The sequence below is a fragment of the Oncorhynchus kisutch genome, linkage group LG27 (assembly GCF_002021735.2).
Source record: "Oncorhynchus kisutch isolate 150728-3 linkage group LG27, Okis_V2, whole genome shotgun sequence".
NCBI lineage: Eukaryota > Metazoa > Chordata > Actinopteri > Salmoniformes > Salmonidae > Oncorhynchus > Oncorhynchus kisutch.
The window spans coordinates 40,889,613-40,952,541 of record NC_034200.2 but is presented as its reverse complement, the minus strand read 5'-3'; the positions used below and the strand labels follow the sequence as shown (position 1 = coordinate 40,952,541).

Below are 62,929 nucleotides of genomic sequence, written 5' to 3'. Positions count from 1 at the left end.
TTGATGGCCCCTGGCAACCTGGATAAGTATGCTCTTCACGGATGAATCCCGGTATCAGCCGGGCAGATGGCATACAGCGTAAGAATACGCTACGGACAAGTCTGTACACAATTCCTGGAAGCTGAAAATGTCCCAGTTCCTCCATGGCCTGTATACTTAACAGACGTGTCACCCATTGAGCATCGTTGTGTATGACAGCGTGTTCCAGCCATTGAAGAGGAGTGGGACAACATTTCACAGGCCACAACCAACAGCCTGATTAACTCTATGCAAAGGAGATGTGTCACGCTGCATGAGGCAAATTATGGTCACACCAGATACTGACTGGTATCTGTGACCAACAGATGCATATCTGTACTCCCATGTGAAATCCATAAATTAGGGCCTAATGAATTTATTCAAATTGACAAATGGAAACTGTAACTCAGTAAAATATTTGAAAATATTGTTCCATCTATATTTCTGTTCAGTGTAATAAAAACATGTACGCTGAATAGTCAATGAGTATTCAACCCCTTCGTTGTGGAAAACAAGCCTAGTTCAGGAGTAAACAAATGCTTAACAAGTAATAATTTGTATAGAAAGTTTCCAACACGCTTCTTGTGTATAATGACTCCTCATCTCTGTACCCCACACATACAATTATCTGGAAGGTCCCTCAGTCCAGCAGTGAATTTCAAACACAGATTCAACCACAAAGACCAGGGAGGTTTTCCAATGCCTCGTAAAAAGGGCACCTATTTGTGAATGGGTAAAAACATGTATTTTTTTAAAGCAGACATTGAATATCCCTTTGAGGCTAAGTTATTAATTACTTTGGATGGTGTGTCACCCAGTCACTACAAAGATACAGGCGTCCTTCCTAACTCAGTTGCCGGAGCAGAAGGAAACAGCTCAGATATTTCACCATGAGGCCAATGGTGACTTTAAAACAGCTACAAGGTTGAAAGGCTGTGATAGGAGAAGACTGAGGATGGATCAACAATAGTGTAGTTACACCACAATAGTAACCAATAGTAACCTGGTTGACAGAGTGAAAACAAGGCACTAATGTAGTACTGCAAAAAATGTGGCTAAGCAATTCACATTTTGTTCTGTTTGGGGCAAATCCAAGCTTTTTGTTTGGGGCAAATCCAAGCTTTTTCCACATTTTGTTACGTTACAGCCTAATTCTAAAATTGATTAAATCTACATACAATACCCCATAACGGCAAAGTGAAAACAGGTTTAGACATTTTTGCAAATGTATTAAAAACAAAAATACCTTATTTACATATGTATTCAGACCCTTTGCTATGAGATTTGAAATTAAGTTCAGGTGCATCCAGTTTCCATTGATCATCCTTGAGATGTTTCTACAAGTTGATTGGATTTGGAAAGGCACACACCTGTCTATATAAGGTCCCACAGTTGACATTGCATGTCAGAGCAAAAACCAAGCCATGAGGTCGAAGGAATGGTCCGTAGAGCTCCGAGACAGGATTGTGTCGAGGCACAGATCTGGGGAAGGGTACAAAAAAATGGCTACAGCATTGAAGGTCCCCAAGAACAGTGGCCTCCATCATTTGTAAATGGAAGAAGTTTGGAACCACCAAGACTCTTCCTAGAGCTGGTCACCCTGTCAAACTGAGCAGAGAAGGGCCTTGGTCAGGAAGGTGACCAAGAACCCGATGGTCACTCTGACAGAGCTCTAGAGTTCCTCTGTGGAGATGGGAGAACGTTCCAGAAGGACAATCATCTCTGCAGCACTCCACCAATCAGGCCTTTACGGTAGAGAGGCCAGACAGAAGTCACTTCTCAGTAAAAGGCACATGGCAGCCTGCTTGGAGTTTGGGGCGAAGGTTCACCTTCCAACAGGACAGCGATCCTAAGCACACAGCCAAGACAATGCAGAAGTTGCTTCGGGACAAGTCTGAATCCTTGAGTGGCCCAGCCAGAGCTCGGACTTGAACCCCGATCAAACATCTCTGGATAGACCTGAAAATAGCTGTGTAGTGACGCTCCCCATCCAACCTGACAGAGCTTGAGAGGTTCTGTAGAGAAGAATGGGTTAAACTCCACAAATACAGGTGTGCCAAGCTTGTAGCGTCATACCCAAGAAGACTCGAGGCTGTAAATGCTGCCAAAGGTGCTTCAACAAAGTACTGAGTAAAGGGTCTGAATACTTATGTAAATGTGATATGTCAGTATAAAAAAAGAAAACGTTTTCGCTTTGTCATTATAGGGTATTGTGATGTCATTATGGTGTATTGTGATGTCATTATGGTGTATTGTGATGTCATTATGGGGTATTGTGATGTCATTATGGTGTATTGTGTGTAGATTGATGAGGTAAAAAAACTATGTAATCCATTTTAGAATAATGCTGTAAAGTATCAAGATATGGAAAAAGTCAAGGGGCCTGAATACTTTCCGAATGCACTCTAGTGGTAGCTGTGAGATGAATTCACATTTCAGCAGAACATTAACCTAAAACACAAGGCCAAATCTACACTGTAGAGTTGCTTACCAAGAAGACAGTGAAGAAGACAGTGGTAGAGTTACAGTTTTGACTTAAATCTGCTTGAAAATCTATGGCAAGACCTGAAAATGGTTGTCTAGCAATGATCAACAACCAACTTGACAGAGGTTGAAGAATTAAAAAAAAAATTATGGGAAAATATTGCACAATCAACGTGTGGAAAGCTCTTAGAGACTTACCTAGATAAATCTGTAAATTGCTGCCAAAGGTGCTTCTACAAAGTATTGACTGAGGGTTGTGAATAGTTAAGTAAATTAGATATTTCTGTACTTGAAGCACGGGAATGGCAACATCATGTTGTGATGGTGCTTTACTGCAGGAGGGACTGGTGCACTTCACAAAATAGATGGCTTCATGAGAAGGAAAATTATGTGGATATATTGAAGCAACATCTCAAGACATCAGTCAGGAAGTTAAAGCTTTGGCCGCAAATGGGTCTTCCAAATGGACAATGATCCCAAGCATACTTCCAAAGTTGTGGCAAACTGGCTTAAGGACAACAAAGTCAAGGTATTGGAGTGGCCATCCCAAAGCCCTGACCTCAATCCCATAGAAAATGTGTGGGCAGGACTGAAAAAGCGTGTGCGAGCAAGGAGGCCTACAAACCTGACTCAGTTACACCACCTATGTCAGGAGGAATGGGCCAAAATTCACCCAACTTATTGTGGGAAGCTTGTGAAAGGCTACCCAAAACGTTTGACCCAAGTTAAACAATGTAAAGGCAACGCTACCAAATACTAACTGAGTGTATTTAAACTTCTGACCCAGTGGGAATGTGATGAAATAAATAAAATCTGAAATAAATCATTCTCTCTACTATTATTCTGACATTTCACATTCTTAAAATTGAGTGGTGATCCTAACTGACCTAAGACAGGGAATTTAAACTAGGAATAAATGTCAGGAATTGTGAAAAACTGAGTTTAAATGTATTTGGCTGAGGTGTATGTAAACTTCCCACTTCAACTGTATTTATGGTATAGAATGTATCAACGTCAGCAGTTGAAACAGATAAATTGCATAATTTCAAATTTTTCATAAAATTACTGTAAATAACTGTACATTAATATTTACAGCCACACAACTGATGTATAAACTGTGGAAGACGTGTTCTATCTGTAGGTAATGAACTGGAAGACGTGTTCTATCTGGAGTTAATAAACTGGAAGACGTGTTCTATCTGGAGTTAATAAACTGGAAGACGTGTTCTATCTGGAGTTAATAAACTGTGGAAGACGTGTTCTATCTGGAGTTAATAAACTGGAAGACGTGTTCTATCTGGAGTTAATAAACTGGAAGACGTGTTCTATCTGTAGTTAATAAACTGGAAGACGTGTTCTATCTGGAGGTAATAAACTGGAAGACGTGTTCTATCTGTAGGTAATAAACTGTGGAAGACGTGTTCTATCTGGAGTTAATAAACTGGAAGACATGTTCTATCTGGAGTTAATAAACTGGAAGACGTGTTCTATCTGTAGGTAATAAACTGGAAGACGTGTTCTATCTGGAGTTAATAAACTGGAAGACGTGTTCTATCTGTAGGTAATAAACTGGAAGACGTGTTCTATCTGGAGTTAATAAACTGGAAGACGTGTTCTATCTGTAGGTAATGAACTGGAAGACGTGTTCTATCTGGAGTTAATAAACTGGAAGACGTGTTCTATCTGGAGTTAATAAACTGTGGAAGACGTGTTCTATCTGTAGGTAATAAACTGTGGAAGACGTGTTCTATCTGTAGGTAATGAACTGGAAGACGTGTTCTATCTGGAGTTAATAAACTGGAAGACGTGTTCTATCTGGAGTTAATAAACTGGAAGACGTGTTCTATCTGGAGTTAATAAACTGGAAGACGTGTTCTATCTGGAGTTAATAAACTGGAAGACGTGTTCTATCTGGAGTTAATAAACTGGAAGACGTGTTCTATCTGGAGTTAATAAACTGGAAGACGTGTTCTATCTGGAGTTAATAAACTGGAAGACGTGTTCTATCTGTAGGTAATAAACTGGAAGACGTGTTCTATCTGGAGTTAATAAACTGGAAGACGTGTTCTATCTGGAGGTAATAAACTGGAAGACGTGTTCTATCTGGAGGTAATAAACTGGAAGACGTGTTCTATCTGGAGTTAATAAACTGGAAGACGTGTTCTATCTGGAGGTAATAAACTGGAAGACGTGTTCTATCTGGAGGTAATAAACTGGAAGACGTGTTCTATCTGGAGTTAATAAACTGTGGAAGACGTGTTCTATCTGGAGTTAATAAACTGTGGAAACTGTGGAACACTATGCAGTGTTACAGCCAAGCTTTACATTATGCAGTGTTACAGCCTTATATTATGCAGTGTTACAGCTTTACACTATGCAGTGTTACAGCTTTATATTATGCAGTGTTACAGCTTTACACTATGCAGTGTTACAGCTTTACACTATGCAGTGTTACAGCCTTATATTATGCAGTGTTACAGCTTTACACTATGCAGTGTTACAGCTTTACACTATGCAGTGTTACAGCCTTATATTATGCAGTGTTACAGCTTTACACTATGCAGTGTTACAGCCTTATATTATGCAGTGTTACAGCTTTACACTATGCAGTGTTACAGCCTTATATTATGCAGTGTTACAGCTTTACACTATGCAGTGTTACAGCTTTACACTATGCAGTGTTACAGCCTTATATTATGCAGTGTTACAGCTTTACACTATGCAGTGTTACAGCCTTATATTATGCAGTGTTACAGCTTTACACTATGCAGTGTTACAGCCTTATATTATGCAGTGTTACAGCTTTACACTATGCAGTGTTACAGCCTTATATTATGCAGTGTTACAGCTTTACACTATGCAGTGTTACAGCCTTATATTATGCAGTGTTACAGCTTTACACTATGCAGTGTTACAGCCTTATATTATGCAGTGTTACAGCCTTATATTATGCAGTGTTACAGCCTTATATTATGCAGTGTTACAGCTTTACACTATGCAGTGTTACAGCCTTATATTATGCAGTGTTACAGCTTTACACTATGCAGTGTTACAGCCTTATATTATGCAGTGTTACAGCTTTACACTATGCAGTGTTACAGCCTTATATTATGCAGTGTTACAGCTTTATATTATGCAGTGTTACAGCCTTATATTATGCAGTGTTACAGCTTTACACTATGCAGTGTTACAGCCTTATATTATGCAGTGTTACAGCTTTACATTATGCAGTGTTACAGCTTTACACTATGCAGTGTTACAGCTTTACATTATGCAGTGTTACAGCCTTATATTATGCAGTGTTACAGCTTTACACTATGCAGTGTTACAGCCTTATATTATGCAGTGTTACAGCTTTACACTATGCAGTGTTACAGCTTTACATTATGCAGTGTTACAGCCTTATATTATGCAGTGTTACAGCTTTACACTATGCAGTGTTACAGCTTTATATTATGCAGTGTTACAGCCAAGCTTTACATATCCTTACATACTGAGTGTTTCCACTTCATGACCTTTCTCTGGGTACTATTGAACAAAACCAGACCAGTTCAGACCAGTCCTGACCAGTGTTGGTGTTTGGTACAGGTAAACCTATTGATATAGCAGCTAAGAGAAACATTTAAACATTTAACATGCTTTAATTTGATCAATAACATACAAGTGTTTTCATATGACCTTTCTCTGACTACTATTTTCTAAACCAGACCAGACCTCCTGATAACTCTCCAGTCTGTCTGGGTCCATTCAACTCTCCAGTCTGTCCGGGTCCATTCAACTCTCCAGTCTGTCCGGGTCCATTCAACTCTCCAGTCTGTCCGGGTCCATTCAACTCTCCAGTCTGTCCGGGTCCATTCAACTCTCCAGTCTGTCCGGGTCCATTCAACTCTCCAGTCTGTCCGGGTCCATTCAACTCTCCAGTCTGTCCGGGTCCATTCAACTCTCCAGTCTGTCCGGGTCCATTCAACTCTCCAGTCTGTCCGGGTCCATTCAACTCTCCAGTCTGTCCGGGTCCATTCAACTCTCCAGTCTGTCCGGGTCCATTCAACTCTCCAGTCTGTCCGGGTCCATTCAACTCTCCAGTCTGTCCGGGTCCATTCAACTCTCCAGTCTGTCCGGGTCCATTCAACTCTCCAGTCTGTCCGGGTCCATTCAACTCTCCAGTCTGTCCGGGTCCATTCAACTCTCCAGTCTGTCCGGGTCCATTCAACTCTCCAGTCTGTCCGGGTCCATTCAACTCTCCAGTCTGTCCGGGTCCATTCAACTCTCCAGTCTGTCCGGGTCCATTCAACTCTCCAGTCTGTCCGGGTCCATTCAACTCTCCAGTCTGTCCGGGTCCATTCAACTCTCCAGTCTGTCCGGGTCCATTCAACTCTCCAGTCTGTCCGGGTCCATTCAACTCTCCAGTCTGTCCGGGTCCATTCAACTCTCCAGTCTGTCTGGGTCCATTCAACTGAAGGCACAGTTCATTTAACCTACAGATACACAGACCAGTTGTAGAACCATGACTGACACACAGGCACTCTACTTTAACAACACAACCAAACCTCCCTCTTATATAACAACAACACCCTCTCATCTAAAGAGAACAGAGAGACTGCAGATAAAGGACCAGAACGCTCTTCTCCTCTCCAGACAGTCAATGTGTTCCATCGTAGACCACTGGCTGCTCAACACTCAGATGATACAACACCTTCTTAGAGATGAACCTACACCACAGATGACAGGATAGAGAGGAGACAGAAAGGGGTGAGGGGGGAAAGAGAGGAGACAGAACGGGGTGAGGGCAGGATAGAGAGGAGACAGAACGGGGTGAGGGGGGATAGAGAGGAGACAGAACGGGGTGAGGGGGGAAAGAGAGGAGACAGAACGGGGTGAGGGGGGATAGAGAGAAGACAGAACGGGGTGAGGGGGGATAGAGAGGAGACAGAACGGGGTGAGGGGGGATAGAGAGGAGACAGAACGGGGTGGGGGGGGGTAGAGAGGAGACAGAATGGGGTGTGGGGGGATAGAGAGGAGACAGAACGGGGTGAGGGAGGATAGAGAGGAGACAACGCAGGGTGAGGGGGGATAGAGAGGAGACAGAACGGGGTGAGGGGGGATAGAGAGGGGACAACGCAGGGTGAGGGGGGATAGAGAGGAGACAGAACGGGGTGAGGGGGGATAGACAGGAGACAGAACGGGGTGAGGGGGGATAGAGAGGAGACAGAACGGGGTGAGGGGGGATAGAGAGGAGACAGAACGGGGTGAGGGGGGATAGAGAGGAGACAGAACGGTGTGAGGGGGGATAGAGAGGAGACAGAACGGGGTGAGGGGGGATAGAGAGGAGACAGAACGGGGTGAGGGGGGATAGAGAGGAGACAGAACGGGGTGAGGGGGGATAGAGAGGAGACAGAACGGGGTGAAGGGCAGGATAGAGAGGAGACAGAACGGAGTGAGGGGGGATAGAGAGGAGACAGAACGGGGTGGGGGGGATAGAGAGGAGACAGAACGGAGTGAGGGGGGATAGACAGGAGACAGAACGGGGTGTGGGGGGATAGAGAGGAGACAGAACGGAGTGAGGGGGGATAGAGAGGAGACAGAACGGGGTGAGGGGGGATAGAGAGGAGACAGAACGGGGTGAGGGGGGATAGAGAGGAGACAGAACGGAGTGAGGGGGGATAGAGAGGAGACAGAACGGGGTGAGGGGGGATAGACAGGAGACAGAACGGGGTGAGGGGGGATAGAGAGGAGACAGAACAGGGTGAGGGGGGATAGAGAGGAGACAGAATGGGGTGAGGGGGGATAGAGAGGAGACAGAACGGGGTGACGGGGGGTAGAGAGGAGACAGAACGGGGTGAGGGGGGGTAGAGAGGAGACAGAACAGGGTGAGGGCAGGATAGAACATACAGACTGTTACATCCACCATGTTATAGATGTGTGTACCTGGAGAAGGAGTTATAGACCTGTGTGTGTATAGATGTGTGTACCTGGAGAAGGAGTTGTCAAAGATGAGTGTGTATTCTCCAGTGTTCCTGACTATCAGCTCTCCTGTCATGGTCTCTTTGTGGGATTGACAACGAGTCAGAGGGATCAGTACCTGGAATAGAGAGAGACAGGACAGAATACCTTAACCCTAAACTGTAGAACAGATGATTAAACCTATAATAACACATTATTAACCCTATACATTAGAACACATTATTTTAAACACTAATAACTGACCTACTCCAGCAGTGTGTGTTAAATATACCTTAGCCTCCTCCAGAGGTGTGTGTGTGTCCTCTCTGTACAGCACACTAAATGAGATGCTCTTGGGTTGTGAGGTGAACAGCCAGTGTATGGTAGCACCAAGGGTAGACCCAGTAATGGGGATGGAGCTGTAACAACCAGACCTGATGAACAGCTCCCTCAGACCATCACCAAATACACTGATCTCCTCCACACTGAACGGAACACGCAACCTGGAGAGGAGGACACACATTAATAACAAAACACCACCGTCAGAATCCCAGCCAGATTAACAGCCAGTACATGCAGTCAGAATCCCAGCCAGATTAACAGCCAGTACATGCAGCCAGATTAACAGCCAGTACATGCAGTCAGAATCCCAGCCAGATTAACAGCCAGTACATGCAGTCAGAATCCCAGCCAGATTAACAGCCAGTACATGCAGTCAGATTCCTAGCCAGATTAACAGCCAGTACATGCAGTCAGAATCCCAGCCAGATTAACAGCCAGTACATGCAGTCAGAATCCCAGCCAGATTAACAGCCAGTACATGCAGTCAGAATCCCAGCCAGTACATACAGTCAGAATCCCAGCCAGATTAACAGCCAGTACATGCAGTCAGAATCCCAGCCAGATTAACAGCCAGTACATGCAGTCAGAATCCCAGCCAGATTAACAGCCAGTACATGCAGTCAGATTCCTAGCCAGATTAACAGCCAGTACATGCAGTCAGAATCCCAGCCAGATTAACAGCCTGTACATGCAGTCAGAATCCTAGCCAGTACATGCAGGCAGAATCCCAGCCAGTACATGCAGTCAGAATCCCAGCCAGATTAACAGCCAGTACATGCAGTCAGATTCCTAGCCAGATTAACAGCCAGTACATGCAGTCAGATTCCTAGCCAGATTAACAGCCAATACATGCAGCCAGATTCCCAGCCAGTACATGCAGTCAGATTCCCAGCCAGATTAACAGCCAGTACATGCAGTCAGATTCCCAGCCAGATTAACAGCCAGTACATGCAGCCAGAATCCCAGCCAGTACATGCAGTCAGATTCCCAGCCAGTACATGCAGCCAGAAAATCTGTAATCTGGAGGGAGTTGAAAGTCTGTGTTGCCCAGCAACAGCCCCAAAACATCGCTGCTCTAGAGGAGATCTGCATGGAGGAATGGGCCAAAATACCAGCAACCGTGTGTGAAAACCTTGTGAAGACTTACAGAAAACGTTTGACCTCTGTCATTGCCAACAAAGGGTAAATAACAAAGTATTGAGATAAACTTTTGTTATTGACCAAATACTTATTTTCCACCATCATTTGCAAATAAATTCATTAAAAATCCTACAATGTGATTTTCTGGATTTTTTTTCTCATTTTGTCTGTCATAGTTGAAGTGTACCTATGATGAATTATTACAGGCCTCTCTCATCTTTTTTTAAGTGGGAGAACTTGCACAATTGGTGGCTGACTAAATACTTTTTTGCCCCACTGTATAGTATAGCCATAGCCTAGCTATGTACAGTACCAGTCAAAAGTTTGGACACACCTAGTCATTCCAGGGTTTTCTTTATTTTTACTACTTTCTACATTGTAGAATAATAGTGAAGACATCAAAACTATGAAATAACACATATGGAATCATGTAGTAAATGCCCTGATCTGCTTGTGCTTGTCTCCTCCAGGTTTCGTCCATCTTCCCCACTTATCCACTGTGTATTTATACTTGTGTTTTCTGTCTGTCGTTCGTCTTCTTTGTTCAAGTCAACCAGCGTTTTCTCAGCTCCTATTTTTCCCCAGTCTCTCTTTCTTACCCTCCTGGTTTTGACCACTTTCCTGAGCAGTCCTGTACCTTTGCCGCTATTTTGGATTATCGACACCTGCCTGTCTTGACCTGTCGTTTGCTTGCCCCTGTTGTTGCAATGAACATTGTTACTTCAACACAGTCTGCACTTGGGTCTTACCTGAAATGTGAAAGTAACCAAAAAAGTGTAAACAAATCAAAAATATATTTTATATTTCAGATTCTTCAAAGTAGCCAACCTTCGCCTTGATGACAGCTTTGAACACTCTTGGCATTCTCTCAACCAGCTTCATGGGGCAGTCACCTGGAATGCATTTCAATTAACAGGTGTGCCTTGTTAAAGTTAAAATTTGTGGAATTTCTTTCCTTCTTAATGCATTTGAGCCAATCAGTTGTGTTGTGACAAGGTAGGGGTGGTATACAGAAGATAGCCCTATTTGGTAAAATACCAAGTCCATATTATGGCAAGAACAGCTCAAATAAGCAAAGAGAAATGACAGTCCATCATTACCTTAAGACATGAAGGTCAATCTGGAAAATTTCAAGAACTTTTAAAGTTTATTCAAGTGCAGTCGCAAACAACCATCAAGCGCTATGATGAAACTGGCTCTCGTGAGGACCGCCACAGGAAAGGAAGACCCAGAGTTACCTCTGCTGCAGGGGATACATTCCTTAGAAAGGGAAAGGGGGATACCTAGTCACTAGTGTACAACTGAATGCCTTCAACTGAAATGTGTCTTCAGCATTTAACCCAACCCCACTGAATTAGAGAGGTGCGGGGGACTGCCTTAATCAACATCCACATCTACTATAATTTACCTTTATTTAACTAGGCAAGTCAGTTAAGAACAAATTCTTATTTTCAATGACGGCCTAGGAACAATGGGTTAACTGCCTGTTCAGGGGCAGAACGACAGATTTGTACATTGTCAGCTCGGGGATTTGAACATGAAACCTTTCGGTTACTAGTCCAACGCTCTAGACACTAGGCTACCCTGCCGCCCCTATAGGATACCAATAAGAAGAGACCTGCTTGGGCCAAGAAACATGATCAATGGACAACAGACCGGTGGAAATCTGTCCTTTGGTCTGATGAGTCCAAATTGGAGATTTTTGGTTCCAACCGCTATGTCTTTGTGAGAGGCAGAGTAGATGAACGGATGATCTCCGCATGTGTGGTTCCCACCGTGAAGCATGGAGGAGGAGGTGTGATGATGTGGGGGTGCTTTGTTGGTTACACCGTCAGTGATTTATTTAGAATTCAAGGCACACTTAACCAGCATGGCTACCACAGCATTCTGCAGCGATACGCCATCCCATCTGGTTTGGGCTTAGTGGGACTATCCTTTATTTTTCAACAGGACAATGACCCAACACACCTCCAGGTTGTGTAAGGGCTATTTTTACCAAGAAGGAGAATGATGGAGTGCTGCATCAGATGACCTGGCCTCCACAATCACCTGACCTCAACCCAATGGTTTGGGATGAGTTGGACCGCAGAGTGAAGGAAAAACAGCCAACAAGTGCTCAGTATATGTGGGAACTCCTTCAAGACTGTTGGAAAAGCATTCCAGGTGAAGCTGGTTGAGAGTATACCAAATGTGTGCAAAGCAGTTGTCAAGGAAAAAGGTGGCTACTTTGAAGAATTTTGTTTAACACTTTTTTGGTTACTACGTGATTCCATGTGTTATTTCATAGTTTTGAGGTCTTCACTATTATTGCAGAATGTAGAAAATAGTAAAAAATAATAATAATAATTAAAACCTTGAATGAATGCTTGTCCAAACTTTTGACTGGTACTGTAATTCTGGCCATGGTGGTCATTCTGGTCTTGGTGAATATTGGTCTGACTCACGTGAGTTCTCCACTCCTCAGCAGACAGATCTCTGCATCCTGAACAGCTCCAGTCTGGTCAGGTAGGTCCTCTGATGTGGTTTCTGCTGTACTGGCACCACCGTTGCTGGGCAAAACAAACATACAAACAAACGCAGTGTCAAAAATAGCATCAGGCAAGGGTTCTGAATGTGTATGTGTGTGTGTGTACTCACAGCTCTGCTGCCCCCTGGGGGTTGGTGTGAGGAGAGCAGGCAGTGAAGGAGAGAGAGTCACTGTTGGAAACATAATTAACTTCCTCTTCTGTTATGATGCCATATGCACCATCATCTGCCCTTAGCACAGCCAGGTCTGAGAGTGAGAGAGTGATCAAAAGGAACATAACATTAGACCAATTAGGATCTGGCTAAAAAATACTTCAGATATAGAACCCGTTGCCCTTTATGGTTGTGAGGTCTGGGGTCCGCTCACCAACCAAGAATTCACAAAATGGGACAAACACTAAATTGAGACTCTGCATGCAGAATTCTGCAAAAATATCCTCTGTGTACAACGTAAAACACCAAATAATGGATTCAGAGCAGAATTAGGCAGATACCCGCTAATTATTAAAATTCAGAACAAATTCTACAACCATAACAAAGTCATCGTCTACAGAGAGATGAACCTGGAGAAGAGTCCCCTAAGCAAGCTGGTCCTGGGGCTCTGTTCACAAACAGACCCCACAGAGCCCCAGCACAGCAACACAATTAGACCCAACCAAATCATGAGAAAACGAAAAGATAGTTGCTTGACACATTGGAAAGAATTAACAAAAAAAAAGAGCAAACTAGAATGATATTTGTCCCTAAACAGAGAGTACACAGTGGCAGAACACCTGACCACTGTGACTGACCCAAAATTAAGGAAAGCTTTGACTATGTACAGACTCAGTGAGCATAGCCTTGCTATTGAGAAAGGCCGCCGTAGGCAGACAAACACCATTGTAAATACAACCTATATTTATGTTGTTTAACTTTGCACGTTGTTACAACACCGTATAAAGACATAATATGACATTTGAAATGTCTTTATTCTTTTGGAGTGTAATGTTTACTGTTAATTGTTATTGTTTATTTCACTAAGTGTTTATTATCTATTTTCACTAAACATATGTTTCCCATGCCAATAAAGCTCTTAAATTGAAATTGAAACGAGTGAGAGTGAGTATGAAATAATGTTTGTGGAACCATCCGTCTAATTTAAGAGTGTGCATCTGAGTGTGTATGTGAGTGTGTATGTGAGTGTGTATCTGAGTGTGTATGTGAGTGTGTATCTGAGTGTGTATCTGAGTGTGTATCTGAGTGTGTATCTGAGTGTGTATCTGAGTGTGTATGTGAGTGTGTATGTGAGTGTGTGTGTATCTGAGTGTGCATCTGAGTGTGTATGTGAGTGTGTATGTGAGTGTGTATCTGAGTGTGTATGTGAGTGTGTATCTGAGTGTGTATCTGAGTGTGTATCTGAGTGTGTATCTGAGTGTGTATGTGAGTGTGTATGTGAGTGTGTATGTGAGTGTGTATGTGAGTGTGTATCTGAGTGTGTATCTGAGTGTGTATCTGAGTGTGTATCTGAGTGTGTATGTGAGTGTGTATCTGAGTGTGTATGTGAGTGTGTATGTGAGTGTGTATCTGAGTGTGTATCTGAGTGTGTATGTGAGTGTGTATCTGAGTGTGTATCTGAGTATGTATCTGAGTGTGTATCTGAGTGTGTATCTGAGTGTGTATCTGAGTGTGTATGTGAGTGTGTATCTGAGTGTGTATTTGAGTGTGTATGTGAGTGTGTATCTGAGTGTGTATCTGAGTGTGTATCTGAGTGTGTATGTGAGTGTGTATCTGAGTGTGTATCTGAGTGTGTATCTGAGTGTGTATGTGAGTGTGTATCTGAGTGTGTATGTGGTCTCAACTGTGTTGCTGGGTTGCATGGTTTTACCAGGTTGGGGCAGAGGGTTGAAGGGTGCGTGTGGTGCAGTACAGGTGTCTTCCTGAGGATGGCGCTCTACCACAGCACTGTGCTGGCTGTAGCAGACTGAGCAGCAGCGCTCTCTGGCGCCCCCCTCCATCAGGCTGACTGTGTTACTGCAGCAGTAGTAGCAGAACCCATGGCCACACAGTCTAGGGAGAATACAGTCAGAACAGAGAGACAGTGAGAGGTAACTGACACCAGCTGAATGGACTGCTGCAGGAGAGACAGTGAGAGGTACCTGACACCAGCTGAATGGACTGCTGCAGGAGAGACAGTGAGAGGTACCTGCAGGTATGTCTGTGAAGCCACCAGCTGAATGGACTGCTGCAGGAGAGACAGTGAGAGGTATTGCTACAGGTATCTCTCTTTGTCTGCTCCTCCGCTCTCAACTTCTGCTCAAACTCCAGAGCATCAGACTTCTGCCACAAGGCATCCTTCTCCCTGGAAATACACACACAATTCACACGCGGTTCAATCAACACGCGGTTCAATCAACACGCGGTTCAATTCCCACACGGGTTAATTCACACACGGGTTAATACACGCACACCAGGCATGCATCCACGTTTGTCACAATCCTTCCTTCTCCCTGGAAAGACACAGTTCGATACACACACAGCCGGATCTTCACGGGTCCACCGGTACCCGAATACTCCAGACCCGATCCAGGACCCGACTGGGTCCAAAACTCTAAATAATGTCACAGGTCTGAGTCGGATCTGATATGATTGTCTCGGGTATGGGTCTCTACTGCTGCAGTAGAGAGAAATGTTTATGCTGCTGCTCTTGCTTTTCATGAGAGTGGAGAGTGGCACATGTAGCTTGGTGTTGGCCAATCATGAGTCAGAGCTGCAGTAGGCGACAGTTCTAGAGCCTCCGTGTTTTAAAAGTTAGGAGATATCTAATCAATGGAAGATGGAATTAAAAGTTAAAGGAGAAGGATGGGCTACAACCAAGAGCCAACAGGCAGTCTGCTACCTTATATTCTGAATGGAGTTGTTGTTGTCTGGAACTGTAGGATTAGAAAACATGCACTGCAGCCTCTGTTAGCCTAGCTAGGTAACGGTAGCTTCTCCCCGGTTTGATGCAGTCAAGACAAGTACTTCGTAATCATATTTGATGATAAATAACCTCGCTATGGCAGGTACACTACATGGCCAAATTAGTGGATTCAGCTTTTTCAGTCACACCCATTGCTGACAGGTGTATAAAATCGAGCACACCTCCATGCAATCTCCATAAACAAACATTGGCAGTAGAATGGCCCATACTGAAGAGCTCAGTGACTTTCAACGTGGCACCGCTATAGGATGCCACCTTTCCAACAAGTCAGTTCGTCAAATTTCTGCCTTGCTAGAGCTGCCCATGTCAACTGTAAGTGCTGTTATTGTGAAGTGGAAAAATCTAGGAGCAACAACGGCTCAGCTGTGAAGTCGTAAGCCAAACAAGCTCACAGAACGGGGCCGCCGAGTCCTCAGTTGCAACACTCACTACTGACTTCCAAACTGTCTCTGGAAGCAACGTCAGCACAATAACTGTTTCGCGGGAGCTTCATGAAATGGGTTTCCAAGGCCAAGCAGCCGCACACAAGCCTAAGATCATACACAATGCCGAGCATCGGCTGCCATTGGACTCTGGAACAGTGGAAACGCGTTCTCCGGAGTGATGAATCATGCTTCACCATCTGACAGTCTGACGGACTAATCTGGGTTTGGCAGATGGCAGGAGAACGCTACTAGCCCCAATGCATAGTGCCAACTGTAAAGTTTGGTGGAGGATGAATAATGGTCTGGGCCTGTTTTTCATGGTTGAGACCCCTTAGTTCCAGTGAAGGGAAATCTTAATGATACAGCATACAATGATATTCTAGATGATTCTGTGCTTCCAACTTGGGAAGGCCCTTTCCTGTTTCAGAATGACACTGCCCCCTGCACAAAGCGAGGTCCACACAGAAATGGTTTGTCGAGATCGGTGTGGAATAACTTGACTGCCTGCACAGAGCCCTGACCTCAACCCCATCTAACACATTTGGGATGAATTGGAACGCCGACTGCGAGTCAGGCCTAATCGCCCAACATCAATGTCCAACCTCACTAATACTCTTGTGGCTGAATGGAAGCAAGTCCCCACAACAATGTTCCAACATCTAGTGGAAAGCCTTCCCAGAAGAGTGGAGGCTGTTATAGCAGCAATGTTCCAACATCTAGTGGAAAGCCTTCCCAGAAGAGTGGAGGCTGTTATAGCAGCAATGTTCCAACATCTAGTGGAAAGCCTTCCCAGAAGAGTGGAGGCTGTTATAGCAGCAAAAGGGGGACCAACTCTATATTAATACCCATGATTTTGGAATGAGATGTTGGACGAGCAGTTGTCCACATACTTTTGGCCATGTAGTGTATTTGTGTACTATAGTGTAAGTCAACTTGGTTGGTTGTCTCTCGTCTCTGCTCCCCATGGCTCACAGGCAACTTCCCTCCTGCTAGAGCAGTCTCATCTCTGGTTAGTAAAGTAGCTTCACCCAGAAAAGTCTAAGCCAGTGGGGTTCTACTAAGCTATATACAATTGTTTTATACCAAGGATCATTTAGATAGTTGAGTTTGAATTTTAAGACCCCTTTTAGTATAAAATATATATATATATGTATGAGGAAAAAACGCATTGAATAACAGATAGTCCTTACTGCTATTAGCCCATAGAAACACATTGAATAACAGATAGTCCTTACTGCTATTAGAAACACATTGAATAACAGATAGCCCTTACTGCTATTAGAAACACATTGAATAACAGATAGTCCTTGCTGCTATTAGCCCATAGAAACACTGTGAATAACAGACAGTCCTTACTGCTATTAGAAACACATTGAATAACAGATAGTCCATACTGCTATTAGCCCATAGAAACACATTGAATAACAGATAGTCCTTACTGCTATTAGCCAATAGAAACACATTGAATAACAGATAGTCCTTACTGCTATTAGCCAATAGAAACACATTGAATAACAGATAGTCCTTACTGCTATTAGCCCATAGAAACACATTGAATAACAGATAGTCCTTACTGCTATTAGCCCATAGAAACACATTGAATAACAGATAGTCCTTACTGCTATTAGCCAATAGAAACACATTGAATAACAGATAGTCCTTACTGCTATTAGAAACACATTGAATAACAGATAGTCCTTACTGCTATTAGCCAATAGAAACACATTGAATAACAGATAGTCCTTACTGCTATTAGCCAATAGAAACACATTGAATAACAGATAGTCCTTACTGCTATTAGCCCATAGAAACACATTGAATAACAGATAGTCCATACTGCTATTAGCCCATAGAAACACATTGAATAACAGATAGTCCTTACTGCTATTAGCCCATAGAAACACATTGAATAACAGATAGTCCTTACTGCTATTAGCCCATAGAAACACATTGAATAACAGATAGTCCTTACTGCTATTAGCCCATAGAAACACATTGAATAACAGATAGTCCTTACTGCTATTAGCCCATAGAAACACATTGAATAACAGATAGTCCTTACTGCTATTAGCCCATAGAAACACATTGAATAACAGATAGTCCTTACTGCTATTAGCCCATAGAAACACATTGAATAACAGATAGTCCTTACTGCTATTAGCCCATAGAAACACATTGAATAACAGATAGTCCTTACTGCTATTAGCCCATAGAAACACATTGAATAACAGATAGTCCTTACTGCTATTAGCCCATAGAAACACATTGAATAACAGATAGTCCTTACTGCTATTAGCCCATAGAAACACATTGAATAACAGATAGTCCTTACTGCTATTAGCCCATAGAAACACATTGAATAACAGATAGTCCTTACTGCTATTAGCCCATAGAAACACATTGACTAACAGATAGTCCTTACTGCTATTAACCAATAGAAACACATTGAATAACAGATAGTCCTTACTGCTATTAGAAACACATTGAATAACAGATAGTCCTTACTGCTATTAGCCAATAGAAACACATTGAATAACAGATAGTCCTTACTGCTATTAGCCAATAGAAACACATTGAATAACAGATAGTCCTTACTGCTATTAGCCAATAGAAACACATTGAATAACATATAGTCCTTACTGCTATTAGAAACACATTGAATAACAGATAGTCCTTACTGCTATTAGCCCATAGAAACACATTGAATAACAGACAGTCCTTACTGCTATTAGCCCATAGAAACACATTGAATAACATATAGCCTCCCCCAAAAATCTGAAGGAAGTTTGTTCTGAAGTGTCTGAGAGATATAAGAAAGATCAGGAAACATGTATATTTTTACATGATTTAACCCCTTATTCTTGGTACTAAACAGCCTCCATCTATACTTCCATAAATGTTTTCAACAAGTACAGGGGAACTTCAGACGAGTCGTGTGAGGCTGGTGGGGATCATAGAGCAAAACAACCAACATGTACGTATTCGTGAGAGTCTCACCTTTCCACAGAGGGGTCTTAGCCTCTTGCAGCTAGGGGGCACTATTTTTATGTTTGGAAAATGAACGTTCCCAAAGTAAACCGCCTATTTCTCAGGACCAGATGCTGGAATATGCATATAATTGACAGATTAGGATAGAAAACACTCTAAAGTTTCCAAAACTGTCAAAATATTGTCTGTGAGTATAACAGAACTGATATTGCAGGCGAAACCCTGAGAAAAATCAAACCAGGAAGTGGCTTCTATTTTGAAAACTCCATGTTCCATAGCCTCCAATTGCTCCATTTAAAGGGATATCAACCAGATTCCTTTTCCTATCGCTTCCTCAAGGTGTCAACAGTCTTCAGACATAGTTTTGGGCTTTTATTTTGAAAAAATGAGCCAGAACGATAACATCGAGTCAAGTGGTAACATGAGTTTTGCTCGCGCAACAGACTTTGGATAGGTATTGCTTTCCCCTCTCCTACTGTGAAAGACATTTGCAGTTGATATATTATCGATTAAATATTTTAAAAACAACCTGAGGATTATTGTCACGTTCTGACCATAGTTCTGTTATCTTATTCTTTGTTTTAGTATGGTCAGGGCGTGAGTTGGGGTGGGCAGTCTATGTTTGTTTTTCTATGTTGGTTTTTGTGTTCGGCCTAGTATGGTTCTCAATCAGAGGCAGGTGTCATTAGTTGTCTCTGATTAAGAATCATACTTAGGTAGCCTGGGTTTCACTTTTGGTTGGAGGGTGCTTGTTTCCGTGTGAGTGTTTTGGCCACACGGTACTGTTTCGGTTTTGTAAAGTCACGTTGTTATTTTCTGTTTAGTGTTCTGAGTTTGAATTAAAAATCATCATGAACAAAGCTGCTCTTCAGACGAAGAGGAAGAAATCCGTTACAATTCTTAAAGAAGTTATTACGGATATTATTTGGAATTTGTCTGCGTTGTCGTGACCGCTCTTTCCTGTGGATTTCTGAACATAATGCGCCAAAGAAACGGAGGTATTTTGGATATAAAAATAATCTTTATGGAACAAAAGGAACATTTGTTGTGTAACTGGGAGTCTCGTGAGTGAAAAAATCTGAAGATCATCAAAGGTAAACGATTAATTAGATTTTAATTTATGATTTTCATTACCAAGCTACCTGACGCTAAGTGTACTTGTTGTTTTGTCATGCAATCGATAAACTTACACTAACGATTGCTTTCGCTGTAAAGCATCATTTCAAAATCTGAGACGACAGGTGGATTAACAAAAGACTAAGCTGTGTTTTGCACTTGTGAATTCATGAATATTAATATTTTTTTTAATATTATTTGACTGAGGCGCTATGCTATTCAGCGGTTGCTGATGACAATTATCCTGCTTAAGGGATGGGTAGCGTCAATAAGTTTTAAAGTGCCTTCGGAAAGAATTCAGACCCCTTGACTTTCTCCACATTTTGTTACTTTACAGCCTTATTCTAAAATGGATTCAATAAAACCATTTCCAGAAATATCTTATTTATAAGACCTTTTGCTATGAGACTCGACACAGCTCAGGTGCATCCTGTTTCCATTGATCATCCTTGAGATGTTTCTACAACTTGATTGGATGGAGTCCAGCTGTGGTAAATTCAATTGATTGGACATGATTTGGAAAGGCACACACATGTCTATATAAGGTCCCACAGATGACAGTGCATGTCAGAACAAAATCCAAGCCATGATGTCAACGGAATTGTCCGTAGAGCTTTGAGGCACAAAACTGAGACAGGATTGTGTCGAGGCACAGATCTGGAGTTCCCCAAGAACACAGTGCACATTCTCCATCATTCTTAAATGGCAGAAGTTTGGAACCACCAAGACTCTTCCTAGAGATGGCCGCCCGGTTAAACTGAGCAATCGGGGGAGAAGGGCCTTGGTCAGGGAGGTGACCAAGAACCTGATGGTAACTCTGACAAAGCTCCAGATTTCCTCTGTGGAGATGGGAGAACCTTCCAGAAGGACAACCATCTCTGCAGCACTCCACCAATCAGGCCTTTATGTTAGAGTGGCCAGACGGAAGCCACTCCTCAGTAAAAGGCACATGACAGCCCGCTTGGAGTTTTACAAAAGGCACCTAAAGAAACCAGATTCTCTGGTCTGATGAAACCAAGATTAAACTCTTTGGCCTGAATTTCAAGCATCATGTCTTGAGGAAACCTGGCACCATCCATACGGTGAAGCAAGGTGGTGGCAGCATGCTGTGGGGATGTTATTCAGCGGCAGGGACTGGGAGACTAGTCAGGATCGAGGCTAAGATGAACTGAGCAAAGTACAGAGGTCCTTGATGAAAACCTGCTCCAGAGCCTCAGGACCTTAGACTGGGGTGAAGGTTTACCTTCCAACAGGACAACAACCCTAAACACACAGCCAATACAACGCGGGAGTGGCTTCGGGACAAGTATCGGGAATGTCCTTGAGTGGCCCAGCCAGAGCCCGGACTTGAACCTGATCAAACATCTCTGGAGAGACCTGAAAATAGCTGTGCAGCAACGCTCCCCACCCAACCTGACAGAGTGAGAGGATCTGCAGAGAAGAATGGGAGAAACACACACACACAATAGAGGTATCTTCTTGAGGATGGGTCTCTACCACAGCCGGCTGTGTACTGGCTGTAGCAGTCTGGGCAGCAGCGCTCTCTGGCACACAAGCACACAGGGGGCGCCACACACCACAGTTACAAATCATTATTGATCGATAAATCGAGGTCAATTGATCAGCAAATCAACTGACTGATTTGTTGACCGATTGATTACCTGATGAGTTCTATGAGTCTTTCCTCCAGATTGATTTTGGTGCGGTAGAGGTCATCCAGTTCAGCTGAGGTCCGGAGCTCATAGCTCTGTTTGTCCTGACAGGCTTTCCGTAGTCCATCCCTCAGCTCCTCACAGGACCTCTGAGACACAACCAGGCTCTCTTCACTCCTGATATAATACCACAGAGACATAGATATAATACATGAGTATAATACAATGACTGAAAGGTAAAGACTCACGTGTGACCGACCGCCTTGAGTCTTATGTAGCAAAATTTGAAATGGTGTTTTTTTTTAATTATTTTTTTTACATTGGATAAAAGTCTCAGAGCTACAAAATTGGTATAACATACACCGCATTTGAGGAAACAATGGGAAAGTATTTCTGCTTTGAAAGTTGATCAATTTGTAACCGCATTTTCGAGAAAAATGGCCTTTGAATGTTTTGGTACCTTCTTAGTCTACACTCATTCAGCATCGTTCCCACCCTCTTAAGCTTTAGCCCCACCCATCTCTTTAACGGTTGATCCGAGCATTCTGTGCTAACAGCAGTCAAGCACCCAAGCTAACTTGCTAGCTACTTCCAGACACAAATGAGAGAACAGCTAACTGAACATTACTCGCCGAGCTGGTTAGGCTGTTATGTTATCCAGAGTGTTGGTGACTGTAACTGTGCTCTCAGATTGTCCGTTGGGTAAATTTAGAGCGCACTCTGTTCGAGGAATTGGGTTGATCCGAGCATTCTGATCTCACAACGGCAGTCAAGCACCCAAACTATCTGGCTAACATTGGGCTAGCTACTTCCAGAAACAAATGAGAGAACACCCCACTCTGACCATTTTACTCGCCCTATCAGAGCTGGTTAGGCTGTTTTCATGTTATCCAGAGCGTTGGTGACTGTAACTGTGCTGCTGACAACAATTTAATTCCGCTTTTTTTTGCTGATATTTACTGACATTCAACGGGTGCTGAGCGTTCGTAAATTCATCAGTTATTCTGAGCTCTCTGGCACACTCGGACGAGAGTGCTCTGAAATCGGAGTAGATGGCCAGACAGAATTTACAAACGCTCCCATTACTTGCATATTGGAGTCTTTTGTTAAGACATGTAGCTAGCTAGCCCTGCAGGTAGCTAACCAACCAGGTTCAATGTTAGCTAGCTAACAGTACACTTTAACTTGAAATGAAGACGACTGTCAAAATTAGAAACGTATATGTTAGGAATTTTATGAATAATGAACTGAAACAATATCTACATTTAAATAGAACTATAACTAATTAAACTCTACCCTGTTTTACGATATCTGATTAATAATGTTAGTTCATAAGAAAGAGATTATGTACCATGACCAAGGAGTAATTAAACATAATAAACACCATTCCAACTAGGTTGGGGAGGAACGGGTTGTGTGTTTTAAGTAAGCAAAGAGGATCATTAACCTGTTAAGCCTACGGGGGCGCTATTTCATTTTGGGATAAAAAGACGTTCCCGTTTTAAGCGCAATATATCGTCACAAAAAGATGCTCGACTATGCATGGAATTGGTAGCTTTGGAAAGAAGACACTCTGACGTTTCCAGAACTGCAAAGATTTTCACTGTGAGTGCTCCAGAACTCATGCTACAGGCGAAACCAAGATGTTTCTGCAACCAGGAAATGAACAGGATTTCTGAGGCACCGATTTGCATCATCTCCTTATATGGCTGTGAATGGGACAGGAATGAGCCTGCCCTTTCTATCGTTTCCCCAAGGGGTCTGGAGCATTGTGACGTATTTGCAGGCATATCATTGGAAGATTGACCATAAGAGACTACATTTTCCAAGTGTCCCGCATGGTGTCCTGCGTGGAAATTGATGCGCAAAACTCAGGTGCTGGTATTTTTCCATGGAATTCAGAGACAAACCATGCTTCCACGAACGGCATATCAATGAAGAGATATGTGAAAAAACACCTTGGGGATTGATTCAAACAACGTTTGCCATGTTTCGGTCGATATTATGGAGTTAATTCGGAAAAAAGTTCGACGTTTTGGTGACTGAATTTTCGGTTCGTTTCGGTAGCCAAATGTGTAGTAACAAAACGGAGCGATTTGTCCTACACAAAGAATCTTTCAGGAAAAACTGGACATCTGCTATGTAACTGAGAGTCTCCTCATTGAAACATCTGAAGTTCTTCAAAGGTAAATTATTTTATTTGATTACTTTGCTGGTTTTTGTGAAAATGTTATGTGCTAAATGCTACGCTAAATGCTACGGCAGCCATTATCACTCTTACACAAATGATTGATTTTCTATGGTTCAAAAGCATATTTTGAAAATCTGAGATGACAGTGTTGTTAAGAAAAGGCTAAGCTTGAGAGCAGGCATATTTATTTCATTTCATTTGCGATTTTGAGAAATCGTTAACGTTGCGTTATGGTAATGAGCCTGAGGGTGTAGTTACGCTACCGGATCCGGTATCGGTAGTTCAGAGAGGTTAACCTATGTTTGAACCAACTCAACTATAACTCTGTGGAGATTAAATAAGACAGCGAGAGCCTCTTCAGGTTTTCCGTATCTGGAACTGTCTGCTAAAGTGGTAATAAATTATGGTGAGACTTCAGGAGTTAATCCAGGTATAGTGTGTCAGGTATGTGTGCTGGTGAGTTGGAATTAACTTTTGAACCTGCTTTGTCGAGAGGAGGAGATTCATTCTATAACCTATGACATCATATTTTATATATAAACTGTTATACATGATTCTATGGGCAGCTAGCTCCGAGAATAAATACTATTGACACATTTTTAATAGACTGGTCTATTTTATGCAAATAAGGATCTTTCAAATTCTTAGAAACAGACAGAGTGATTTTAATTGAATTGGTTAATGAACACATGTAGGAATTATAAAATTCCCATGACCGTGTAATATCTGAAAATGTAGCTAGCTAGACTATCTTATCCATATACATCATGATTGGACGTTTCTCCCTGTCACAGATGCCAACCTTTCCCTTAGTTTGAAGATGTAATCCGGAACAGGTGTTTCCTCCATCTCCTTAGCTATCATACTCTAATTCCACTGATTTCAAAACTCGGTCTTCCAGAAAGTGGAGAGCAACACTTATGCAGTTCTACTAAAGCAATATATTGTTTTTAAAGCTGCGTTAGACAGGATTACATATTGACCAGCTCAAACAGAAGTGTACTATATGGCAGACCAATCCGAACTCATCTCCCGGCATGTCCAGCCCATTAATTATCTCAGCCAATCATGGCTAGTGGGAAGGTTCCTGACTTTTTCCATGGCTAAACCAACTAGGCTAGTAATTGAACCATTTTACTCATATTTAAGGATATAACACCAGTTTGTTATTAAGCCACATGAAATTTCACATGTTCCAGAAGGCATTTCTGCCAAACAATGCATTTTGATTAAAAATTTAAAAAAGCTTACATTCAAATGGTTGTCGTGTGAAGTAGTGACCCTCAACATTCACCTGAATCAGGTCACATATATAACAAAGTCACCTGGTGAGGTTGTGTTGCATCTCCTCCTCTCTCTGTTGTATTAGCTTCTGTGATGTGGCGATCCAACTGGTGTTGTCCTCTAGAGGTTGATGGTAGTCCTGCTTCTCACTCTGCACAACAAAAACAACAACAACAACAACAACAACGTGTTCAGTTATTAGAAGGTCTTGGAGGGTTGAGGTTAAGAATGAGTGAGAAGATGAAAAAAAAATAGGTGTGTGTGTTTGTGCCTGACCTCCATCTCCTCCAGTTTGGTCTTCAGGTATAAATTATTCTCCTGTTCCACCTCCACTTCAGACCTCACAGTCTTCAGCTCTTCAGACAGAACCTGGGGTAGATAGACAACCTCTAACTAGAACACTGTGCATTAGATCAAACAGTACCTGTACATGTAGTTCAGTACTGACCTGTGACTGTGTCTGTAGCACTGTACTGACCTGTGACTGTATGTAGCACTGTACTGGCCTGTAACTGTCTGTTGCACTGTACTGACCTGTAACTACTGTGGTTCAGTACTGACCTGTAACTACTGTGGTTCAGTACTGACCTGTAGTTGTGTCTGGTGAGTCAGTACTGATCTGTAACTGTGTCGGTGGTTCAGTACTGACCCGTGTCCGTGTCTGTGTTTCAGCACTGGTCTGTGCCACCGTCTGTGGTTCAGTACTGGCCTGTAACTGTGTCTGTAGTTATGTACTGACCTGTAACTGTGTCTGGTGGTTTATGGTCTGGTTGCTGAGCTGATAGCGGAGCGCCTGGATCTCCTCCTGCTGTGCCTCCTGAGCCCTGACCTTTCCTTGCTCTTCTTTCCCCAGCCTCCCCTTCTCCTCCCGCTCCTTCAGCAGCTGCTCCTGCAGGCCGAGGTTTTCCTGCTGCAGGGAGGTCATGCTGGTGTTCAGCTCCTCCTGAAACCTGTTGGACAGTGCCTCCCATCGCTCTCGCGCTTCCTCATTCTGGGCAGTGAGCCTGCATATGTGGACCCCAAGCTCTGCTGTCTCTCTGTTGGCGTGGTCCAGGGCCTCCCGGATGTCTCCATGCTCCAGGGCCAGACCCTCGTACCGTGTCTTCAGGCTGTGGAGTTCCTCCCTGGCGGAGGCCAGCTCCAGGACTAGGCCTTGTGAAGCCTGAGCCTTGCGGCGCTGCTCCTGCCCCAGAGCCTCCTCCCTCTCCTGGGCCAGCAGCAGCTCCTCTACCTGCTGTCTGTTGAGCCCCTCCACCTGACTCCTTATCTGCAGCTCTGCTCCCAGCTGCAGCCGGGCTCTCAGCTCCACAACCTCCGTCTGCAGCCGTAGCACTTCCCCCTGGCTCCGCTGCAGCTGGGCCACCAACACAGCCGGGTGGAGGAGCTGCTGGGTCTGGGGACAGGCCCCAGTCAGTCTGTTAGTGTTCTCCTCCTCCAATTGTCTGCTCTTTTCTCTACTCTCCGTCAGTTCTCTGTCCCTGGACCTCAGCTCCTTCCTCAACTCCTGAAGCTGCTTCTCCATCGCCTTCCACTCATGCACCTCCCTCTCCTCCTGCACCTCCATCTTCTCCTTCCTCTCCTCTCCCTCCTTCTCCTCCTGCATCTCTCTCTTCTCCTGTACCTTCCTATCCTCTCCCTCCTTCATCTCCCTCTTCTCCTGCACCTCCCTCTCCTCCTCCTGCAGAACCTGGGTCTGTTGTAGCGCTGCGTCCCTCTCCTCTCCCTCCTGCAGAACCTGGGTCTGTTGTAGCGCTGCGTCCCTCTCCTCTCCCTCCTGCAGAACCTGGGTCTGTTGTAGCGCTGAGTCCCTCTCCTTCTCCTGCAGAACCTGGGTCTGTTGTAGCGCTGAGTCCCTCTCCTTCTCCTGCAGAACCTGGGTCTGTTGTAGCGCTGAGTCCCTCTCCTTCTCCTGCAGAACCTGGGTCTGTTGTAGCATTGAGTCCCTCTCCTCTCCCTCCTGCAGAACCTGGGTCTGTTGTAGCGCTGAGTCCCTCTCCTTCTCCTGCAGAACCTGGGTCTGTTGTAGCGCTGAGTCCCTCTCCTTCTCCTGCAGAACCTGGGTCTGTTGTAGCATTGAGTCCCTCTCCTCTCCCTCCTGCAGAACCTGGGTCTGTTGTAGCTTTGAGTCCCTCTCCTTCTCCTGCAGAACCTGGGTCTGTTGTAGCTTTGAGTCCCTCTCCTTCTCCTGCACATCAATCAATCAATATCAAAGTACCATTCACCTTTTACACTTTTCTTTAGTGACATGAAATACAATACTAGGTGCCACACAGCAGAAATGTATTAATAATGGCCCATGTCCTAGTAGCAGACAAACGTTTGGTACCTGGCTGTCTAGTTTAGACAACAGATCCATGTTGCTGAGGCTGGCTGTCACAGCTTCCTGGTTGTGAGCAAATAGCTTCCTCTGCAGCTCTCTGACCTCGTTCCTCAGCCCCTCTGCCTCCTGGTCTAGCTCTCTGATTCGCTGTAGCAATTTAGCCTGTCTCGCCTCTGATTGGTGCAGCACCTCCTTCTGTCTGCGCTCTGAATGGTCAACCAGGATGCGTAGGTCGTCTGCGGCAGTGCAGGGTGTGGAGACTCCAAGTAGCTCCTCCCCCAGCTGCCCTAACTCCTCCCCCAGGTCAGCCAGCAAACTGGAACCGTATTCTTGAGCTTTGAACTCCTGCAACTAGAGAGACCGTCAGTCAGTCAGTCAGTAAAACAATCAATTGATTAATCAATCAGCACGTACCCCTGAGTAGTTGACCAGGCTGTTGACACTGGAACAGCGACTGGGAGGTTTCCAGAGGTGGGCGGAGTTAGACCCCAGAGTCCTCCTAGAGTTACAGACACAACAGAGTGAACTATAGTCATTGTCATGTCTTTGGCTATGTCGGATTAAGTGATATGACATGCTATTCTATAAAATCCATTCTCTGTAATTAATATTACCTGATCGAGCTAATCATGTAAATGTAATTAAATAGAAAGTCAGGGAACCACGAAATAATGTTTATAGAGCTGTTATCTTCTGAACAAACTCTTAAAGACCCAGTAATCTTTTACATCAATAGTAGTCAATATTAATCGTCACCTTATTTCAGTCTCATCTGAAGTCCTAGAATTCTTGGTTATCTTCACAAACCCTGGCTAACAAGTTGAATCAGCAATACAAAATTGGGTTTAATTATTTATTTACTAAATACCTAACTAATCACACAGAATTACATATACACAGAATGGATCATACATTGATTACAAATTATGTCATAAAGGAAAACGTCCCTAGCGGACGGAGCAGATATGACAGCTGGTTACACAAAGAAAAGGGGGTTGGGTTTGAGTGAAAGAGTGGGAAGACTGAGGAACAAAGGGAGAAGCCATGCTATCGTAAAAACAGTATCTTATGCATTCTAAATTACTGCCCATTTGGAAAAGGAAAATGCAATAAATATTTACTCTGAGCTGCGCTTCGGGAGGTTGGTCATAGATGCTGGCCGTGTTGGCCAACAGAGATCTTCCTGTCCTCTGGTGGTAAACAGAATACGTTGTAGTATCTTCATTGTGAGTTAGACTGGATACTTTGTCCGTCCTTTCCTAGCCCACGTTTACAGCTGTTTTTGCTAACTCAACGGCTGGGATGTCGCAATTCTTTAGCGAATAAGAGTTCAAAGTTCATACCATTCACTGTCAAAGCTCACGCTGAGGTTGGCTTAGTTCTGGAGTTGACATGTTAGTCCTTTTAATGTGGGACCGTCGTCCTCACAACAGGAGGTTACTTTTTCGTCTAGGGCTTTATATAGTGATAGGAGAGAGGGCATGTTTCATAGTTTGCAACCAATGTCTCTTCACATAGGCGAGCCACTGAGTGAGCAGAGCTTTACCCTTATGAAAACCCAATTCTCTCATTTGGAAGCTAAAATTCCATTTCACAAATAGTTTCATATTTAAACATTTAAATTGCACAACAATTCCATGTGAATCTAATAACTATAATGTGTAGACTTTCCAGGATACAGCTTATGTCATCCTATCATTAATAAGAATGTCAGATGACAACAGAACTGACATCATATTAATTTAGTACCAACGCATATTTTCAACTGGTTGGATTACCGAAATATGGTTCCTTTCCCCCCAACTTTTGATGTTCCCCGACTCTCTATGTTTAACAAAGGCTCTTCAAGAGTCCTTCAGTAGAGTCAAGAGAGAGAGGGGAGAAAGGTATTTATGGGGGGTCATAAACCTTACCCACAGGTCAATGTCATGACATGTACAGTGGGGCAAATAAATTCATTAGAAATCCTACAATGTGATTTTCGGGAATTTCTTTCTCTCATTTGTCTGTCATAGTTGAAGTGTACCTTTGATGAAAATTACAGGCCTCTCTCATCTTTTTAAATGGGAGAACTTGCACAATTGGTGGCTGACTAAATACTTTTTTGCCCCACTGTACCCCAACCAGAAGCCATGGATTACAGGCAACATTCGCACTGAGCTAAAGGGTAGAGCTGCCGCTTTCAAGGTGCGGGACTCTAACCTGGAAGCTTACAAGAAATCCTGCTATGCCCTGCGACGAACCATCAAACAGGCAAAGCGTCAATACAGGGCTAAGATTGAATCATACTACACCGGCTCCAACGCTCGTCGGATGTGGCAGGGCTTGCAAAACTATTACAGACTACAAAGGGAAGCCGCGAGCTGCCCAGTGACAGGAGCCTACCAGACGAGCTAAATCACTTCTATGCTTGCTTCGAAGCAAGTAACACTGAGGCATGCATGAGACCATTAGCTGTTCCGGACGACTGTGGGATGACGCTCTCCGTAGCCGACATGAGTAAGACGTTTAAACAGGTTAACATAAGTGATTTAGCTCACAGGATGCGGGGCCAGACGGACTACCAGGACGTATTTTTTTATTTGACCTTTATTTAACCAGGCAAGTCAGTTAAGAACAAATTCTTATTTTCAATGACGGCCTAGGAACAGTGGGTTAACTGCCTGTTCAGGGGCAGAACGACAGATTTGTACCTTGTCAGCTCGGGGGTTTGAACTTGCAACCTTCCGGTTACTAGTCCAACGCTCTAACCACTAGGCTACCCTGCTCCGGGAACGTGCTGTCCAACTGGCAGGTGTCTTCACTGACATTTTCAACATGTCCCTGATTGAGTCTGTAATACCAACATGCTTCAAGCAGACCACTGTAGTCCCTGTGCCCAAGAACACAAAGGCAACCTGCCTAAATGACTACAGACCCTTAGCACTCAAAATCTGTTTCATTTGGTGACATCATGAGGGACAGGAAACAGACATAACTCTATCTCTTAAGGGGTACATTTACCAGCAGTTTACATCTAAATGTGAAACGAATGTGATTAAACATGCAACTATCTGTGAAAAGATGTGATATTAAGTTTCTAAATGATAGTATGAATTTTCATATAAAGATTAACTAGTCAGTGGCCACACCCCCGTTAGCCCAGACATCACATTACGCGTCAAAGAACCACCCGAGTATAAAACCCACTTCTTACAAAACATACATTAAGTCAGAACGCCGGGACAGAGTGCCCACGTTGGAATGACTACAATTCTATTGACCATTAGACCATACAGCTGTAGTTTTGGCAACACAGCTGGAAATGATTAAACTCTGAGACTGTCGATCACTACAGAATAAGAGCAAATATAAGACGCATAATTACTAGTCTGCAGCTAGAAATAAGTCTAGTACGAGAATACCGACAACCACCGACGCATCTATTCTATGAAAACATTTCCGAATGATACTCTGAAGTAACCTTTCTAACCACCTACAACCACGAAAGACATTGTGACTTCTGGGAAAGTTAACCAGAGAGACTCTGATGAACCCTACAGGACGATCAAGTGTTTTCAACAGAGAGACAACAACGACATACAAGCGTAAATATGAACATTGTAATGTCTTTCAGAATGAGCGTCCGTTCATGTGCAAAGTATTAGCATGTCAATGAGTACAATTATCCACTGTGTTGTTAATCCATTTTGTCTTTCCCAGTCCCCACCCGTTTCCTTTGTCTACCAATCCGTCATATCGGCTTTATCCACTCGGGACTTTTTCGTTGTATCATTTAGTAACCCAAATATCTACCATTTGTTATGTAATTCTGTGTGATTTATTTAGTTGGTTAGTAAATAAATAATTAAGCCAATTTGTATCGCTGATTCATGATTTAGGCTAGGGTTCGTGCAGCTATTCAAGGGTTTGCAACGTTCAGTAATGAGAACTGATGAGGTAATAATAACAATGAGACTAAACGATCAGCTATTAAAATATCTGGAGAGTTCTATTCGGAAAATGATAAACTCTGTAAATCTCAACATTCTCCGTGGTGACCCGACTTCCTAGTTAATTAATGATCACATGAATAGTTTAATCACAGAACTGATTTGATCTAAATAAGTCTTCACATTTAATGGTCCAGACACGACACTTGTAAGTAAGCATTTCACGGTAAGGTCTCCCTACACCTGTTTTATTCGGCACATGTGACAAATACAATGTGATTGGATTAGATGTTTTGAGGTACCTTTTAGATGGTACCATTCTATGGAAACCAGGAAGTGATCACCAGGAGATACCGTGGGGGTGATTACTGACCACTCCTATTAATGGTAAACAAAAGCGTATTACCTGGCGAATGTGGGCCAATCAGCATCGAGGTCGTGACCTCTGGATGCCACGTCAAACTGGACCTCGTTGAGAACATACAGGTGACTGATGATGTCACTGCTGAGGTGAGACTTCAGGAAGGGACTGCGAGCAAAGTACCACTCACTGGAACGCACACACACACACATACACGCGCTATTAGAGAAGAAAGAGACTGACAAAAGGGATGACATTTGGCTTTGGTGGGATATGTGACAGGAAGACAGACTACAGTGACATTAAGGAAGTAAAACTAAACTGAAGAAGGAAGGGAAACATCACAGTTATAAAATACTTTATATACAATAATAAACTGGGTGGTTCGAGCCCTGAATGCTGATTGGCTGACAGCCATGGTATATCAGACCGTATACCACGGGTATTACTGCTCTAATTACGTTGGTAACCAGTTTATAATAGCCACGGCTAAGGGCTTTATGCAGGTACTCCGCGTAGTGTCGAGCAGAGAACAGCCCTTAGCTGTGGTATATTGGACATATACTGCTTCAATACACTGTACTGGGTCTCCTTTTTATCCAGCTGGGCAAGGAAGCCAGATGTGTGTGTCCGTGCGGTGTGTGTGTATGTCCGTGCGGTGTGTGTGTACCTGGTAACCTTGTGGTTGAGTAGACACTGTTGTAGGGTATCAGCCAGATGTGTGTGTCCGTGCGGTGTGTGTCCGTGCGGTGTGTGTCCGTGCGGTGTGTGTGTACCTGGTAACCTTGTGGTTGAGTAGACACTGTTGTAGCGTATCAGCCAGACGCTGATGGACCAGAGAATAACGGAGAAACGCTCTACCTTTACCCAGGGACGTCTTTAACTGTAACACAACAGAAGACAGGATGGATTCATGACAGAGTTCAAGTTCAAAGCTTATAGGAATTGACATCAAACTGTCTCAGAAGTGGAAGGCTGTATATACGCATCCTGCAGCCAGAATAGTCCAGTCATTTTTTAAATGTTTTTTTTCACCTTTATTTAACCATGTAGGCCAGTTGAGAACAAGTTCTCATTTACAACTGCGACCTGGACAAGATAAAGCATAGCAGTGCGACACAAACAACAACAGAGTTACACATGGAATAAACAAACATACAGTCAATAATACAGTAGAAAAAGTCTATATACAGTGTGTGCAAATGAGGTAGGATAAGGGAGGTAAGGCAATAAATAGGCCATAGTGGCGAAGTAATTACAATATAGCAATTAAACACTGGAGTGATAGATGTGCAGAAGATTAATGTGCAGGTAGAGATACTGGGGAGCAAAGGAGCAAAATAAATACAGTATGGGGACGAGGTAGGTAAATAGATGGGCTGTTTACAGATGGGCTGTGTACAGGTGCAGTGATCTGTGAGCTGCTCTGACATGCCTCTAACCTGGTCACAACATTACCACAACCTTAACGTACCCTGGTCACAACGTGAACATTTCCAAGTCCAAATGTTAACATGTTCACAAGTTGAATAACCTATTCCCTTCACAACATTAACCAAACTATGCACTACCTTAGAGAAACATGACTGGTAAATAGAAACTATGCACTACCTTAGAGAAACATGACTGGTAAATAGAATGAATAGAACCTGTAACCCTGGTAAGTAGAATGAAAAGAACCTGTAACCCTGATAATATGACTGGTAAATAGAATGAATAGAACCTGTAACCCTGGTAAGTAGAATGAAAAGAACCTGTAACCCTGGTAAGTAGAATGAAAAGAACCTGTAACCCTGGTAAGTAGAATGAAAAGAACCTGTAACCCTGGTAAGTAGAATGAAAATAACCTCTAACCCTGGTAAATAGAATGAAAAGAACCTGTAACCCTGGTAATATGACTGGTAAATAGAATGAATAGAACCTGTAACCCTGGTAAATAGAATGAATAGAACCTGTAACCCTGGTAAGTAGAATAAAAAGAACCTGTAACCCTGGTAAGTAGAATGAATAGAACCTATAACCCTGGTAAGTAGAATGAATAGAACCTGTAACCCTGGTAAGTAGAATGAATAGAACCTGTAACCCTGGTAAGTAGAATGAAAAGAACCTGTAACCCTGATAATATGACTGGTAAGTAGAATGAAAAGAACCTCCAACCCTGGTAAGTAGAACGAAAAGAACCTGTAACCCTGATAAATAGAATGAAAAGAACCTCTATCCCTGGTAAGTAGAATGAAAAGAACCTCTAACCCTGGTAATATGACTGGTAAGTAGAATGAAAAGAACCTCCAACCCTGGTAAGTAGAACGAAAAGAACCTGTAACCCTGGTAAATAGAATGAATAGAACCTCTAACCCTGGTAATATGACTGGTAAATAGAATGAATAGAACCTGTAACCCTGGTAAATAGAATGAATAGAACCTCTAACCCTGGTAATATGACTGGTAAATAGAATGAATAGAACCTCTAACCCTGGTAAATAGAATGAATAGAACCTCTAACCCTGGTAATATGACTGGTGAATAGAACCTGTAACCCTGGTAATATGACTGGTAAATAGAATGAATAGAACCTGTAACCCTGGTAATATGACTGGTAAATAGAGTGAATAGAACCTCTAACCCTGGTAAATAGAATGAATAGAACCTCTAACCCTGGTAATATGACTGGTGAATAGAATGAATAGAACCTGTAACCCTGGTAATATGACTGGTAAATAGAATGAATAGAACCTGTAACCCTGGTAAATAGAATGAACCTCTAACCCTGGTAAATAAAATGAATAGAACCTCTAACCCTGGTAAATAGAATGAATAGAACCTCTAATCCTGGTAAATAGAATGAATAGAACCTCTAACCCTGGTAATATGACTGGTAAATAGAATGAATAGAACCTGTAACCCTGGTAATATGACTGGTAAATAGAATGAATAGAACCTGTAACCCTGGTAATATGACTGGTAAATAGAGTGAATAGAACCTCTAACCCTGGTAAATAGAATGAATAGAACCTCTAACCCTGGTAATATGACTGGTGAATAGAATGAATAGAACCTGTAACCCTGGTAAATAGAATGAATAGAACCTGTAACCCTGGTAAATAGAATGAATAGAACCTCTAACCCTGGTAAATAGAATGAATATAACCTCTAACCCTGGTAAATAGAATGAATAGAACCTCTAACCCTGGTAAATAGAATGAATAGAACCTCTAACCCTGGTCATATGACTGGTAAATAGAATGAATAGAACCTCTAACCCTGGTCATATGACTGGTAAATAGAATGAATAGAACCTGTAACCCTGGTAAATAGAATGAATAGAACCTGTAACCCTGGTCATATGACTGGTAAATAGAATGAATAGAACCTCTAACCCTGGTCATATGACTGGTAAAAAGAATGAATAGAACCTCTAACCCTGGTCATATGACTGGTAAATAGAATGAATAGAACCTCTAACCCTGGTCATATGACTGGTAAATAGAATGAATAGAACCTCTAACCCTGGTCATATGACTGGTAAATAGAATGAATAGAACCTCTAACCCTGGTCATATGACTGGTAAATAGAATGAATAGAACCTCTAAACCTGGTCATATGACTGGTAAATAGAATGAATAGAACCTCTAACCCTGGTCATATGACTGGTAAATAGAATGAATAGAACCTCTAACCCTGGTAATATGACTGGTAAATAGAATGAATAGAACCTCTAACCCTGGTAATATGACTGGTAAATAGAATGAATAGAACCTCTAACCCTGGTCATATGACTGGTAAATAGAATGAATAGAACCTCTAACCCTGGTAAATAGAATGAATAGAACCTCTAACCCTGGTAATATGACTGGTAAATAGAATGAATAGAACCTCTAACCCTGGTAATATGACTGGTAAATAGAATGAATAGAACCTCTAACCCTGGTCATATGACTGGTAAATAGAATGAATAGAACCTCTAACCCTGGTAAATAGAATGAATAGAACCTCTAACCCTGGTAATATGACTGGTAAATAGAATGAATAGAACCTCTAACCCTGGTAATATGACTGGTAAATAGAATGAATAGAACCTCTAACCCTGGTCATATGACTGGTAAATAGAATGAATAGAACCTCTAACCCTGGTCATATGACTGGTAAATAGAATGAATAGAACCTCTAACCCTGGTCATATGACTGGTAAATAGAATGAATAGAACCTCTAACCCTGGTAAATAGAATGAATAGAACCTCTAACCCTGGTAATATGACTGGTAAATAGAATGAATAGAACCTCTAACCCTGGTAATATGACTGGTAAATAGAATTAATAGAACCTCTAACCCTGGTCATATGACTGGTAAATAGAATGAATAGAACCTCTAACCCTGGTAAATAGAATGAATAGAACCTCTAACCCTGGTAATATGACTGGTAAATAGAATGAATAGAACCTCTAACCCTGGTAATATGACTGGTAAATAGAATGAATAGAACCTCTAACCCTGGTCATATGACTGGTAAATAGAATGAATAGAACCTCTAACCCTGGTCATATGACTGGTAAATAGAATGAATAGAACCTCTAACCCTGGTCATATGACTGGTAAATAGAATGAATAGAACCTCTAACCCTGGTCATATGACTGGTAAATAGAATGAATAGAACCTCTAACCGTGGTCATATGACTGGTAAATAGAATGAGTAGAACCTCTAACCCTGGTCATATGACTGGTAAATAGAATGAATAGAACCTCTAACCCTGGTCATATGACTGGTAAATAGAATGAATAGAACCTCTAACCCTGGTCATATGACTGGTAAATAGAATGAATAGAACCTCTAACCCTGGTCATATGACTGGTAAATAGAATGAATAGAACCTCTAACCCTGGTCATATGACTGGTAAATAGAATGAATAGAACCTCTAACCCTGGTCATATGACTGGTAAATAGAATGAATAGAACCTCTAACCCTGGTCATATGACTGGTAAATAGAATGAATAGAACCTCTAACCCTGGTCATATGACTGGTAAACAATGGCTGTCTGGTATTGTGATGCAACCATTTACATGGTAATGAAGAATGTTCATTCACATGATGTTAACTGATGTGGCTCATGCAATGGGATGTCTATTTAGTCACGTCAGTTACTGCTTTGCTCCTATGTTTACACTTGCAATGGCCGCCAGTCCACACATTATGCCATTATTGACTATTTTTATGGCAGCATATACAGTCAGAAAATGTACAATAAAAAACCTTTGAACAGCAAAAAAATATTATGTATTTAAAAAATACAAATTGCTATTTGAATTGTTATTGCGGTGACCGCGGCCATTTTGTAGGACATATGCCTTCATCTGTTTGTGTATGAGTGAGGATTACCTCTGGTATAGCCTTGACAAACCGCAGGCCGTCATTAACTCCTCTGGTCTTGGCAAGACACTCTCTGAAGTAATCCCAGTACTCCTTCCTGCTGCCTAGGAAATCTGCCTTCTCCTTCTGGTCAAACTGATGTAAACACACAACAACAGCTCAGATTCACAGGCCCTGAAGTTTTCCCAGGAAAACCTTGAGGTCCTATCTAGGATCATTTAGCTTTCCAGTATCCTAGCAGTTTATGAGAGAAAGAGAGACAGAGTGAGTTTCTGTGTATTACCTGTAGCAGGTACTCTAGTTTGTAGCACAGTTTATGCAGATTGGGGCTGTCGTCTGTGATTGGTTCACCCGTCTCTCTGTGTTCCATACTCAGCTCAGTCACTGCTTCTACAGGTTCAGATACACAACACGCATGTACACAAGCTATAGCTTCATCACTTCAACCATGATGCACCACACACCAACACGGATGCACACAAAATCAGGTTAGGGGTCAAAACTATTGACACCCCTAAAAGTTTCTTAGAAATAAAATAGTCAAAAGATTAGTATTTGGTCCCATATTCCTAGCACTGCAATAGCTACATCAAGCGTGTGACTCATAGGGCGGCACACAATTGTCCCAGCGTCGTAGGATGTCATTGTAAATAACAATTTGTTCTTAACTGACTTGCCTAGTTAATTAAAGGTGTCAAAATCCAGAACAGCTTCAATGCACCTTGGAATAGATTCTACAAGTGTCTGGAACTCTATTGGAGGGATGTGACATCATTCTTTGGTGTTTTGTTGGTGGTAGAAAACACTGTCAGGCGCCACTCCAGAATCTCCCATTATTATTACATTGGATGTTTCTGGTGACAGACGGCCATGGCATATGGTTTACGTTTTCTTGTTCATCAAACCATCCAGTGACTACTTGTGCCCTGTGTCCTGGTATCCATAACAATGGCCTGCCCAGGATTTTTATACATGAGCTTGTTAATTGCTTAATTAACTCAGGAACCACAACATGCTTTCAATTTACTTTGTGTCCCTCATTTTTACTCAAGTGTTTTCATTATTTTGGCAGCTACTTAGGTATCAGTGGAGGTTGGAATGGAGTCAATGGAATGAACCATGTGTTTAAATTTTTTATTTAACTAGGCAAGTCAGTTAAGAACACATTCTTATTTTCAATGACGGCCTAGTGGGTTAACTGCCTGTTCAGGGGCAGAACGACAGATTTGTACCTTGTCAGCTCGGGGGTTTGAACTTGCAACCTTCCGTTTACTAGTCCAACGCTCTAACCACTAGGCTACCCTGCCGCCCCGTTTAATACCATTCCATTGACTCCATTCCATTGGAGCGAGCCGTTCTCAGCAGCCTCCACTGATATGGATGGATCCACACAGACACATGTGGCGAACTGTAAAATAGATACCGTGTAGATCTCTGATAATCCTCTGGAGTTGGTTCTCTCCTACTGATGTCTTGTTACACATGATGGTGGTGCTGAGATCAGTAGCAAGGATGGGGGGGGGATCAAGGAGTCTGCAACCGGCTGCAAAGTATCACACAAAGAGCATTGGCACAGTTTATAATGTAGACTACAATAACAACCTCTGTAAATAATCCTAAACATTATCCAGATCCCAGCATCCCCATCCTGTCACTACTACTGTTGTTTTCTCTATTCATGGGCCCTGCAATTAAACAAATACTTCCAAATCGATTGTACTCATCATCATCATATCGATCGGCAGACAGACAGACAGAACAAAACGGCGACAACAAAAGTATTCAGGGATCCTCGTCTCCCAATAATGACATCACACAGCAGTGGGCTTCCCACTGACGTAATGGCTTGGTACATTTGACTAATATTTTGCCACAACAAAATCATTAAAGCTCTATCGTTGTTTGGTATTTTTGGACAACATTTAAGTCAGTGTCGTCGGGCTACGTTCCTAAATAAACAGAGATATTGAGAGTGCAGTCGCAGACAGGAACATGTACCTGCTGTTCCGAGGCTACAAGCTCTGGCAGCCAACAGCTGATACAGATATAGGTTGTCATTAATACAGACAACCTAGTTTATTAGATATAATCAGAAGTAAACGTACTTGTAGAGATTCTCAGGCAGTTCCCAAGTTTACAGCAGGAGTGAACATGCTACCACCGTTAAGGCTGGGCATTCATAACGATTGACACCTTCATTAGCCAATAGCTGCGCGCAATATCGTCCCAACCAGCATAGTTCGTTTGCAGAATATTAGGTCAATAAACCAGCAGACTGAAGTCATGTGACATGTCCCAGTGTCACACTGAAAGTTTCACAACTCAAACACAATGCAAACCAATAAAATGTAATTGAAAATTAGACACACCAAAAATATAAAATAGAGGATTCAAATGTATTGATAAAAATAAAAATAAACATTTGTAAGAGAGGTACAAACAAAAACAAAACATTCAAAAGAGCTTGTAAACAATAGATTATGTCATCATTTTTGCATATAAAATTTTTGTTTTGTTTTTATTGTTATTATCAAAAAGCTGTTACTCGGTTGTCTGCTGTCTCTGGTGACATTAAAACACGCAGAAACCATAACAACATGCAAAAATAAACTTGCAAAATGATTATAGCGGTTTTATAAACGGTTCTTTATTTCCAGAGTAGATGCTGCTATTCAGAGTGTCCCACTCAGCCTGGAATAAAACAGGTTAATTAAACTATCTAAGCCTACAACCTTCCTTACTCCTAATTTCTTCCTAAATCCACTCCATATTGTAAGGACCAATACTCCTATCAGAAAAGCCAAGTGACATTTACTCATGAGGTGCTGACCTGTTGCATCCTCTACATGGAAAATGCTTGGGAGTAAAAAGTAAATTTATTTTATTTTTGAAATGTAGTGAAGTAAAAGTCAAAGTTGTCAAAATAGAAATAGTAAAGTACAGATACCTAAAAAAAAATGGCTTAAGTAGTACTTTAAAGTACTTGCACTTATTTACTTTTCACCACTGATTATAAGGCATCAAAAATGACATATAAAGCATTATAGGTCTGAATATGAGAAAGAGTTAATAAACGTTTATGTTAACTTATGTATATTTGCTCCTCTGTTCATGCATCTTGGTTGTAGAGCAAAGTACCCTAGTTACAGTTGGAGGCTGAGGGGAAATCTGCCACAGGTGAACTCCAATCGATGATGTTCTCCTAATGAACCTCAGAAAATAATGCCTGAAAAAATGATAGTCGGTGTAGTTTTCCATAAAGTCGTATTAACCTACAACTGTCAGGGTAGGCATCTAGCCCACATCAGGGTTTTGAAGTCAACTTCCATTGTCCTCTAAAGACTTGTTCACATTGGCAGTTTGAAGTGACTCATCCTTTTTTTCTTTTTTTTTTGCATATCCGATTTGAGTGTTCTTTTTCCTGCAATCTGAAAAGCACATGGAGGCTGATATTTCAAGCCACATTCCAAACCCCCTTTCGTAGGTGGTTTGAAGTCAGATACAAATCTGATTTCAGGCAGTGTGACTTGTGTCTGAATGGTTGAATCTGATTTCTTTGCCCCAAAAGCATTTTTTTAGACTGTTATTTGGCATATCTTGTTGCTTGCTACAGTAACTACTCTGTTGACAGTTTGACAAGAACATGTGGTAGCTAACTAGCACGCTAATTACAAACAAACAGCTACCAAGTTAACTAGTTGACTCCGGTGGCTTTCCTAAAATGACTTGTTTTGAAGCTGTAAAAATATTCTTACACTATCATTTTGAACATTAAGAGCGACTGGGAAACTTCCATGGCAACCATTGTTTTTATTTTTTTTAAATCATGGCAACCATTGTTGTCACCTTAGCTTCTGATTGATAGGAAGCATGAGCACCACCACCGATCAGCCTACACCACTGAACACACACCTGTCATTACCATGACAACTAGCATATAGACATGTCAGCAAATGACTGCTGTCTGAACACACACAAAGTCGATTTGTCAGTATTCAAAAGCAGATTTGAAAGCAAGATGTCTTGACCACCCTCTGGCTGTTCTCTAGACAGATATCTTGACCACCCTCTGGCTGTTTTCTAGACAGATATCTTGACCTCTGGCTGTTTTCTAGACAGATATCTTGACCACCCTCTGGCTGTTCTCTAGACAGATGTCTTGACCTCTGGCTGTTATCCAGACAGATATCTTGACCTCTGGCTGTTATCTAGACAGATGTCTTGACCTCTGGCTGTTTTCTAGACAGATATCTTGACCACCCTCTGGCTGTTCTCTAGACAGATGTCTTGACCACCCTCTGGCTGTTATCCAGACAGAAATTTTGACCTCTGGCTGTTATCCAGACAGATATCTTGACCTCTGGCTGTTATCCAGACAGATATCTTGACCTCTGGCTGTTATCCAGACAGATATCTTGACCTCTGGCTGTTATCCAGACAGATATCTTGACCTCTGGCTGTTATCCAGACAGATGTCTTGACCTCTGGCTGTTATCTAGACAGATGTCTTGACCGCTGGCTGTTATCCAGACAGATGTCTTGACCTCTGGCTGTTATCCAGACACATGTCTTGACCTCTGGCTGTTATCCTGACAGATGTCTCTATTTCATTATGACAGACCAGCTAGATCTACTGTCTCTATTATAATATGACAGACCAGCTAGATCTACTGTCTCTGTAATATGACAGACCAGCTAGATCTACTGTTTCTATTATATTATGGCAGACCAGCTAGATCTACTGTCTCTATTATATTATGACAGACCAGCTAGATCTACTGTCTCTATTATATTATGACAGACCAGCTAGATCTACGGTCTCTGTAATATGACAGACCAGCTAGATCTACTGTCTCTATTATAATGTGACAGACCAGCTAGATCTACTCTCTCTCTTATAATATGACAGACCAGCTAGATCTACTGTCTCTGTATTATGACAGACCAACTAGATCTACTGTCTCTATTATATTATGACAGACCAGCTAGATCTACTGTCACTATTATATTATGACAGACCAGCTAGATCTACTGTCTCTATTTCATTATGACAGACCAGCTAGATCTACTGTCTCTATTATAATATGACAGACCAGCTAGATCTACTGTCTCTATTATATTTTGACAGACCAGCTAGATCTACTGTCTCTATTATATTATGACAGACCAGCTAGATCTACCGTCTCTATTATATTATGACAGACCAGCTAGATCTACTGTCTCTATTATAATGTGACAGACCAGCTAGATCTACTGTCTCTATTATATTATGACAGACCAGCTAGATCTACCGTCTCTATTATATTATGACAGACCAGCTAGATCTACTGTCTCTATTATATTATGACAGACCAGCTAGATCTACTGTCTCTATTATAATATGACAGACCAGCTAGATCTACTGTCTCTATTATATTATGACAGACCAGCTAGATCTACTGTCTCTATTATATTATGACAGACCAGCTAGAACTACTGTCTCTATTATAATATGACAGACCAGCTAGACCTACTGTCTCTATTATATTATGACAGACCAGCTAGAACTACTGTCTCTATTATAATATGACAGACCAGCTAGATCTACTGTCTCTATTATAATATGACAGACCAGCTAGACCTACTGTCACAATTATATTACGACAGACCAGCTAGACATACTGTCACAATTATATTACGACAGACCAGCTAGATCTACTGTCTCTATTTCGTTATGACAGACCAGCTAGATCTACTCTATATTATATGACAGACCAGCTAGATCTACTGTCACTATTATATTTTGACAGACCAGCTAGATCTACTGTCTCTGTAATATGACAGACCAGCTAGATCTACAGTCTCTATTATATTATGACAGACCAGCTAGATCTACTGTCTCTATTATATTACGACAGACCAGCTAGATCTACTGTCTCTATTTCATTATGACAGACCAGCTAGATCTACTCTCTCTATTATAATATGACAGACCAGCTAGATCTACTGTCTCTATTTCATTATGACAGACCAGCTATATCTACTCTCTCTATTATAAATGACAGACCAGCTAGATCTGCTGTCTCTATTATATTTTGACAGACCAGCTAGATCTACTGTCTCTATTTCATTATGACAGACCAGCTAGATCTACTGTCTCTATTTCATTATGACAGACCAGCTATATCTACTCTCTCTATTATAATATGACAGACCAGCTAGATCTACTGTCTCTATTTCATTATGACAGACCAGCTATATCTACTCTCTCTATTATAATATGACAGACCAGCTAGATCTACTGTCTCTATTATATTTTGACAGACCAGCTAGATCTACTGTCTCTATTTCATTATGACAGACCAGCTAGATCTACTCTCTCTATTATAATATGACAGACCAGCTAGATCTACTGTCTCTATTATATTTTGACAGACCAGCTAGATCTACTGTCTCTATTTCATTATGACAGACCAGCTAGATCTACTGTCTCTATTATAATGTGACAGACCAGCTAGATCTACTGTCTCTATTATATTTTGACAAACCAGCTAGATCTACTGTCTCTGTAATATGACAGACCAGCTAGATCTACTCTCTCTATTATAATATGACAGACCAGCTAGATCTACTGTCTCTATTATAATATGACAGACCAGCTAGATCTACTGTCTCTATTATATTATGACAGACCAGCTAGATCTACTGTCTCTATTATATTATGACAGACCAGCTAGATCTACTGTCTCTATTATATTATGACAGACCAGCTAGATCTACTGTCTCTATTATATTATGACAGACCAGCTAGATCTACTGTCTCTATTATAATATGACAGACCAGCTAGAACTACTGTCTCTGTAATATGACAGACCAGCTAGATCTACTGTTTCTATTATATTATGGCAGACCAGCTAGATCTACTGTCTCTATTATATTATGACAGACCAGCTAGATCTACTGTCTCTATTATATTATGACAGACCAGCTAGATCTACGGTCTCTGTAATATGACAGACCAGCTAGATCTACTGTCTCTGTTATAATGTGACAGACCAGCTAGATCTACTCTACTCTCTCTCTTATAATATGACAGACCAGCTAGAACTACTGTCTCTATTATAATATGACAGACCAGCTAGACCTACTGTCTCTATTATATAATGACAGACCAGCTAGAACTACTGTCTCTATTATATTATGACAGACCAGCTAGATCTACTGTCTCTATTATATTATGACAGACCAGCTAGAACTACTGTCTCTATTATAATATGACAGACCAGCTAGACCTACTGTCTCTATTATATAATGACAGACCAGCTAGAACTACTGTCTCTATTATAATATGACAGACCAGCTAGATCTACTGTCTCTATTATAATATGACAGACCAGCTAGACCTACTGTCACAATTATATTACGACAGACCAGCTAGACCTACTGTCACATTATATTACGACAGACCAGCTAGATCTACTGTCTCTATTTCGTTATGACAGACCAGCTAGATCTACTCTATATTATATGACAGACCAGCTAGATCTACTGTCACTATTATATTTTGACAGACCAGCTAGATCTACTGTCTCTGTTATATTATGACAGCACCAGCTTAGAACTACTAGTCTCTCTCTATTCATTATGACAGACCAGCTAGATCTACTGTCTCTATTATATTATGACAGACCACTAGATCTACTACTGTCTCTATTTATTATGACAGACCAGCTAGATCTACTGTCTCTATTATAATATACGACAGACCCTTAGACCTACTGTCATCTAATTTCTATTATGACAGACCAGCTAGATCTTACTGTCTCTATTATATTATGACAGACCAGCTAGATCTACTGTCTCTATTTCATTATGACAGACCAGCTAGATCTACTCTCTCTATATTATATGACAGACCAGCTAGATCTACTGTCTCTCTATTATATTTATGACAGACCAGCTAGATCTACTGCTCGTAATTGACGCCAGCTAACTACTGCTCTATTATCATATGACAGACCAGCTAGACTACTGTCTCTATTATATTACGACAGACCAGCTAGATCTACTGTCTCTATTATAATATGACAGACCAGCTAGATCTACTGTCTCTATTATAATATGACAGACCAGCTAGACCTACTGTCACAATTATATTACGACAGACCAGCTAGATCTACCGTCTCTATTATATTATGACAGACCAGCTAGACTACTGTCTCTATTATAATATGACAGACCAGCTAGATCTACAGTCTCTATTATATTATGACAGACCAGCTAGTTCTACTGTCTCTATTTATTATGACAGACCAGCTAGATCTACTGTCTCTATTATATTACGACAGACCAGCTAGATCTACTGTCTCTATTTCATTATGACAGACCAGCTAGATCTACTCTCTCTATTATAATATGACAGACCAGCTAGATCTACTGTCTCTATTATATTATGACAGACCAGCTAGATCTACTGTCTCTATTATATTATGACAGACCAGATAGAACTACTGTCTCTATTATATTATGACAGACCAGCTAGATATACTGTCTCTATTATATTATGACAGACCAGCTAGAACTACTGTCTCTATTAATATGACAGACCAGCTAGATATACTGTCTCATTATATTATGACAGACCAGCTAGATCTACTGTCTCTGTAATATGACAGACCAGCTAGATCTACTGTCTCTATTATATTATGACAGACCAGCTAGATCTACTGTCTCTATTATATTATGACAGACCAGCTAGATCTACTGTCTCTATTATATTATGACAGACCAGCTAGATCTACTGTCTCTATTATATTATGACAGACCAGCTAGATCTACTGTCTCTATTATAATATGACAGACCAGCTAGATCTACTGTCTCTATTATTTATTATGACAGACCAGCTAGATCTACTGTCTCTATTAATAATGACAGACCAGCTAGATCTACTGTCTCTATTATATTATGACAGACCAGCTAGATCTACTGTCTCTATTATATTATGACAGACCAGCTAGATCTACTGTCTCTATTTCATTATGACAGACCAGCTAGATCTACTGTCTCTATTATATTATGACAGACCAGCTAGATCTACTGTCTCTATTATATTATGACAGACCAGCTAGATCTACTCTCTCTATTGTAATATGACAGACCAGCTAGATCTACTGTCTATGTAATATGACAGACCAGCTAGATCTACAGTCTCTATTATATTATGACAGACCAGCTAGTTCTACTGTCTCTATTTCATTATGACAGACCAGCTAGATCTACTGTCTCTATTTCATTATGACAGACCAGCTAGATCTACTCTCTCTATTATAATATGACAGACCAGCTAGATCTACTGTCTCTATTATATTTTGACAGACCAGCTAGATCTACTATCTCTATTTCATTATGACAGACCAGCTAGATCTACTGTCTCTATTATAATATGACAGACCAGCTAGACCTACTGTCACAATTATATTACGACAGACCAGCTAGATCTACCGTCTCTATTATATTATGACAGACCAGCTAGACTACTGTCTCTATTATAATATGACAGACCAGCTAGATCTACAGTCTCTATTATATTATGACAGACCAGCTAGTTCTACTGTCTCTATTTCATTATGACAGACCAGCTAGATCTACTGTCTCTATTATATTACGACAGACCAGCTAGATCTACTGTCTCTATTTCATTATGACAGACCAGCTAGATCTACTCTCTCTATTATAATATGACAGACCAGCTAGATCTACTGTCTCTATTATATTTTGACAGACCAGCTAGATCTACTGTCTCTATTATATTATGACAGACCAGCTAGATCTACTGTCTCTATTATATTATGACAGACCAGCTAGATCTACTGTCTCTATTATAATATGACAGACCAGCTAGATCTACTGTCTCTATTATATTATGACAGACCAGCTAGATCTACTGTCTCTATTATATTATGACAGACCAGCTAGATCTACTGTCTCTATTATATTATGACAGACCAGCTAGATCTACTGTCTCTATATATTATGACAGACCAGCTAGATCTACTGTCTCTATTATATTATGACAGACCAGCTAGATCTACTGTCTCTATTATATGACAGACCAGCTAGATCTACTGTCTCTATTATATTATGACAGACCAGCTAGATCTACTGTCTCTGTAATATGACAGACCAGCTAGATCTACTGTCTCTATTATATATGACAGACCAGCTAGATCTACTGTCTCTATTATATTATGACAGACCAGCTAGATCTACTGTCTCTATTATATTATGACAGACCAGCTAGATCTACTGTCTCTATTATATTATGACAGACCAGCTAGATCTACTGTCTCTATTATATTATGACAGACCAGCTAGATCTACTGTCTCTATTTATTATGACAGACCAGCTAGATCTACTGTGTCTGTAAAATGACAGACCAGCTAGATCTACTGTCTCTATTATATTATGACAGACCAGCTAGATCTACTGTCTCTATTATATTATGACAGACCAGCTAGATCTACTGTCTCTATTATATTATGACAGACCAGCTAGATCTACTGTCTCTATTATATTATGACAGACCAGCTAGATCTACTGTCTCTATTATTATGACAGACCAGCTAGATCTACTGTCTCTATTATATTATGACAGACCAGCTAGATCTACTGTCTCTATTATATTATGACAGACCAGCTAGATCTACTGTCTCTATTATTATGACAGACCAGCTAGATCTACTGTCTCTATTATATATGACAGACCAGCTAGATCTACTGTCTCTATTATATTATGACAGACCAGCTAGATCTACTGTCTCTATTATAATATGACAGACCAGCTAGATCTACTGTCTCTATTATATTATGACAGACCAGCTAGATCTACTGTCTCTATATATATGACAGACCAGCTAGATCTATGTCTCTATTATATTATGACAGACCAGCTAGATCTACTGTCTCTATTATATTATGACAGACCAGCTAGATCTACTGTCTCTATTATATTATGACAGACCAGCTAGATCTACTGTCTCTATTATATTATGACAGACCAGCTAGATCTACTGTCTCTATTATATTATGACAGACCAGCTAGATCTACTGTCTCTATTATATTATGACAGACCAGCTAGATCTACTGTCTCTATATATTATGACAGACCAGCTAGATCTACTGTCTCTATTATAATATGACAGACCAGCTAGATCTACTGTCTCTATTATAATATGACAGACCAGCTAGATCTACTGTCTCTATTATATTATGACAGACCAGCTAGATCTACTGTCTCTATTATATTATGACAGACCAGCTAGATCTACTGTCTCTATTATATTATGACAGACCAGCTAGATCTACTGTCTCTATTATATTATGACAGACCAGCTAGATCTACTGTCTCTATTATATTATGACAGACCAGCTAGATCTACTGTCTCTATTATATTATGACAGACCAGCTAGATCTACTGTCTCTATTATATTATGACAGACCAGCTAGATCTACTGTCTCTATTATATTATGACAGACCAGCTAGATCTACTGTCTCTATTATATTATGACAGACCAGCTAGATCTACTGTCTCTATTATATTATGACAGACCAGCTAGATCTACTGTCTCTATTATATTATGACAGACCAGCTAGATCTACTGTCTCTATTATATTATGACAGACCAGCTAGATCTACTGTCTCTATTATATTATGACAGACCAGCTAGATCTACTGTCTCTATTATATTATGACAGACCAGCTAGATCTACTGTCTCTATATATGACAGACCAGCTAGATCTACTGTCTCTATTATATTATGACAGACCAGCTAGATCTACTGTCTCTATATATATGACAGACCAGCTAGATCTACTGTCTCTATTATATTATGACAGACCAGCTAGATCTACTGTCTCTATTATATTATGACAGACCAGCTAGATCTACTGTCTCTATTATATTATGACAGACCAGCTAGATCTACTGTCTCTATTATATTATGACAGACCAGCTGGATCTACTGTCTCTATTATAATTATGACAGACCGGTTAGATCTACTGTCTCTATTATATTATGACAGACCAGCTAGATCTACTGTCTCTATTATATTATGACAGACCAGCTAGATCTACTGTCTCTATTATATTATGACAGACCAGCTAGATCTACTGTCTCTATTATATTATGACAGACCAGCTAGATCTACTGTCTCTATTATAATATGACAGACCAGCTAGATCTACTGTCTCTATTATTATTGACAGACCAGCTAGATCTACTGTCTCTATTATATATGACAGACCAGCTAGATCTACTGTCTCTATTATATTATGACAGACCAGCTAGATCTACTGTCTCTATTATATTATGACAGACCAGCTAGATCTACTGTCTCTATTATATTATGACAGACCAGCTAGATCTACTGTCTCTATTATATATGACAGACCAGCTAGATCTACTGTCTCTATTATATTATGACAGACCAGCTAGATCTACTGTCTCTATTATATTATGACAGACCAGCTAGATCTACTGTCTCTATTATATTATGACAGACCAGCTAGATCTACTGTCTCTATTTCATTATGACAGACCAGCTAGATCTGTCTCTATTATATATGACAGACCAGCTAGATCTACTGTCTCTATTATAATTATGACAGACCAGCTAGATTNAATTTGACAGACCAGCTAGATCTACTGTCTCTATTATATTAGACAGACCAGTAGATCTACTGTCTCTATTATATTTGACAGACCAGCTAGATCTACTGTCTCTATTAATATGACAGACCAGCTAGATCTACTGTCTCTATTATATTATGACAGACCAGCTAGATCTACTGTCTCTATTATATTATGACAGACCAGCTAGATCTACTGTCTCCTATTATATTATGACAGACCAGCTAGATCTACTGTCTCTATTATAGTTTGACAGACCAGCTAGATCTACTGTCTCTATTATATTATGACAGACCAGCTAGATCTACTGTCTCTATTATATTATGACAGACCAGCTAGATCTACTGTCTCTATTATATTATGACAGACCAGCTAGATCTACTGTCTCTATATTATGACAGACCAGCTAGATCTACTGTCTCTATTATATTATGACAGACCAGCTAGATCTACTGTCTCTATTATATATGACAGACCAGCTAGATCTACTGTCTCTATTATATATGACAGACCAGCTAGATCTACTGTCTATTATATTATGACAGACCAGCTAGATCTACTGTCTCTATTATATTATGACAACCAGCTAGATCTACTGTCTCTATAATATGACAGACCAGCTAGATCTACTGTCTCTATTATATTATGACAGACCAGCTAGATCTACTGTCTCTATAATATTATGACAGACCAGCTAGATCTACTGTCTCTATTATATATGACAGACCAGCTAGATCTACTGTCTCTATTATTATGACAGACCAGCTAGATCTACTGTCTCTATTATAATATGACAGACCAGCTAGATCTACTGTCTCTATTATATTATGACAGACCAGCTAGATCTACTGTCTCTATTATATTATGACAGACCAGCTAGATCTACTGTCTCTATTAATATGACAGACCAGCTAGATCTACTGTCTCTATTATATTATGACAGACCAGCTAGATCTACTGTCTCTATTTCATTATGACAGACCAGCTAGATCTACTGTCTCTATTATATTATGACAGACCAGCTAGATCTACTGTCTCTATTATATTATGACAGACCAGCTAGATCTACTGTCTCTGTAATATGACAGACCAGCTAGATCTACTGTCTCTATTATATTATGACAGACCAGCTAGATCTACTGTCTCTATTATAATATGACAGACCAGCTAGATCTACTGTCTCTATTATATATGACAGACCAGCTAGATCTACTGTCTCTATTTATTATGACAGACCAGCTAGATCTACTCTCTCTATTATATTATGACAGACCAGCTAGATCTACTGTCTCTAATATTATGACAGACCAGCTAGATCTACTGTCTCTATTATATATGACAGACCAGCTAGATCTACTGTCTCTATAAATATGACAGACCAGCTAGATCTACTGTCTCTATTATATTATGACAGACCAGCTAGATCTACTGTCTCTATTATATTATGACAGACCAGCTAGATCTACTGTCTATTATATATGACAGACCAGCTAGATCTACTGTCTCTTTTATATTATGACAGACCAGCTAGATCTACTGTCTCTATTATATTATGACAGACCAGCTAGATCTACTGTCTCTATTAATTTTGACAGACCTGCTAGATCTACTGTCTCTATTATATTATGACAACCAGCGATACGATCGTGACTGCTGCGTTATGATAATTATGACAAGACCAGCTAGATCTACTGTCTCTATTATATTTGACAGACCAGCTAGATCTACTGTCTCTATAATATGACAGACCAGCTAGATCTACTGTCTCTATTATATTATGACAGACCAGCTAGATCTACTGTCTCTATTATATTATGACAGACCAGCTAGATCTACTGTCTCTATTATATTATGACAGACCAGCTAGATCTACTGTCTCTATTAATATGACAGACCAGCTAGATCTACTGTCTCTATTATATTATGACAGACCAGCTAGATCTACTGTCTCTATTAATATTTGACAGACCAGCTAGATCTACTGTCTCTATTATATTATGACAGACCAGCTAGATCTACTGTCTCTATTATATTATGACAGACCAGCTAGATCTACTCTCTCTATATAATATGACAGACCAGCTAGATCTACTGTCTCTGTAATATGACAGACCAGCTAGATCTACTGTCTCTATATATATTATGACAGACCAGCTAGATCTACTGTCTCTATTATATATGACAGACCAGCTAGATCTACTGTCTCTATTTATGATACAGACAGCTAGATCTACTGTCTCTATTAATATGACAGACCAGCTAGATCTACTGTCTCTATATTATTATGACAGACCAGCTAGATCTACTGTCTCTATTTATTATGACAGACCAGCTAGATCTACTGTCTCTATTTATTATGACAGACCAGCTATATCCTGTCTCTATTATATTATGACAGACCAGCTAGATCTACTGTTCTATTTATTATGACAGACCAGCTAGATCTACTGTCTCTATATAATATGACAGACCAGCTAGATCTACTGTCTCTGTAATATGACAAACCAGCTAGATCTACTGTCTCTATTATATTTTGACAGACCAGCTAGATCTACTGTCTCTATTATAATATGACAGACCAGCTAGATCTACTGTCTCTATTATATTATGACAGACCAGCTAGATCTACTGTCTCTATTATAATATGACAGACCAGCTAGATCTACTGTCTCTGTAATATGACAGACCAGCTAGATCTACTGTCTCTATTATTATGACAGACCAGCTAGATCTACTGTCTCTATTATATATTATGACAGACCAGCTAGATCTACTGTCTCTATTATATGACAGACCAGCTAGATCTACTGTCTCTATTATATTATGACAGACCAGCTAGATCTACTGTCTCTATTATAATATGACAGACCAGCTAGATCTACTGTCTCTTTATATTATGACAGACCAGCTAGATCTACTGTCTCTATTAATTATGACAGACCAGCTAGATCTACTGTCTCTATTATATTTGACAGACCAGCTAGATCTACTGTCTCTATTATAATATGACAGACCAGCTAGATCTACTGTCTATTATTATTATGACAGACCAGCTAGATCTACTGTCTCTATTATAATATGACAGACCAGCTAGATCTACTGTCTCTTATATTATGACAGACCAGCTAGATCTACTGTCTCTATTTATTATGACAGACCAGCTAGATCTACTGTCTCTCTATTATATTGACAGACCAGCTAGATCTACTGTCTCTTATATTATGACAGACCAGCTAGATCTACTGTCTCTATTATATTTGACAGACCAGCTAGATCTACTGTCTCTATAATATGACAGACCAGCTAGATCTACTGTCTCTATTATATTATGACAGACCAGCTAGATCTACTGTCTCTATTATATTATGACAGACCAGCTAGATCTACTGTCTCTATTATATTATGACAGACCAGCTAGATCTACTGTCTCTATTATAATATGACAGACCAGCTAGATCTACTGTCTCTGTAATATGACAGACCAGCTAGATCTACTGTCTCTATTATATTATGACAGACCAGCTAGATCTACTGTCTCTATTATATTATGACAGACCAGCTAGATCTACTGTCTCTATATATTATGACAGACCAGCTAGATCTACTGTCTCTATTATATTATGACAGACCAGCTAGATCTACTGTCTCTATTATAATATGACAGACCAGCTAGATCTACTGTCTCTATAATATGACAGACCAGCTAGATCTACTGTCTCTATTATATTATGACAGACCAGCTAGATCTACTGTCTCTATTATATTATGACAGACCAGCTAGATCTACTGTCTCTATTATATATGACAGACCAGCTAGATCTACTGTCTCTATTATATTATGACAGACCAGCTAGATCTACTGTCTCTATTATATATGACAGACCAGCTAGATCTACTGTCTCTATTTATTATGACAGACCAGCTAGATCTACTGTCTCTATTATATTATGACAGACCAGCTAGATCTACTGTCTATTATAATATGACAGACCAGCTAGATCTGATCTACGTCCCTATTATATTTTGACAGACCAGACTAGATCTAATGTCTCTGTAATATGACACACCAGATAGATTTATTTTTCTATATATTTTGGACAGACCAGCTGATTACTGTCTCTATTATAATATTCCGACCAGCCTAGATCTACTCTCTCTATTATAATATGACCAGGACAGTAGAATCTTACTGCTTATTATAATATGAAAGACCAGCTAGATCTACTGTCTCTGTAATATGACAGACCAAGCTGATCATTACTGTCTCAATTTTAGTATGACAGACCAGATAGATATACTGTCTCTATTATATTTTGGACATACCAGCTAGGTCTACTGTCTATGTAATATGACAGACCCCCCCCCCAGCTAATACTGTCTCTCTTATATATACAGACCAGCTAGAGTACTCTCTCTATTATCATATGAAAGACCAGCTAGATCTACTTCTCTTATAATATGACAGACCAGCTAGATACTGTCTCTGTAATATGACAGACCAGCTAGATCTACTCTATTATATTATGGCAGACCAGCTAGATCTACTGTCTCTATTATAGTTTGACAGACCAGCTAGATCTACTGTCTTTATTATAATCTGACAGACCAGCTAGACCTACTGTCCCAATTATATTATGACAGACCAGCTAGAACTACTGTCTCTATTATAATATGACAGACCAGCTAGATCTACTGTCTCTATTATATTATGACAGACCAGTTAGATCTACTGTCTCTGTAATATGACAAACCAGCTAGATTTACTGTCTCTATTATAGTTTGACAGACCAGCTAGATCTACTGTCTCTATTATAATCTGACTGACCAGCTAGATCTACTGTCAATTATATTATGACAGACCAGCTAGAACTACTGTCTCTATTATAATATGACAGACCAGCTAGATCTACTGTCTCATTTTATTATGACAGACCAGCTAGATCTACTGTCTCATGTAATTATGACAGACCAGCTAGATCTACTCTCTCTATTATAATATGAAAGACCAGCTAGATCTACTGTCTCTGTAATATGACAGACCAGCTAGATCTACTGTCTCTATTATATTATGACAGACCAGCTAGATCTACTGTCTCTATTATAGTTTGACAGACCAGCTAGATCTACTGTCTTTATTATAATCTGACTGACCAGCTAGACCTACTGTCCCAATTATATTATGACAGACCAGCTAGAACTACTGTCTCTATTATAATATGACAGACCAGCTAAATCTACTGTCTCTATTATATTATGACAGACCAGCTAGATCTACTGTCTCTGTAATATGACAAACCAGCTAGATTTACTGTCTCTATTATATTTTGACAGACCAGCTAGATCTACTGTCTCTATTATAATATGACAGACCAGCTAGATCTACTGTGTCTATTATAATATGACAGACCAGCTAGATCTACTGTCTCTATTATAATATGAAAGACCAGCTAGATCTACTGTCTCTGTAATATGACAGACCAGCTAGATCTACTGTCTCAATTTTATTATGACAGACCAGCTAGATCTACTGTCTCTGTAATATGACAGACCAGCTATATCTACTGTCTCTATTATATTATGACAGACCAGCTAGATCTACTGTCTCTATTATAGTTTGACAGACCAGCTAGATCTACTGTCTCTATTATAATCTGACTGACCAGCTAGACCTACTGTCACAATTATATTATGACAGACCAGCTAGAACTACTGTCTCTATTATAATATGACAGACCAGCTAGATCTACTGTCTCAATTTTATTATGACAGACCAGCTAGATCTACTGTCTCTATTATATTTTGACAGACCAGCTAGATCTACTGTCTCTGTAATATGACAGACCAGCTATATCTACTGTCTCTATTATATTATGACAGACCAGCTAGATCTACTGTCTCTATTATATTTTGACAGACAAGCTAGACCTACTGTCACAATTATATTATGACAGACCAGCTAGATCTACTGTCTCTATTATAATATGAAAGTCCAGCTAGATCTACTGTCTCTATTTATTATGACAGACCAGCTAGATCTACTGTCTCTATTATATTATGACAGACCAGCTAGATCTACTGTCTCTATTATAGTTATGACAGACCAGCTAGATCTACTGTCTCTATTATATCTGACAGACCAGCTAGATCTACTGTCTCTGTAATATGACAGACCAGCTAGATCTACTGTCTCTATTATATTATGACAGACCAGCCAAATCTACTGTCTCTATTATATTTTGACAGACCAGCTAGACCTACTGTCACAATTATATTATGACAGACCAGCTAGATCTACTGTCTCTATTTTATTATGACAGACCAGCTAGATCTACTCTCTCTATTATAATATGAAAGATCAGCTAGATCTGCTGTCTCTGTAATATGACAGACCAGCTAGATCTACCGTCTCTATTATATTATGACAGACCAGCTAGATCTACTGTCTCTATTATAGTTTGACAGACCAGCTAGATCTACTGTCTCTTATATTATGATAGACCAGCTAGATCTACTGTCTCTGTAATATGACAAACCAGCTAGATCTACTGTCTCTATTATATTATGACAGACAAGCTAGATCTACTGTCTCTATTATATTATGACGGACCAGCTAGATCTACTGTCTCTATTTCATTATGACAGACCAGCTCTATCTACTGTCTCTATTATATTATGACAGACCAGCTAGACCTACAGTCTCTATTTCATTATGACAGACCAGCTAGATTTACTGTCTCTATTATAATATGACAGACCAGCTAGATCTACTGTCTCTATTATATTATGACAGACCAGCTAGATCTACTGTCTCTGTAATATGACAAACCAGCTAGATTTACTGTCTCTATTATATTTTGACAGACCAGCTAGATCTACTGTCTCTATTATAATATGTAAGGGAAGACCCCCCTGAAGTGGACAAAAATGAATGGCAACACATTGGCACCGGACGAACCATACACACATTGGACAATACCACCCAATTGGACGCCAATTCGTGCAAAGTTGATGGCAAATGTCATATGGCTATTGCCAGTTGTAACACTTCAAAAATCCAACAGGGGGTGAGTGCGCTCCACTGTGGTTTTTCATATTGGAAATGGACATCAAGTCAACATCCAAAAGCAAAATTTGGAAAAAATGATTTTTTTTGTCAAAAATTATCACCCCTTAAAAAAGTGCTTTCTGGACCGTTTTTCGAAATTCTTTCGATTTTTTTGTCAATTACACATGTGTAAGAACTGTATGAATATACTTTTGTCCAATTTTATTAGCATATTTTTTATTTTTTTTTACATGCGCATAAGAAATATGTTTTGTCCATTTACAATGTGATTTCATAGGAAGTCAAAAGTCAAAAGTCAAAAATGTCAAAATTTAGTAAAAAACTTCACACACCCTTAAAAAAGTGCTTTCTGGACCGTTTTTCAAAATTCTTTCCATTTTTGTGTCAATTACACATGTATAAGAACTGTATCAACATACTTTTGTCCAATTTTATTAGCATATTTTTTTATTTTTTACATGCGCATAAGAAATATGTTTTGTCCATTTACAATGTGATTTCATAGGAAGTCAAAAGTCAAAAGTCAAAAATGTCAAAATGTTGTAAAAAACTTCACACACCCTTAAAAAAGTGCTTTCTGGACCGTTTTTCAAAATTCTTTCCATTTTTGTGTCAATTACACATGTATAAGAACTGTATCAACATACTTTTGTCCAATTTTATTAGCCAAATTTTTATTTTATTTTTACATGCGCATAATGAGCGATGGAAACGAGCAACTATCACTGCCAGGCCATCCCGAGTTCATCTGGCCAGTCAATTTTGCATTTCTGCAGGATTTTTGAACATGTTTTGTCCATTTACAATGTGATTTCATATGAAGTCAAAAGTCGAAAATTTGAACTTTTTAAAAAACTTATACCCTCGTAAAAAAAGTTCTTTCTGGACCGTTTTTCGAAATTGTTTCGATTTTATGTCAATTCATCATGTGTTTTTTTGGGGCCAAATACCATAAGAAATTTGACATGTTCAAAAATCCTGCAGAAATGCAAAATTGACTGGCCAGATGAACTCGGGATGGCCTGGCAGTGATAGTTGCTCCTTTCCATCGCTCATTGTGTTGACTTCATCATGTCCATTTTGTGATGTTTTTTCACTGTTTAATCATATTGCAAGTGTACGGGCATTTGCAATATGGTTCAATGGGCATTTACCATATGAAATTTGACATGCTCAAAAATCCTGCAGAAATGCAAAATTGACTGGCCAGATGAACTCGGGATGGCCTGGCAGTGATAGTTGCTCCTTTCCATCGCTCATTGTGTTGACTTCATCATGTCCATTTTGTGATGTTTTTTCACTGTTTAATCATATTGCAAGTGTACGGGCATTTGCAATATGGTTCAATGGGCATTTACCATATGAAATTTGACATGCTCAAAAATCCTGCAGAAATGCAAAATTGACTGGCCAGATGAACTCGGGATGGCCTGACAGTGATAGTTGCTCCTTTCCATCGCTCATTGTGTTGACTTCATCATGTCCATTTTGTGATGTTTTTTCACTGTTTAATCATATTGCAAGTGTACGGGCATTTGCAATATGGTTCAATGGGCATTTACCATATGAAATTTGACATGCTCAAAAATCCTGCAGAAATGCAAAATTGACTGGCCAGATGAACTCGGGATGGCCTGACAGTGATAGTTGCTCCTTTCCATCGCTCATTGTGTTGACTTCATCATGTCCATTTTATGATGTTTTTTCACTGTTGAATCATATTGCAAATTTACATGCATTGTTGTGCAACTGGTAACCCAAAAATAAAAATATGGTGATTTCATTATGTCCATTTGTTTATGTTTTCTTACTTTTGCAAAGTCACTGGCATTTGCAATATGGTTCAATGGGCAGGTACCATCACGAATTTGTCATGCTATAAAAATCCTCAGGGAATGTGAAATTGACTGGCCTGATGAACACAGGATGGCCTGGCAGTGATAGTTGCTCCTTTCCATCGCTCGTTGTGTTGACTTCATCATGTCCATTTTGTGATGTTCTTTCACTGTTGAATCATATTGCAAGTGTACGTGCATTGTTGTGCAACTTGTCTTCTCCAAGGTGGCATAGCAGTTCAGACGTCTTTTGTCCTCGTCTTGTCGTGTCCTGTATATATATATATATTTACAACTTTTTCACATACATTTTATTTTTATTTTCCATCAACTCATCTTCAAAACACTCTCCTGCAACCCGCCTCACCAATGTATATTTATAAAAAAGTATTATTTACCTCAGATCTGTAATCCTCCAAGAAGCTAGCCAGAAACTCCAAGAAGCTAGCCTGAAACTAGCCAGAAGCTAATCCAGAAGCTAGTTCAGAAGCTAGTTAGCTCCTTTACTGGCAAATCGTTAATATTCAGCTAACCACGGTTTGTGGTCATCAGCTATCCTTTAGCTCGAAAATCTATCGCCAGTTCTGTACGGCGCAGCGCGGCTCGGAACGGAACATACCGGACCAATTTTTCTCTCCATGTCCCTGGACATTCATACCCGGATCTCACAGCTAGCTAGCTGCTATCCGTGTGACCATCGGCCTTCGTCGATTCCGGAGCAAACATCAATTATTCCGGAGCTAGCAAGCTCCGTCAATCACTCCTGAGTTCCATCAATCACACCTGGGCTGCAGTCACCTATCCGGACCCGTTTTACTGCCTTCGCGGAGCCCCACCGGGCCTTCACAACTGGACTGCCGACGTTATCTACCCGAAGGAGTTATTCGGCCGGCTCCTCCGTCGCGACGTTACCTGAACGCCCATCTGCGGCCTGCTAACCGTTAGCTGTCTTACCGGCTGCTATCTGAATAGACAATCGGACAATTTTTTTATTATTATTTTTTTTAATTATTTTTTAAATTATTATTATTATCTTTTCTTCTTGGGCCTCTATAACTATATCTATTGTTTTTATTTTTGTTGTTGTTGTGTGATTTGGATTAATCCCCTCTACCACACGGAACCCCACTAATCTACTGACGGAACGTAAGGGGTGGCTAACAGACCTCCATCCTATGCTAGCTTGCTACCGATGCCCTGGCTAGCTGTCTAAATCACCAACCAACCTCTCCACTCACCGGACCCTTTTGATCACTCGACTAAGCATGCCTATCCTTAATGTCAATATGTCTTGTCCATTTCTGTTCTGGTTAGTGTTTATTGGCTTATTTCACTGTAGAGCCTCTAGTCCTGCTCACTATACCTTATCCAACCTATTAGTTCCACCACCCACACATGCAATGACATCTCCTGGTTTCAACGATGTTTCTAGAGACAATATCTCTCTCTTCATCACTCAATACCTAGGTTTACCTCCACTGTATTCACATCCTACCATACATTTGTCTGTACATTATACCTTGATGCTATTTTATCGCCCCCAGAAACCTCCTTTTACTCTATGTTCCAGACGTTCTAGACGACCAATTCTCATAGCTTTTAGCCGTACCCTTATTCTACTCCTCCTATGTTCCTCTGGCGATGTAGAGGTGAATCCAGGCCCTGCAGTGCCTAGCTCCACTCCTATTCCCCAGGCGCTCTCTTTTGACGACTTCTGTAACCGTAATAGCCTTGGTTTCATGCATGTTAACATTAGAAGCCTCCTCCCTAAGTTTGTTCTATTCACTGCTTTAGCACACTCTGCCAACCCGGATGTTCTAGCTGTGTCTGAATCCTGGCTTAGGAAGACCACCAAAAATTCTGAAGTTTTAATTCCAAACTACAACATTTTCAGACAAGATAGAACTGCCAAAGGGGGCGGTGTTGCAATCTACTGCAAAGATAGCCTGCAGAGTTCTGTCCTACTATCCAGGTCTGTACCCAAACAATTTGAACTTCTACTTTTAAAAATCCACCTCTCTAAAAACAAGTCTCTCACCGTTGCCGCCTGCTATAGACCACCCTCTGCCCCCAGCTGTGCTCTGGACACCATATGTGAACTGATTGCCCCCCATCTATCTTCAGAGTTCGTGCTGCTAGGCGACCTAAACTGGAACATGCTTAACACCCCAGCCATCCTACAATCTAAACTTGATGCCCTCAATCTCACACAAATAATCAATGAACCTACCAGGTACCTCCCCAAAACCTTAAACACGGGCACCCTCATAGATATCATCCTAACCAACTTCCCCTCTAAATACACCTCTGCTGTCTTCAACCAAGATCTCAGCGATCACTGCCTCATTGCCTGCATCCGTAATGGGTCAGCGGTCAAACGACCTCCACTCATCACTGTAAAACGCTCCCTGAAACACTTCTGCGAGCAGGCCTTTCTAATCGACCTGGCCGGGGTATCCTGGAAGGATATTGATCTCATCCCGTCAGTAGAGGATGCCTGGATATTTTTTAAAAATGCCTTCCTAACCATCTTAAATAAACATGCCCCATTCAAGAAATTTAGAACCAGGAACAGATATAGCCCTTGGTTCTCCCCAGACCTGACTGCCCTTAACCAACACAAAAACATCCTATGGCGTTCTGCATTAGCATCGAACAGCCCCCGTGATATGCAGCTGTTCAGGGAAGCTAGAAATCATTATACACAGGCAGTTAGAAAAGCCAAGGCTAGCTTTTTCAAGCAGAAATTTGCTTCCTGCAACACTAACTCAAAAAAGTTCTGGGACACTGTAAAGTCCATGGAGAATAAGAACACCTCCTCCCAGCTGCCCACTGCACTGAAGATAGGAAACACTGTCACCACTGATAAATCCACCATAATTGAGAATTTCAATAAGCATTTTTCTACGGCTGGCAGAGAGAATAAAGTAGATGTCACGGGTCAAAATTTTTATTGATGACCCTATGTGAACCTATGTGAACTCTATGTGAACCCTATGTAGTGATGACGTGTGCATGTCTTCTGGTCAGGCAAGCCTGGTTAGGTGGGGGCTATGGGGTGAGTAAGGGTCCATTTGACAGGCCGTTAATGATTGATGACCCAAGCCTGATAGGCAAGCCTGGTTAGGTGGGGGCTATGGGGTGAGTAAGGGTCCCTTTGACAGGCCGTTAATGATTGATGACCCAAGCCTGATTTATGACCCTATGTAATGATTTATGACCCTATGTCATGTAGAAAGGTGCATGCCCGGGGTTGAGTAAGGGACCATGTGTCAGGTCAACCGGTTACTGTTTCTCACGGTTTGGGTTGGTTAAGGCCCCTTATAAAGCCGCTGAACAATACCTGTTTAAGACTGTACATGATAACCCCCCTGAATATTAAACAAAAATGACACCTATGCCAATTTTAGGGATGTTATGCTCGGCTTGTCATGAACCCAGTGACCAAAGCCTTGAAGAAGTTCTGTGTGAAGCTCCAGAATGTTTTAAAGGATTTTTGGGTACGAGTGAGGGCCACATGTCTTACATATTCCACCCGGAGGATTCTACGGTAAAGATATTCACAGACCGTGGACCCAAACCCCTTTATCCTGCAAAACCTGGGAGTTTTCCCCCGGCTCTGGGGATGAGAGAATGGCTAAACATCAGGCTGGCTCTTTGTAAAATTGAACAGGTCCTAAGTGTTACAAATGTGCCAGGATATGCGTTGGAAGAACAGGTCTGCGGCCGCAGTGATCTCAAGGCTCTAAGAATTGCTTCAATGGACTATAGCCCTGACAACAAAGTGACAATTTTAGCCTGTGACCTTTATGATAAGGCTAATGCTACAAAGTCTGTCAATTCTCCGGTAGCTTCCAGAGCACGCAAACATGTAAACTTTTTTATTCCTGTGTTTAGTTTTAAATGGGTGGATTATCCAATTTTCATAACACTTATGAATAAGCTGGACATTCTCTTCCAAAATGGGGAACAGTTAAAGCGCTGGGCGAGGCTTTCCTTGAGACAGAGTCAAGACCAAAAGGCCCGACGGAGGATCTACCCCTGGAGTGAAAACTTACCATGTGTTGATGGACATAGCAAGAGAGCCTTGCCTTTTGAGGGTGAACTCGACACGGACAATGGCGGTTGGTTGCATAAGCTCCCAGGATCTGTAAGAAAGGCATCGTAAAATACCTTAAGAATGTAACGATATAAAATGTATGTACTAAATATTTTGAATGAAATAAATGGTTTTAAAATCAGAATCTCACCACGTTATGAACTCTCGCGTTTGTTCACTCTTAGCGCAGTCTGTCCCTGAGAAAAA

General features: G+C 40.9%; 1 protein-coding gene across 3 annotated transcripts; it reads right to left on the bottom strand.

The window, feature by feature from the left end:
• Window positions 1-5,454: 5,454 nt before the first annotated feature.
• Window positions 5,455-39,284, bottom strand: LOC109885482 (FYVE and coiled-coil domain-containing protein 1). Of its 3 annotated transcripts, none has more exons than XM_031806852.1 (19): window positions 39,153-39,284; window positions 38,471-38,590; window positions 37,331-37,437; window positions 37,057-37,182; window positions 32,455-32,561; window positions 31,724-31,867; window positions 27,800-27,884; window positions 27,392-27,736; window positions 25,805-27,250; window positions 25,342-25,434; window positions 25,107-25,216; window positions 21,600-21,767; window positions 14,633-14,788; window positions 14,315-14,496; window positions 12,562-12,697; window positions 12,369-12,473; window positions 8,735-8,945; window positions 8,472-8,581; window positions 5,455-7,211 (listed from the first exon to the last, which is right to left on the bottom strand). In XM_031806852.1, exons 2-19 carry the CDS (start codon window positions 38,529-38,531, stop codon window positions 7,142-7,144), a joined length of 3,762 nt encoding a protein of 1,253 aa, XP_031662712.1. In that variant the 5' UTR covers window positions 38,532-38,590; window positions 39,153-39,284; the 3' UTR covers window positions 5,455-7,141. The 3 variants fall into 3 exon arrangements, with proteins under 3 accessions (XP_031662712.1, XP_031662714.1, XP_031662713.1); XM_031806854.1 differs by having other exon boundaries at window positions 27,392-27,730; XM_031806853.1 differs by lacking the exon at window positions 39,153-39,284 and adding an exon at window positions 39,046-39,147.
• Window positions 39,285-62,929: the final 23,645 nt, after the last annotated feature.

Excerpts from the sequence above, each read along its gene's own strand:
- LOC109885482 (XM_031806852.1), bottom strand. The coding sequence starts at position 38,531 with ATGTGTAACAAGACATCAGTAGGAGAGAACCAACTCCAGAGGATTATC. Across the intron at positions 21,768-25,106 it reads ATGCAACACAACCTCACCAG|GAGTGAAGAGAGCCTGGTTG; the intron begins GTGACTTTGTTA and ends GTATTATATCAG. Across the intron at positions 7,212-8,471 it reads TTTGACAACTCCTTCTCCAG|GTTCATCTCTAAGAAGGTGT; the intron begins GTACACACATCT and ends TCTGTGGTGTAG.